This window comes from Neofelis nebulosa, chromosome 3, assembly GCF_028018385.1.
Source record: "Neofelis nebulosa isolate mNeoNeb1 chromosome 3, mNeoNeb1.pri, whole genome shotgun sequence".
NCBI lineage: Eukaryota > Metazoa > Chordata > Mammalia > Carnivora > Felidae > Neofelis > Neofelis nebulosa.
This window is the reverse complement of record NC_080784.1, coordinates 14,804,189-14,875,574: the sequence shown is the minus strand read 5'-3', so window position 1 is coordinate 14,875,574 and position 71,386 is coordinate 14,804,189. Positions and strand designations below refer to the sequence as shown.

Here is a 71,386-nt window from a genome sequence, read left to right as displayed (position 1 = left end):
ACTAAATATATTAGTGGAAGTGTTTTTGTAGATACTGGGCCAAATAAACAGAAAGCCCATTCCTGGATTTTCAGTGTGGTGCACCTAGCAGGTGTAAGAGGACTTACAACTGAGCCTTCACGTAATGATGGCACATAATGGCACATAATGATGTTCAAATTAATAGTTAGTGTACAAAATTCTCACTTCAGACTGAGGTTATGATGTTTTCTTTTTTTAAATTTTTTACTTAAAAAAATTTTTTTTAAGTTTATTTATTTTGGGGCACCTGGGTGGCTTAGTCGGTTAAGCTTCCAACTCTTGATTTTGTCTCAGGTCATGATCCCAGCGTCATGGGATCGAGCCCCACGTTGGGTTCTATGCTGAGTATGGAGCCTGCTTAGGATTGTCTCTCTCCCTCCCTCCGTCCCTCTCTCCCACTTGTGCTCTCTCTCTCTAAAATAAATAAAACGAAAAGAAAAGTTTATTTATTTTGAGAGAGAGAGAGAGAGAGAGAGAGAGAACAGGGAGGGGCAGAGAGAGAGAGGGAAAGAGAGAGAATCCCAAGCAGGCTCTGCCCTGTTAGCGTAGCACCTGACGAGGAGCTCAAACTCACAAATCGTGACATCATGACCTGAGCTGAAATCAAGAGCCAGACGCTTAACCGACTGAGGCGCCCAGGGGCCCCTGACATTCTTTCTTTTTTTAAAAATGTGATTTAGGGGCGCCTGGGTGGCGCAGTCGGTTAAGCATCCGACTTTAGCCAGGTCACGATCTTGCGGTCCGTGAGTTCGAGCCCAGCGTCAGGCTCTGGGCTGATGGCTCGGAGCCTGGAGCCTGTTTCCGATTCTGTGTCTCCCTCTCTGTCTGCCCCTCCCCCGTTCATGCTTTGTCTCTCTCTGTCCCAAAAATAAATAAAAAACGTTGAAAAAAAAATTAAAAAAAAAATAAATAAATAAATAAAAAATAAAAATGTGATTTAATTTTTAAAAATAAGCTCTACACCCAACATGGGGCTTGAACTCACAACCCCAAGATCAAGAGTCGCTCGCTCCACCGATGGAGCCCTGAGGTAATGACATCCTTATGGAATCTTTTCATAAACTTCATTGGGTCTTAGGTTATAGAACTGCTCTGATGTCTTGTTTTATAAAGACCTCTGGGCTGAGAGGATCCTGGCTGAACATCATGGGAAAGATTCTGATGTTTGATATTTGGAGTGGGCAGAGCTGGTGAGTAGTTCCAGTACAAAATCATTCAGCCTCAGTCGGTCATATTTCGGTCTATATATTTACTTCGTTTTTTAGTTTTCTCTTCTCGGGGTCGATGATTAATTTAATAATGGGTTCCTGTGTGACTACCTATCAGTTCAAGAGAGCTATCTCCACAGTTCCTGAATTTCACGGACCCGCCTTTCACCTATTACATTTCAGACCATATCCAGGTTTTAAAAGACAATTGTTAGTGTTGAGGAGACCTTATAAAAATGGTCTCGTATACAAATTTTCCTTTAATCCTTAAAATAAAAAACCAATAGGGCTTTAAGATGCCTGACTTTGCCAATTATTCTTCATTTATTGTGGAAATTAGATTGGGTTTGGTCTTTAGCCAGAATATATGTAAAATATGTTCAGTGGATGCGATATCATTTACCTTTATTGTACTTATAGATCTTGGTTAGAGAAAATAAGTGGACTTACTGAGTGTTACACAGAAGAGAAAATTATTAAATTATTGCCTGACAGGGTCCCTCTTTCATACCTTTTCTGGAGGAAAATTGTCAATTCAGAACTTCTCTTATGGGTCTCAGAGGCTAGTAACTTATCGGATGCAGAAAACATCTTGTTTTAAACTTATATGCATGTGAAAAATCACCTCTTAAAAAGCCTCTAGTGTGATATAATGTATAGCTTATGCAATAGCTGTAGGTAGATTTAACAATATTTATAGAGATGCACAGACATACATTCTCGGGCTTCTCCACACGTCTTCAAGAATTTTTCTTCTGAGGCCCATTCCCAGAGCTTTCTGCTTAGATGAAAGGAAGGATGAATATTTGCCCTTCAGTGACAGCCCTCATTATTTCAGTTTCACTCTAAAATGTAGCCTGAGAAAGCAAAATGTGCCTTCTTCTCACCTGAGCATTAGAAAAGACTCGAAGGCATTGAGTATGTATAAGTTTTTGTAAATTGAGGAACTGTATTTGTCGATCATTGCCTGAAATAGGTAACCCGAACGTTTGGTTTTACCTTGATAATTTGGACATAGTTGGTGCTACAGATATTTGATGGAATTGTATGGTCTCTGGTAGTGAAATTATGATTCAAGGTTACTGTTTATTTTTTAATGGTTTTAAAAATATTATATTCTTAAAAAAAAGATTTCTTTTGGGGTGCCTGGATGGCTCAGTCGGTTAGGCGCCCCCCTTCGGCTTAAGTCATGATCTCACTGTTCGTGGGTTTGAGCCCCACATCGGGCTCTGTGCTGACAGCTTGGAGCCTGGAGCCTTCTTCGGATTCTGCGTCTCCCTCTCTCTCTCTGCCCCTGCCCAAATCGTGCTCTGTCTCTGTCTCTCTCAAAAATAAATAAACATTAAAAAAAAAAAAGGTTTCATTTTTAAGTAATCTCTACACCCAAGGTGCCTGCGTGGCTCAGTCGGTTGAGCGTCTGACTCTTGATTTTGGCTCAGGTCCTGATCCCAGTGTCGTGTGATAGAGCCCCGCATCAGGCTCTGCACTGAGTGTGGAGCTTGCTTAAGATTCTCTCTCTCTCTCTGTCTCTCTCTCTGTCTCTCTCTCTGTCTCCCTCTGCCCCTCTCCCCAACTCGTGTTCACTCACTCTTTCTCTCTCAAAAAAAAGATATTAAAGAAGATAAGTAATCTGTACACCCAGCGTGGGGCTGGAACTCACAACCCCAAGATCAAGCGTCACCACTCTACCAACTGAGCCAGCCGGGAGCCCCAAGGTTACCATTTGTTTAGGGCATACTGGAAAAGGAGGCAAGATGAATCTTGGCTATGTTTTTGAATTGCTTCCTTAAAGCTCTGCGGTGACACTATACAATCAGGGATTCATTTATGTAAAAACGTGAGTCTAGCAGAAACGAATTCCTCTCTAATGTCACCTTTTCCCCCCACAGAATATTAATATTAGGAAATGTGGTTCCATGTGGCTTTCTATTGGATTCTATCTAATCCTTTTCTCGTCCAAAAACAAATAAAAAGGATTTTCGGGCTGTAGTGTAATTTCAGCAATGCTAGAAACTTTCTAGTAATAAGAACACATATTTGAAAGCACCCGCCCTTCTTGTCCAGGCTCAGATATTTTTAAAATAGTTCTCCGTGAAAATCTTAGATGGTTTCAAAATGCCTCTGGGCCTATGCCAAACGCTGGTGGGAAAACAGGAGGTTCCTTTTATAGGACAGAAAAAAAAAACCCCAAACATTAGGACTTCTTCTCAAGGGAAACCTGCCAAGTAGCAGGTGCTACAGGCATGAACTCAGTCAGCTTTGTGCATGTAAACCAAATCTGCCCGTGGACACGTAGAATTAAGTGAAAACAGTGAAAGAAGAAATATTGAGAACCAGGATCAACATTTACATAACAAAGCAGATATGCTTGGAAAAATTAACTTTGGCCTTGTTGTCACAGCTAAGAGTGACAGCTGCCGGCTCTCGGTTGTGTGGGAGAACAGATGATGAGGTTGCAAATACAGAGGAAGCGTTCCTGCCTGATAGGTGCATGCATGCTAGGGCAGAAGACTGAAAGGTCTGAGCCCCCCATCAGGTGCCCGTGGGTGCCAGCCAGCCACGTCCTTTTTTCTTGCCGAGGAGCTTGCTTCAAATCCTCCCGGCTTTCCAGGGGAGTGGTCCTGCTGATGGACGAATATTGGAAGCGATAACTTCAGGTGAGGGGTTTATATCGGTTTACATCGAGCTACACACTCGATGAAAGAAGGTCAGAAGAAGGCAGAGAACAGCTTTCATCCCCCTGTGATTCCAGAAGCTACCGCGTCAGTTAGGGTACTCTTACCTGCTGCAGCAAAGGGCACAGAAAATGCAGCGACCCCGGGAGAGCAATTCGAGTGGCAGTTCAGGGCATGTGTTCGGGGGAGGCAAGTGACCGCCTTCTACATGCACGTCGTTCATGAACTCAGCCTGACAGCAGCTTTCCCCTCTTCAAGAGATGACTTCCAAGGTCAGCCTAGGCTCCTCCATCTCAGTTGACAGAATAGCGGAGTGACACGTCCAGGGTTAGGGATTTTCTCTTAAGCAAGTGAGAAGAAAATTGTACGTGTTACTTCCGATCTTTCTTTAGCAAGAGCTGTCACGTAGGCACATCGTATTGAAGAGTGCCAGAAAAGGCAATTCCCAGCTCACACAGTCTCTTGGGAAAGTCTACATTACGTCTTAGGTGTGTGTATGGAAGGTTGCCTCTAAAACTGTGAATGTCCAAGATGTTACCCCCCCCATCCCACTTACACAGTTACACACACGCGAGTGTTTCCAGCAGAAACACCAGACCTCTGGGTCACTGAAAAAACGCTGTTTATTGACTTACGAAACATCTTAGCTCTGTTCGTAGGAGAGGCATTCTAAAGTATCTAAGGGAAGAAAGGTCATGATGTCCTCAAAAAATTTTTTTTGGTAACAGTTTTATGAGATACAATTTACCCATTTAAAATGTAACAACTCAGGGGCACCTGGCTGGCTCAGTCCGTAGAGCGTGTGGCTCTTAATCTCGGTGTGGTGAATTCAAGCCCCACACTGGGCGTGGAACCTACTTAAAATAAAAAAAATTAAAAATTAAAAAATTAAAAAAATGAACTGTACAATTCAGTGTTTTTTAATATTCACCCAATTGTGTGACCATGAAGACAATCCATTTTTAGGACATTTTCATCACCTTTAAAGGAAAGCCTTTAGCTATCCCATCCGAATCTCCACATCTTCTCTAGCCCTAGCAACCACTAATCTACTTTTCGTTAGATCTACTTTTTTTTTTTTTTTTTTTTTAATTTTTTTTTTTTCAACGTTTTTTATTTATTTTTGGGACAGAGAGAGACAGAGCATGAACGGGGGAGGGTCAGAGAGAGAGGGAGACACAGAATCGGAAACAGGCTCCAGGCTCCGAGCCATCAGCCCAGAGCCTGACGCGGGGCTCGAACTCACGGACGGCGAGATCGTGACCTGGCTGAAGTCGGACGCTTAACCGACTGCGCCACCCAGGCGCCCCAGATCTACTTTTGATAGATGTCAGATAGATATATAGGTGACAGATGTTAGATTAGATGATAGATAGGTAGATGCAACCGACATGGAAAAATGTAAATAATTGGTGAATCGAAGTGAAAGATATATAGGTGTTTATTGAATTGTTCTTTCAAATATCTTATAAGTTTGAAATTTTTCAAAATAAAAATTGAGTTGTAATTCATCAAGTTAAAAGAATAAAAAAGAAAATCCATAAAATCAATTAAGAGATGCGTAAAAGAATTTGATCAAAGTCAAGATCCATTTTGTGACTTAAACAACTTTGCAGTAAGTCATAAGATTGATAAATCAGACAACTAATCCATAAGAATTTCTGTTCGTCAAAATATTTTATTAGAAGAGTTTAAAAAGCTATGGAGACATACAGAAAAGCTACAGAATACATATGCAATACATACGACAAACTAAGGAATTATTTCTGGAATTTACACAGGAATCCTGCAAATCAAGAAAAAGAGATAATGCATGAGAACAGTGAACAATAGTTTTGATCAGGCCATTCACAACATACACGAAAAGGTACTCAACCTCCGTAGCTGTCAGGAAAATGCAATTTGAATCACGCTGGGGAGCGCCTGGGTGGCTCAGTCAGTTACACATCCGACTTCAGCTCAGGTCATGATCTCACACTTTGTGGGTTCAAGCCCCACGTCAGGCTCTGTGCTGACAGCTCAGAGCCTGGAGCCCGCTTCGGATTCTGTGTCTCCCTCTCTCTCTGTGTCTCCTCCGCTCACGCTCTGTCTCTCTCTCTCTCTTCCTCTCAAAAATTAATAAGCATTAAAAAAAAAAAAATGAAACCACGGTAGGATACAATTATAAACCACCAAAATGGTCAAATCAAAAAGGCTGACACTAGCAGGGGAAGGTGAGGGATGTCTGGTGGTAGTGTGAGTTCGTACCACCACTTTGGAAGACTGGACTTCAATATAAAGTTGAACGTGTCTATACGGACCACATGACCAAACAATTTCACTCTGAGGCAGGTTCCGTAGCAAAAATTCAACTGAGGAAATGTAAAAGATCTAACTGGCTTTATTGGCTGATTAATGAATCGGGCAGCATCCTGTCTAGCAAGTAGAGGAGAGCTCCAAAGGGCTACAGGAAAGGAAAGTTTTTAAAGGTAGAGAGGGAACGGGGAAAAGAAAAGAAATTATTCGCAAAGAATCCATTGTTTTAGGCAAGGTTGCTCTCCTAAGGGGAACGGAACGGGTCTATCAATAAATTTCCTGGCACTGACCAGGCAGGTCTGATGGCAACTGGTTAAAGGTTACATTTCTGGGCGGGGGGGGGGGGGGGGGGGTTGTGTGTGAAACTGAGGTTATAGTTTAGGTAGTAAGTCTTGGCTTACTGACTTGGGAGTTTCACCCAAGTGATGCCCTTTCGGGCCTGTGGTTCTCTTTTTAACAGGTATAGACCCAACAGAAGAGCATGCCCACGTGTGTCAAAATAGGTTAGTAGTAACATAACAGCATTAGCCAGCTAAAACTAGAAACAGCCAAAAAGCCCATCAACGATAGCATGGATTAATAAATTGTGGCATACTCATATGATGGAAAGCCGTCAGGGATGAAGATAAACACACTATTGTTCTCTACACCAGTGTGGATTAATCTCAGACATACTGCCAAGAGACAGAAGCCAAACACAGAACATATCAGTCTACTTATGGGTCTTTCCTATGCGAATATATACGTGAGTCCATTTATAAATTCAAACATAGACAAAACAAATCTATGGTGTTAGAGGTCGGCACGATTGGTAACTTTGGGGTAGAGGGAAGGAACAGTGATGGAAGGCAAAGAGAGGGGCTTCTGGAGAACCAGTCCCCTTTTTCTTCTCCCCTGAATTATACATTTTATTTTTTTATTTTTATACAATTTATTGTCAAGTTGGCAACAACTGGATGTTAATCCAGTGTATACAGCGTGCTCTTGATTTTGGGGGTAGATTCCCGTGATTCATCGCTTACGTAGAACACCCAGTGTTCATCCCAACGAGTGCCTTCCTCAATGCCCATCACTCATTTTCCCCTCCCTGCCCCATCAACCCTCTGTTCTCTGTATTTAAGAGTCTCTTACAGTTTGCCTCCCTCTCTGTTTGAAACTATTTTCCCCCTTCTCTCCTCCATGGTCTCCCATAAAGTTTCTGAAGCTCCACAAATGAGTGAAAGCACGTATCTGTCTTTCCCTGACTGACTTATTTCACTTAGCATAATACCCTTCAGTTCCATCCATGTTGTTGCAAATGGCGGGATTTCATTCTTTCTCATTGCCAAGTGGTATTCCATTGGATACATAAACCACACCTTCTTTATCCATCCATCAGTGGATGGGCATTTAGGCTCTTTCCATAATTCGGCTACTGTTGGAAGCGCTGCTATAAACATTGGGGTACAAGTGCCCCTCTGTATCAGCACTCCTGTATCCCTTGGATAAATTCCTAGCAATGCTATTGTTGGGTCGTAGGGTAGTTCCATTTTTCATTTTTTGAGGAACTTCCACACTGCTTTCCAGAGCGGCTGCACCAGTTTGCATTCCCACCAACAGTGCAAGAGGGTTCCTGTTTCTCCACATCCTCGCCAGCATCTGTTGTTTCCTGAGTTGCTAATTGTAGCCATTGTGAACTGGTCCCCTTTTATTGTGGGGAAGTTACATAGTTGTGTGCACCTGGCTTTAATTTATCAAGATGAACGGTCTGATTTGTACCCTTTTCTATCTGCTGCACATTGCTGTACCTCATGTACGCTCTCACTGTTTACATCAATAAAAAGTGTTGTTTTTTAAACCTGGGGCCGAGAACCTGTGCAGAGTTTCAGCTGAAAGATGCAAATCGCTGCCACTTCCGGCGACCAAAGCCCCTACTGATTTCACCTTACAGCAGCTTCACATTTTTTAAGTTTTTTTTTTTTCTAACTTCTTTGGGAGGGAACCAACTTTTAAAGGTTGAATCTGCATACCTGAAGCTGTGAAATAATGACAAATGTCACAGGTCTTCACTTATGCTCTAACATTCAGACACAATGATAATTGAGAAATATCTCAGATGAAGTTTCTTATCTTCCTTACGCGTATTTGTTGAACTCTGGATTACTTTTCAAATTTGCAAATTGCTGCTAAGCACGTACTAGCATTAAGTACATTAACATTCCTCAGAACAAATGTCAGAGCGAATACAAAAGCTGTCCCCTTACCTAGAACATATGGCTTTAACAACAACAGTGGTAATTTTTCATGTACCAGAGATGAACAGTTTGGCTTTTGTGCCTTTTTTTTATGAATTCAATCTGTTCCTGGTCCCAAGCCTGTAGTGCGTCTCTTTCTTTCTGAATGGCTCTCAAAAATGAGATGACAATCTGTAGATATTTCCTTTTACCACTGACGGTAGGCATCTTTTGGAAGAGTTGGGAACAGATGAAAGTGTGTGTTTCTTGGAATGGAAATTACAGATGGGTAGAATTCCATCACAATGAACTCCACTGGCATTTTCTATTGAGCTGTTAGCCCTCATCTGGGGAGAAAGGCTTCCCGCCATGTCTGGATGGGAATTAGGCAATGTGGATTTTTATTTACTCCAGGGAAACAAATATTTTGTGTCCCCCGCTTTGTAAAATGTCAGATAAATGTATTCTTTTGCCAAAGAGGATGATTTTCTACATCTAAAGCTCAGGCTGTGTGTGTGTGTGTGTGTGTGTGTGTGTGTACATAGTATGTATCCCTTATCCTGTGACTGGAGTAAAAATGTGACCATAAATAAAGGGTGTATTTATTTATTTCATTCATTTGTTTTACAAAATATTTTAAAATCCAATGAATTAAAAAAATTTTTTTAATGTTTATTTTTGAGAGAGAGAGAAAGAGAGAGAGATAGTGTGAGTGGAGGCAGGGAGAGAGAGACACACACACACAGAAACTGAAGCAGGCTCCAGGCTCTGAACTGTGAGCGGAGAGCCCAACACGGGGCTTGAACTCATGAACTGCGAGATCATGACCTGCGCCAAAGCCGGACGCTCAAGCAACGGAGACACCCAGGGGCCCCTAAAATCCAATGAATTGAATCTAATTTTTAATATAGCAGAAGCTACATGCCATAAGGCGGCACTACAAAATGCTATAAATGATGTAATAACTAATGCAAAGCAAGATTTTTTAAAAGTATCACCACACTTTTAGTGCACGGTAAGAACCAGCAGGTGTCTCTTATTTTGGTAGAGGCTGTCATTAGTCACAAGTCAGCACACATGAAATTAGAAACACCAACAAAGGCTTACGTTTTATAAAACTGACCAAAATACTGATAGGGATCATCCACATCCCAGTTAATAAACCGGATGTGCAGACCGGCGGAATGAAGCATATGGAAATGCCACCGGTTCTTCCGTGTATTTCTACCGCTGGTTTTACTTCATCTTCAAAAAGACGCATACGGCTGCCGAGACCTGCAGAAAACACCGGATTTGCTTCCATCGCCGATAGAATTTTGTGCTCAAACCTTCAGTCGACGTGTGTGGTAGGCGCGTGGGAGCAGGGAGGAAAGAGTTGCCAATTAAAGCTTCCTCTTCCGGGTAAGTACTTTCTTCCGGGTCAGGGCTCAGGCATCCTGAGTTCTCCCCTTCCGCCTTCTCCTGCCTTGGGCGTGATGGACTCAGTGACCTCATGGTGGCCGGTCCAGGAGGCCTCAGGTCCTGAGGTTCAGCTTCTCGTGCTGCTCTCTGAGCCTTTGCCGGTCGTCCTGGGCACCTGCTCATTGCCGGCTCCCTGTGTTCCGCCGGCAATCACTGTTGATCACTGTTGACCTGTTGACGCACGCGACTGATGAACTTGTGGTCTATTCTCTAGGCGGGGGCGGGGCGCTGTCCTTGTCCCTTGCCGCCTCAGTCCTATGACTGTGGTGACTCAACAATTGCTTCCTCCCACGGCCCTCCCTTCCTCCCTTCCCTCTCCCTTTCTCCATTTGTCTCTCCCTCCCTCTGCCTTCTTCTCCCCTGATATTTTTTGAGTATCTGACATGTGCGAGGCGCTGTGTTAGGCACATGGAATCCAGGAATAATACCAAGATCCCCGTCTCTTGGCAGTCTGCATGTTAATGGGGGGGGGGGGGAGTCAGACAATAAGCAACAAGCAGAAGTAAATTATAGAGTGCGTTCAGAGGTGATGAGTGCTATGGAGAAGAGCAAAGGAAAGAAAAATTACAGCAGGGTAGGTGAGATCAGGGGTGCCGAGATGGGGAAAGGGGCAGGTGTGGTGTGAAACAGAGCGGCTGGGAAAGGCAGGGGCAAGCCAGGGGTTGTGGGACCCAAAGCTTGTACAAGTCGGAAGGCCTGCCTCGTCAAGAAACAAATCCAGAAGTGTGAATAAAACCTTAGTCCTGTGTGTCCTGGGACGTAAGCTCACTAGCTTTGTACATAAATCTGCCTCTGCAGGTGTGTGTCACTAAGAAAGAGAGGTTGTCCAGGACTAGGGAGGGGAGGGAGGAAGCCAAGGACATAGATGTATGGGAAAAAGTGTCCCCGGGGGAGCCAATTCTGTAATAGTCCTCTATCTGTGCCGTGATGATGACTGCTCTGTTCATGGAGTGGCGAGGACAGAGGCTGGCCATCTGCCTGGTTGTTTCATGCCTTTTTTGTAGCAGCAGCTCTCTGGTAAGCCCTGGCACGCCATGGAAGGATCTCCACGTTTCATGTCCTCTTCCATAGGTGCATCCATATGCCTCTCCCCTAGACCTCCTTGTCCCCTTCCAAACTGATTCCTCCCATGGCTCTAACAAGCGAGCCCAAACCATTCACCAAGGCCTGACATCCACGTATATACTACCTCGATCCACTTTTCTCTCCATAGAAAGGGTTCATTGGGGACGGTAGTGCCCACTGGGAGGATTTTGTTCTCATCACTGTCTCTCAGGACCATCGCTAGATTGGATCTGAGGTGCGGCCTGTAGCTCACTTCAACGGACTGCATTGACTGCCTTGACTCATATTTGAACTAAGCCGCTTTTTATTCTCTGTCAACCAGCCGGGGGTGTGAGATGAAGGCAGGGTGGAGGTGCGTGCCTTAGCTTGGTAGGGCTGCTGTAACAAGATATCACCAACGGACGGGCTTAACACGACAGCGGTTGTGCACTGGGCAAGCACGTCTGGTCGGTGGTGAGAACGGAGACCGAAATCCATCCAGTGATGTCAGGGGCCGCATCTATACAAAGGAAGGACCTTTTTCTGTTGGCACAAAGGCCAGCAGAGATTGTCTAGGAGAAATTTAAGGTACACTGTTGTCAAGTATTTTAGCCCTACTTTTTCGTGGGTAGAGCCTAGGTTCAGGTGATTTGAAGGTTACCCAAAGATTTTATATCTTCAGCATTCAAATTACTTTGTATCTTTGGAATCACACTGGGATCCAGGAAACAGAAAGCAACATATCCAACTTAAAGATCCGCAAGAGATTTGGAGGACAAGACTCAATAGCAACAAAAAAAATTCCTGTATGCCATTTTACCAATAAAAAAGAAATACATTTCAAAGCACATCTTGAAAACAGGAGAGGAATAACCTGAATAATTCCCAGTGTATGATAGCTGGGAAATGCAAATTAATTTATCATAATTATGACCAACTATATATGTGTCCATTTTATTGATATTTCCTTAACTGATAGCTGTTTCTTATCTAATATTTACTTCTTATTTTGTGGATATAAAACTATTTAGAGGGGTCTGAGTATTTGTTTTATTTTTTCCAACATAAAAATTCATAAGGCTTTCACAAGTTTGAGTGCAATCCTTGCTCCACGAAGCAAACCTGTAAGGTGTGGTGTATTCAACTATGTATCTCCTACTATAAGGATTTCCAGAAAATAATATGATGATTCTACATTATTTGTGTGGGCCTTTTTGTCTGGGGTGATTATAGTGTGGTTCGAGTCCCACAACCAATTCCCCTTATTTTTTTCCAGCCAGCCTAGCTCAAAATTTCTACATATTCCTTGACATTTTTTTTTCACTCCTAACATTTAAGATTCTTCTTTTACAACATCTTCTGCAATGGCTTCCTGTTTCCCCAGTGCCACCAGCCGACTCTTTCTACTCTCCCTAATATCTAATATCTAATCTTTGTACTGCTTTTGGGTCGTTCTTCCTAAAATTCCCCTTTCATCATATCTTCATCATGGCCAAATTTTTCAGTCGCGCCCCATCATCTCTAGACACAATCTGAAAACCCATTTGATTGTGTACATCTCAATAAAAGTATTTTGATCACACATCCCTAACATATGTTTACTTTTAAATTGTGCATGTGTGCTCCTGTCTATCCATATATTTAACAGTAATGAAGCTTGACTTTTTAATTTTGTAGAAAAAAATGAGTATAAATAAGAGTTCTAATATTTTTCTTCTGGCATCCTAAAAGGTCATTTAATGTGATTTCAATTTGGGTGTTGTTTGTGTGGGGAGAAGTTAAAAAATCTGATGTGGCAGTGGAGTGCTGCCCCGCTGTCTGTGGTGCTGAACTATCACATAATTGCGTCTTTTGGCCTTCAGATCCTGGAGATTCCTGCGTAACCTTCCCTCACATTTACGAAACAAAAGGGAATGCTATGAACTACAATCTCAACAAGATTCCGGCTCCGAAAATGGAGTTCCAGAGGAATTAGGATTCTCTGTCCTCCATGCCAAAGGAACAAAGTATGTCTTTCCCTTGGAAAGAAGCAGACTGACAATGAAAAGAAATGCAGGATATAAGTAAGTCTCCATATTGGCCGAGTAATTTCATTTTTCCATTAAAAAGCATAGTCAAGGAAAATGTTAAAAGAAGATTCTACTCCTCATGTTTTCATAATTTTACAGCTTCATAACCAAAAATAATTGGAAACAGGAGAAAGAATTGCTATACAGTACAATGAAGTTGTACAGTGAGGTTCGGGAATATGAATGTTGGCAGGTACATGAGTACTTTGGCGACCACTGGCTATTAGAAGCAAGACTAAATTTTTGCCTTGAGGAAGATTCTGATGATCTATAAAATGTCAGCTGATCTTGTCACAAATTAGTGGTTCGTGTGAACTTCATAAAGATTATAGAACATCGGCTCTTGTATAAATGATGAAAGAGTATTTCCTCTCAAAATCTCCAGCCAGCCCCAGTTCAGCTGGATGCAAATTAGAAACCTTAAGTAAGACCTAGAGTGTTGGAAAATAGGTTTCGCATGCAAGGAAAAAATGCATTGAGAATTCAGAACAATGTCTGATATTAATGGTTCTACCACAATGCCATTAGAGAGTTTATAGTCATTAGGGCAAGTTTTCATAGACCACCTTAAAATGTACCTTTTTCCTTTCCATGACAACAAATCTATGGTCACCGATGCTGAGAAAAAAATGGGTGTTTAATTGTGGGTATCACCACCAATGTTCAATTTCAATACCCACTATCATACATGAATGACCCAATGCACTGAAACTCTTTGATACAAGTTGTTAACACAGATTTCCATTTAGAACTTGTTAGTTTCCAAGTGTTATTTGTGAGGCCGTGTGGATACAGAGATTAAAAAGAGTCTGACACTTGGGAATTTCACAATCCAATGATAAACCAGTATCACTGTATTATTTTGTCTGATAGATATATGAACAGAATAGTGTGTCAGCACAAAGGGAGATAGCTAATCAGACTGGGACAGTCTTAGATGAGACGTTGCTTGAGTTCACTCTCTTAGGGGCAGTAGGAGTCAGCTAGGCAAACAAATGGAAGAAAGTCACTCCAGGAAAAGACAGCAGTGTGTGCAAAGGCAAAGAGGTACAAGGCAGCAGAGCAAGATTTAGAAATTAAATGCAGTATACGATTGTTGGACAATGGTGTGCATAGGCAAAAGGTAAGATCAGAAAACACCTTGTAGATTATTCTAAGGGGCATGGGTGTTCTGAGAGTAAAGAGGAGGTATTCATATAATCTCGCTCATATGTGGAATTTAAGAAACAAAACAAATGACCAAAGAAAAAAGAGACAAGAGACAGACTCTTAATTATAGCAAACAGACTGAGATTACCAGACGGGAGGTAGGTGGGGGAAAACATGTGATGAAGATTAAGGAGGACACTTGTTGTGACGAGTACCGGTTTTGTATGGCAGTGTTGAATCACTATATTGTACACCTGAAACTAATATAACACCATATGTTAACTGGAATTAAAATAAAAACTTAAAAAAACAAAGAAGAGGTATTAAAGGATTTTGAGCAGTGAAGGGACAGGATATTATGTGCGTATTAAGAAAATCCTTCTGACAATAAGGTAAGGGGTAGATCCACAAAATAGTCCCTAAAAGAGGTAGAAGATTTTGGAATGTTACAGAAATATTGAGCCATCCATCAACTCATCAAATGTGAAGACAGAGATGATGGAGAAACATTTAAAAGCTATTTTGGCTATAGTTTCAATTGGAGACATTGAACAATTAGTTTTAAGGCAACAGAGAGAAAGAAGTCTCAGATAACCCCCAACATTTCATGGCGGGAGCAGAATATCATCTGCTGAGCAAGGAAATGCAGAAGGAAAGACGTATTTGGGGGGAAGGGTTGTGCGAGCTTTGGACGTGTCATGCTCGAGGTGCCTATGGATCATACGAGTGGAGATGTCCAGCAGGAAGACACATCCTTGAATCTGAAGTTCTGAAGAGCGACTCTGGCTCAAAGAAGACATTTGAAAGTCAGCAGCAGCAGTGAAAAGCCATGAGTGGGATCCACAGAGAGAATGTAGCCTCTCTGGGGTTAGAGTCTCCAGGGAAAGGTAGTGTGTAAGCAGGGACTGGAGGAAGAGGAACCATCAGAGGAGAATACTTTCAAGTAGACAGAGAGGTCAGAAGAAGAGAAAGAGAGTGGGTATCATGGAAGCCAATGGAGGGGGAGTCTTCAAAAGGGGAGATAACCAGCAGTGAAAAGGAAGACGGAAGAAGTCTGTACCATAATTTCACTATCGTTTTTTGACAAATTTAAATTTACTTGTTTGTGTGTTTATGAACATAAATATGGATTTATTTATATTTTATTTATATTAGGTACTAAATTTAAAAATACGTAAGTATAAATACATTCCACAAAATATACATAGTCATATTTTGTAGATATGACAACTAACAGTTATGGCCACCAGTATCAAGGTACATCTTCCCTCTTGTACTCTTCTGGTAACGCCAGAGACAGTTTTTCCTGTTGTGCTTAAAAGCAAAGCCTAGAACCATATATAGCAACTATTCCTGAGATTCCCTAGTGTGAAATTTTATGTTATAGAGATGAACTCTAATATATGACAGAATGGGTTCTTTTGAGAGCTAAGGAGCCGTCATACTCGCAGGTCAGTCGTTCAGGTTTTTATATTTGTCATAATGTCAGAAATTACCCTGGGGTGTCCAGAGGGTAGGAATACTTTGGATATGATGGAAACATATCCCGAGTTCTCAAAACTGTCACCTAAACGTTGAACCTAAATAATTTAGTGAGGACAATGTATTTTAAAAAGGTTTATTCCATACGTTAAGGTCACCACAGTTTGTAATAACCTCATGAAGAATGCTTACTGTAAATCTGGGTTATGGCTCTTTCAGGGCTAAAAGACAAGTTAGTTGAAACTCAGAAAATGACATGTTAGGTGTTATGTTCATGTATGTGTACGTGTGCATGTGTTGGTTTTATAGGACGTCCGCCCAATGCCATAATTAGATCCCTAAGTCTTGGCCTTGCCTGGCATGTGCTGAAATGTTAAAAGATGGAAAAACTGATATTGCAGAAGAAAGAGGGAATTACTAAGGAGCGAATTCCTTGAGAAGGGATGGGATCCAGAAAAGACACGGGAGGATTAGCCTTTGTGTGTCCTCAGTTGCTAAAAGAGGGGAAAGATAAACAACAGCATGGGGACAGGGAGCTTGTAAATCTGATGGTGGGAAGGTAAGAAAATAACTACCCGATAGCTCCTACTTTCTCAACCAAGTGTAAAGTAGGGGGATGAAGGTATGAGCAAACAACTGGGAAGGTAGAAGGTTTGAAGGTGATACAAGTTTTGGTGATGTGTATTCAGTCAGGTAAGAGGATGACGCCACTGGGGGGGAGGAAAAGGTTATTCTTTGGTCACAGGAAGCCAAGGAAGTGATGGGCCAGGTTGTTAGGTGGATCATCCATGTAGATGTTGAAGCTGTCGAGAAAGATCATGAGGGTCAACGGGAAGGGACATATTAGGGGAAAGAGAGCAGCTTTGCTAATGGCAGCATTCAGTGGAGGAGAGAGTGGTACCAACAAGTGCTGTGAGTCTCAAGGGAGGGGGAGTGATGGTCTGGAGTGGCAACAGTCTCCTGGGGCATAGGAGCTCAAGGTCAGCTCAGGGTTTCAGTGACAGGAAATGGGGTGAACCTTCAAGAAGAGGCTTAGGATGGAAGGAGAGGTTGGCTTATCACAGGGTGGGGGTTCCAGAGAGCTCAGTGCATCCTACGCAAATAACACACTCATTGTATATTGTTAATAATGTTTTCACCAATTAACATAAATTCTCATTAAAGAAAAATTTAAAAAAATACAAACGGGTAACAAAGACAGTGAAAATCATCAATAATCTGACCCTTGCTGACAATCACTTTTAAATATTTTGTGTATATCCTTCCAGTCTTTTTTCTTTCCTACACGTGTGCACACATGTATGTGTGCACATGTCTCCATTACCCAAACGGACACTATATACTGTGTATGATTTTGTGTCCTAAAATCAATAGGCATAGTGGGCTATAAATACGTGGGCTTAAATACGTGGGCTCTGGAGTGAATCAATCTAAGTTCAAATGCAGGCTCTGCCATTTATTACCTGTGTGATCTTGGCCAAGATTCTTAAATCTCTGATCAGTTTCCATACTCTTAAAATAGAGATAATAGTAAAAATTAAATCTGCCACCAGTGCAGATAACGATTAAGTGAGATCGTATATATAACAACTTACCACAATGTCAGACGCAGTGTGAGCGTTCAAGAAATTTTTCTATTTTCTTTAAGGTATGATGAAAATTTCTCATTCTAGTAAACATTCTTCAAATACATTATATTTATGTACTCTATGTCCATTCGTTTTTGATCATAGCATAATGTAGAAACTAAGGCAACATAGCAAGATGGCAGGTTCCAGCGTCAAAACGCCTGGGTCTAACTTCTGACTCCACTGCTTACTATCTATATGACTTGGGTTGAGTTACTGGGTTTCTATAACCTCAATTTCCCAACGGAAATGGGTAGATTTCTCCTGAGTTCTTATGATATTTAACTGATACAATACATGTGAAGTACTCAGAAAATCTTAGTGATGATGATGATGGTGCTGGTGGTGTGGTGGAGTTTCCAAATATTTAAGATGTTTCTGATGTATGTCAATTGCCTAACTCATTTTATAATTTCTAGAGTTTAAGGTTAATTGAAAAGTGTAGAGCTTATGAGGGAGCTCCGGCTGGCCATTGGACAAAATATGTTTCAAGATTCTAAATGGTGCAAATAAAATAAAACTTGGGGTCTCCCGGGTGGTTCAGTCAGTTAAGCATCCAAATCTTTAATTTCAGCCCAGGTCATGATCTCACTGTTCGTGAGTTCAAGCCCTGCAAGGGGCTCCATGCTGACAGTGCAGAGCCTGCTTGGGATTCTCTTTCTCTCTCTCCTTCTCTTTTTGCCCCTCCCCTGCTCATGCTCTTTCTCTCTCTCTCTCTGTCTCTCAAAATAAATAAACTTAAAAAAAAAATAAAACTTGTATGGTAGCAACTAACGTGACAGATTTTTTTTTAGTAAGACAGTTGAATCAAAGACAAAGGTCGACCAATTCAAGAGGCTGTAATTCGATTATAAAGTAACAAGACAGACTCCACAACAATCAATCAATTTTATTATTTTTGAGTCACACCTAGAGTGTCTCCCCTCTTCTGGAAATAGGGAGCTTTGGTGAGCCCAATGATTATGTCACTGAATGTCACTTTATGATGAATAAAAGTACACATACATCTATTAATGTCCTCTTTGCCTTCAAGCCTTGATACTAAAAATAGGACCCGGCATATGTCACCCTGGTTTTCATATGATCACTAAACTCATTATTTTCCCCGATATAATCTTCTATTTGAGGACTCCAGCACTAATGGATTCAACACAATATCTGTCATTGTCAGAGGAAAACCCTGGTAGAGTCTCAGTTATTTTCTCCGTTGATGATGCAGGTCTGAATTCAAAGATGTAATGCAAATTCTTCTGAAGCTGTGTGAGATCTGTCCAACGCACGAAGCAATTAGCTTTGGTTATATTAATACCATTCTTTCCCATAGTAGTATATGCAAAATTTTGGAAGAACTACTACTCCAACCTTTTCAAACAAACTTGTAAAAATATTAAAACCAGAGACCCGAGAGTATCAAACAGAGCAGAAGGCAGAATCTGGGCAAGACCAATATGACAAAGATATTTAGAATTGCTACTGTCAGTCAATTAATTAGTGCTCAGTTGGGTGCGGGGGGGGGGGGGTACATTACGCTCTCTCTCGACGGAAAGGGTTTGCGCCCCTTGATGAAGGCTGTGTCTACACGAGGTGAGGAATTAGCATGGATTTTTCACATTATGTAGACCATGGTTTATAATAATCTAGACTAGTCAAGACATCAAAGACCCATTGCTTTAGCTGAAGTAAGAGGATGTTTCCAGGTGGAGGGGGCAGGAAACAAAGACAGGAAAGTAGACCGGAGACACACAGGGCGGAGCCCAAAGAGTTCAAAGACCCCCGACCAGGGTTCCTGAGGGCGTGCTGACAGTCTCTGCAGAACCCTGTGGAGAGTATAAAAATGCCCTCACGAAGGTGGTTACTGTGAATTTTGTTGACCTTCAGTTCTATGATTTTTATCTGTGAGGTTTTTTCCCTTCTCTCCCTTTAAAACAAAAAAAAACCAAAAAACTCAATTGTCCCATATTTTTTGGTTTCACCTATTTCTTGTATTGTCACATCTTGAGGCCACCCACCCCTGTCCATGGACTATGGATAGTGCCTTGTATTTGTGTAACTATTTGACAACTGTTTGCACACAGAACCCGCATCACGTGTTGAGTAAATGTATGCGATGCCTACACTTTGCAAAACGCATAGGCTTTTCCACATCTTGTCTGAGCCTCGGAACAGCTCTGTGAAGAAAGCGGGACAAATATCAATGCTATTTTTCAAGAGAAGACATTGGAACAGAACTTAAGAAATGGGAACAGGTTCCTTCCTACAGTCGTTAGAAGTGGAACTAGAATTTGACCCTTGCTGACTTCTCTTTTGCCAGCTTCTCCACATTCCGAGGCATCCGAAACAGACCAGCAAAGAATTCGGGGTGGTGGGCTTTGCATCTCCACCGCAGAAGTTCTTAACGGCGAGTCTACGGGTCCCTGTGAGGCTCACAGCTGGGCTTCTGAGAACAATCCACCCTGTAGGCGAACTGTGCTTCCGCACCTATTTCCACAGCTGCCAGCAGATTCTCAAAGGGCCCATCAAATCACCCATCATCTGGGTCAATCTTATACCTAGATCTCCTGAAAGTTTCTAGACTTCCAGTCTTTTGGTCAGCAGAGGATGCAGGTTATTAGCGAAGTCCCATTATTTCAAATATATGAGATGTTTCTCTACACTGCAACCTTATTAAAATAAATACACGAGAAACTCCTCGTCAACAGGAATTTGGAGATAAATGGAGTCAACGCTGGGCTTCATAGAGTTTGAGCAGGAGTTACTGGGTCTGATAGGAAGAGGCTCGGGTCAGCCAGGATTAGCACTCCTCCAACCTTGGCATGTGTGTGAGATGCTCCTAGGGAGCCCGAGCAAGCTTTGGATTCTGAGGGGCGTCCCAGACCTGCTGGCTTAGAACCTCTGAGGTTCTGTCACCTGCATTTCAAATGCCGACCCCGTTTAATCCTGACTGCTGCCAGTGGTCCACACAAGGAGAAGAAAATGTCACAGAGGCTGTCACTTTCCCATTTCAGGAATCTCCTCTTACACTTAAAGAAGTTTAATTTAAAAAAAAAGAAAGGGGCACCTGGGTGGCTCAGTCGGTTGAGCGTCCGACTTCAGCTCAGGTCACGATCTCGCGGTCCGTGAGTTCGAGCCCCGCGTCGGGCTCTGTGTCGACAGTTCAGAGCCTGGAGCCTGCTTCCGTTTCTGTGTCTCCCTCTCTCTCTGCCCCTCTCCCGTTCATGCTCTGTCTCTCTCTGTCTCAAAAAATAAATAAATGTTAAAAAAAAAAAAAAGTGTAAAAAAAAAAAATTGGGGGCGGGGCGCCTGGGTGGCTCTGTTGGTTAAGCATCCAACCCTTGATTTCCGCTCAGGTCGTGATTTCACAGTTCCTGAGTTCGAGCCGGAGTCTGGCTCTGCACTGACCGTGTGGAGCTTGCTTGGGCTTCTCTCTTCCTCCCCCTCTCTCCGCCCCTCCCCTGCCCAAGCTCTTTCAATAAATAACTAAATAAACTTAAAAAATAAAAATAAGAAAATAATAGGAAAATGTTACTGAAGCAGAAGCCACACACAGAAAGGTACAAAACAGAAATGAATCAATCGCCCAGGGATTTACCAGGCAGGAACACACTCACGTGAGCACCGTCCAGGTCAACAGACGCAACACTGCCCCCTACCCTGGAAACACCCCTCCTCCGGGCCCCGCCCTCCTGCCTCTACAAAGGTGCCTCTAGTTTTTGCCTGTTTTTGCACATTGAATCATAGACTATTATTTTGTGTTTGGTGGCGTCCGATTACAGAAACCACACCGGCTATATCAACAGGGGTAATTTCGTTTCATCTAAGATTTGCTGGCGTTGGGGGACTGAGAAGGCAAAAAGGGACCCCAGGATAGCAGGGAGGCGGCAACCTCGGGATGTGATTGCCACCTCTAGGACTAGGGGAGCAGAGAAAGCAAGTCGGAATTGCTATCATTTGGCAGACCAAGAGGCGGGGTGCGGGGGACCAAAGCTCTCACGTCCGAGGCAATGCAGCGATGCTTCTTCTGCGACCATTTAAAACCAAAAAGTGGAAACACTTGACGCAGCAGCGGGGAGCGGGGAGCATTTTCCTCTTTGAGCCTTGTGGCCTGCCTCTAGCGCCCCCTGGTGGCGGGACCTGGCGGGGAGCCAGCTCGCTGAGCAGAGCTGTGCTTCTGGGTCCCAGCCCCAGCCCTGGAAACCCAGAGTGGAAGGAGGGGCTTGAAGCTGTTAGACAACCGCCAAACAACCGGCGGAGGCCCTCCAGCTCAACATGCTCTTCGCGTGATCCGTCCATGTGATGGGCGTCAATGGCTCGTCCATGGCTCGGGGGTTTTTATTTGGCTGCGTGAATAGATCACACCATATATTTACCATCTTCTTGTTGATGGATGTCTGGGTTCTATATTTTGACTACTACAAATGAGACTGAGAATGAACATTGTAGACCTGTTTCTTGGGGGCACATGTGTACTGGCTTCTGTGAGTGTATGCCTGCAAGTGGGATTGCCCCGTCGCAGCGGATGCATATATTGCGCTTTAGTGGATAAGTCTACACAGTCGTCTAAAGTGATTCTACCAGCAGACAGGCCCACCACCCAGTGGAGGAGAGCTGCCAGTTCCTGCACATTCAGGGCAACTCCCTATGTGGTCTAAATTTCCCTGATAACTGATGAGGTTGCCTACATTATGTACGGATTTACCAGCCGTTTTGATATAACCTTCTGTGAAATGTCTGTTCAGTTGTCTCGTACATTTTGGTTTTGGACTATCTTTTTCTCGTAGATTCATAAGAATTCTTTCTACATACCGATTATAAGTCTTCTATCCACTATATACTTTGCTTTTCCTTGGCTTTAATTTACCTTTCCCACTCTGTTAATGAAGACCAAAGTTGTTGTTGTTGTTGTTGTTGTTGTTGTTCTTCTTCTTCTTCTTCTTCTTCTTCTTCTTCTTCTCCTCCTCCTCCTCCTCCTTCTCCTCCTCCTCCTCCTCCTCCTCCTCCTTCTTCTTCTTCTTCTTTACCATGGTAAAAACCACATACCATTAAATGTACCATCATGGGCCACCTGAGTGGCTCAGTGGGTTTAGTGTCCAACTCTCAATTTCAGCTCAGGTCATGATCTCACAGTTTGTGAGATCGAGCCCCGCATCAGGCTTTGCACTGACGGCATGGAGCCTGCTTAGGATTTTCTCTCTTCCTCTCTGCTCTCCCTCCTCAAAATAAATAAATAAACTTAAAAAAAAATAAATTTACCATCTTCAGCATGTTTAAGTGTCCAGTTCATTATTATTAAGTATATTCACATTGTTATGCAATAGAATGCTTTCATCTTGTAACACTGAAACTCTGTATCCACTAAATACTACCCCCCTCCCCTTTCCACCCAGCTCTTGGCAACCACCTTTCTCCTGTTTCTGTGGTTTTGAGACTTTAGATTCTTCATATGAATGGAATCATACAGTATGTGTCCTTTTGTGACTGACTCATCTCACTTAGCCAGACGTCCCAGAAGTTCTTAATTTGAATTAAGTACAGTGTATAATCATTTTCTCTTTATGGTTGGTACTCTTCATGTCTTATTTAAGACATTGTTTTTCCTAACACAGGGTTATGAAGCGGTATCTAGTTATCTTCTAGATCTCTGCTAATATAGCAGCCGCTGACCGTATATGACTATTTCATCAAATTAAATTAAAAATACAGTTTCTCAGTTGCACTCGTCACATTGCAAGTGTTCAACAGCCACGTGTGCCTAGTGGCTGATGTATTGCACAGTATAGAAGGTCCCACGGGACAGCACCGACCCAGAAATTGTATTGTCTCCTTTTCACATTTGGTTCTGCAATCCACCTGGAATTAATCTTTGTGTATGTGTTTGGTAGTGTTAAGTTTTAATTTTTTCCACGTGGATCTCCAGTGAATCCAACATTATCTATTTCCCCGCCGCTGCTCTGCGGTGGCTAACTTGGTAACTTCTGAAGTCTCTATTTATCAGTGAGACTGTTTACAGATTCTCTATTCTGTTCCGTTAGCCCACTTATCTACCCTGGTGCTGATCAGTACCACGTGATCTTAATTACCATACTTAAATATATCTTGACATCTGGTAAAGCAACTTCTCTCACCTTGTTCTTCTTCAGCAACGTCTTGGCTATTCCTGAACTTTTATATTTCCAGGCCTACTTTTATTTTATTATTTTTTTTTATTTAAATTAATCTTGGGGCTCCTGGGGGGGCTCAGTTGGTTGAGCATCCGACTCTTGATTTCAGCTCAGGTCAGGATCCCAGGGATGTGAGATGGAGCCCCATATTGGCTCCATGCTGACAGCATGGAGCCTGCTTAGGATCCTCTCTCTGTCTCTCTCTGCCTCTCTCTAAATAAATAAACTTTAACCTCAAACTCATAGAATAGTTTCAAGCACAGAACGAAGAACTTTTATAAACCATTTGAGAGTAGGTCACCCCATCACCCCTGAACACTTCAGTGGCTTCCTACAAAGATATTCCTCTGCAAAATCAACCATCAAAATCAGGAAGTTAACACTGACACAGTATTACCATTTAAACTTTAGACTCCATTCTAGCTGCCCCAAAGATTTAGTCTAGAAGCACATACTGCATTCAGCATATGTGTCTTTAGTCGCTCTCAACTTAGGACAGTTCTCAGTCTTTCCTTGAATGTTTTGCCCTTGACACTTTCTGAAGATTATAGGCCATTTACTTTGCAGAAAGTCCCCCGGTCCGCGTTTGTTCATGTTCGATCGCTTTTAGACCCAGGTCGTATGTCTTTGGCAGAACTATCACAGTGGTAATGCTGTGTTCTCCTTGAATCTTCTCAAGTGGTACATGAATTTGATTTGTGCCATTATGGGTCATATTAACTTTGAACCCTTGATTAAGGTGGCGTCTACCAGGCTTCTTCACTGTAAAGTTACATTTTTTTCCCTTGGATTAAATATTCTTGGAGAAGATACTTTGAAATTATATGAATACCTTCTATCTCTATAAGCTTTCAATGAACGAATGAATGAATTTGGATCAGTATGGACTGATAGTATTCTGTTGCACTCAATGGTCTGTACTATGTTACTGTTGTTACTTATTTTGATGGTTAAATTATCCCTGATTTGATTGGATGTAGAAATTAATATAGCATGTCTGTGTGTGTGTGTGTATTCTCAAGCTTTGTCATCTGGGAGGTTCTGGGAACAGGGACGCCTCAATAGCACAACCCTGGGCTCTATTTGTGCTAATCTCTATATCTGTATGTTTAAAATGATATCTTTACTTAAAAGTAAAGTGATATCTTTACTTAAAAAATGATTTTTAGTGTTTATTTTTTTGAGAGACAGAGGGAGCGCGAGCAGGGGAGAGGCAGAGAGAGAGAGGGAGACACAGAATCAGAAGCAGGCTCTAGGCTGAGTTGTCAGCACAGAGCTCAACTCGGGGCTTGAACTCATGAACCGCAAGATCGTGACTTGAGCCGAAGTTGAACGCGTAACCGACTGAGCCACCCAGGCGCCCCTCACAGTGGTATCTTTAATTGCTATTCAGTACCCTAGAGTTCATCCAGTTTCCCCTCTCATGTTTGTAATCCTTTGTCTCACGGTGAAAAACCAGGCTCCTAGTATTTCTAACATATTTACTTATTTGATCAGTCCTTCTGTAAAGAACAAGTCTCCTGGTGTCACTCTCAGTTCCCTTTCGCCTCCTCATGGGTGCATTCCTCACCGCACCTGGGTTTCAACACCTATGCTGGGCCATGCACACACCTCCCCTCCCCTGGGCTGACCCTCAATGCCAGGTGCCCCCTTCTCCACGGTGGTGGCTCTCCTTCCCTCTGACAACCTGCCCTGAGGCCGCCCTTCCTCTCGACCTGCACCCACCGCGCTTGCCACCCTCCTCAGCCTGCTTGGACTTTGGCACCTATGCTGGGCCCCTCCCTCGGAGTGGATGCCCTCCTCACCACACGCTTGTTACAAATTGCTCTTGGCAATATGTCCCATAATTTGTACATTCTTCCTTCCCTTATTTGCATCTTTCTACCTGCGAAGCATGTCGGTGAAGCCCTCCCTTTCCACTCAGCAACTCCCTTTGTGGGCACCTTACTCACCCATCACCTTTTGGCTTGCTCAGAGCGGACCCATGCTTGTTCGGCGCCCAGAGGTTTCTATCGCTCCTACTGTGACAGATGCAGAGTAGCGGCCCTGGGCAGCATGGGGCAGGCAGAGAGTGTTCTTCTGGAATCTTCTCTCCATGTCTTGGTGGCATCTCAAAGGCCACACTCCCCGACGACCACCACTCTCATGCCTCAGCCAGTTTCCCTGTCTCAGAAGATGATGACTTCATCCCACCAAGTTGCCCCAGCCAAAATCTGGGAGTCATTCTTAATTCCTCATCCTCCTAACCTCTGTACCCACTTCTTTACTTTTCCCCACAAAGTCTAAGATCTGTCCCTTCACCTCCACACGCACCGCCGTCTAGCCCACGCCATCCCGTGACATCCTGTCGGACTCCAGTGACGGCCACCTGTCTGCTACCCCTCTACCCTGTTCTCTGTGCAGCAGGGGAGTTCTCTTGTGCTCTTGGGTTTCCATTCTTTTGTTGGGTTCCCACCACATTCAGAATAATCAGATCCCACCGCAGCGATCTGAGTACTCCCCCTATTCTCCAATGTCACCGCCTTTATTGTATTTCTCGCCTGGTCACCCCGGCTTCGGCCGCGCTGGGCACCCTTTTGTTCCATTCCGAATATATATCAAGCTCTCTCCAGTCTCTGGGTTTTTAGAAGGCGTTTCCCCTGATGGATGGGGACACTCTCCCCACACTTCACAGTTCTTCTCTTGGGTCGTGGTGATACATGAACTTACTTTCTTGTCCCATCATCTCCCACCCCCACTCCCACCAGGATGGATGTCCTTATGGGCAGAGACGGTCCTTTTTCCTAACCAGATGCTGAGTACATAATAGACGCTTAATACATACTTTTTAGACAGTGTGGTAGAACGGTACCGTGAAATGTTCCTTTGCGCTTCTTCCTGTAATTCCCTTCCCCCCCACCCAAGCATACACCTTTTTAAAAAGTCACATTCCTCTTCTCCATTTAAACGGAGACACTGGGCTTCAGATTATCAGGGCAGGGCTCCTGGCAATGCAGAGAGGGGAAGAAAGGAAATTTAAAGCTTCCGGAGCTAAGATCTTGACCTTGACAATAGATAGGGAAGACTTCTGATGAGTGAATTGAAGTTATCATGGTGGAGGGGGGTGTGGATGCTGGGGGGGAGGTTACAAAGAGCTCCATGTTGAGCGCTGGAGGGGAAGTGAGTGACCCGGGTGCTGTGAGTCAGTCTCCTGCACCTTACGCCAGCTGTGTGCTTGTGCGTAAGTTTGGGGGTCTGGGGACAGCGGGGTCTGTGCCTGTGTCCCGGTGCAGTGAAGGGAGGACAGCGGGGTCCCGGGTCGTGCAGCACAGGGCTGGCACGGCGGCATGGCGGGGTTGGGCCGCAGGGAGGAAGGGGGGCTGCATGGCACGGCTGGGCAGGGAAGCCTGAGCAGTGCTGGCAGGGTGGGGGGTTGGTGGCCACCCAGGAAGAGCCTCTGCGCTGGCATGAGGAACTCACAGGGTTCCTGGAGGCCATCACCGTGGAGACCAGTGGGGATCTATGCCCTCCACTGGAGACGGGAGGGGGCCACGGAACGCCCACCGAGGGCCACCCACCTTCCCTCTGAGGCTACAAAGGTTCCTTCCACTGAACACTTAGAGGGCAGTGTTGCCTCCTAGACAGGAGGAGAGGGCGCAGGAAATGCCGATCTGATTTTAAGCCTGCAGTGACCAAGTCCACATTTCTTTCATGAGACGGCGTTAGAGCTCAGGACAGAATTTGCTCTAAATTCTGGAAAAATCAGAAAGTGTACCTTTTGGTTTTATTCACCTGGGTTTTGTGGCTTGAAATTGTTGTTCAGACTACAAATGAGTTAATGCCTGACACCTTTGTAAACAGGAGACCTGTGCTCCCCAAGGTCCCTCTCCTAGAAGCAACTCTTGATTTATTGATGGATTGATTTAATGTTTTATTTATTTTTGAGACAGAAAGTGACAGAGTGTGAACGGGGGAAGGGCAGAGAGAGAGGGAGACACAGAATCCGAAGCAGGCTCCAGGCTCTGAGCCGTCAGCCCAGAGCCCGACGCGGGGCTCGAACTCACGGACTGTGAGATCGTGACCTGAGCTGAAGTCGGACGCTTAACCGACTGAGCCACCCAGGCGCCCCTAGAAACAACTCTTGTTACATGTCCTTGACCAGTAAAGGTGATTGGATATACACCTGCAAGTTTTTATTTATGTTCCCGTGAATTTCTTATGTGGTGCCTATATGCTATCAAGTCTTTTGAATTCAAGAACTGTGCCTTCTGTGTGAGTCAGAAATGTCCACAAAGTCTTATTTTTTTAGGTGTCTCCATTATTTCAATCTCGCTTTGTTAAGATTATGTCCATATGCAGGTTCTCATCTGAATCGACTTCACAGTGAGATATTACACTCCCTGACTTCATCAGAGTTATTAAATTTATAAAGCGGTCTTCCTGAAAGGGCACTGTCCCTGTTTCTTAATGCCTAATCGGCTTCCCTTACTGGTTTTATTCGTCCTTTTTTTGTCTCTGTCTTGGCATTTCCTGGAGACGTTTTCTTTTGGTTCTTCTCTTTCTCAACACACACACACACACACACACACACACACATACACACACACACACACAGTTTTACTCTGGTGTCGTTGGCAGGGAGAGGTCTGATACAGTAGAAATGGAGGCGCAACGGCTGATTCCCGGTTCAGCACAAGACTGCAGACAGGCTGGCTTGGCTGCTGATGCCGCCATTTACACACTTGTGGGTTGAGACTCAATTTCCCTATCGCAGGGCTCAGCATCTTCTGGCCGGTGCACAACGCAGCTCACTACCCGTTTTATCGTATGGCTGCCAGTTTTTACATTTTCAAACGGCTAAAACGAACCCCACCCCCCCAACAAAAAGACACCCAATATTTTAAGACTTGTGAGAATGACATGAAATTCACATTTCAGTGCTCGTAAATACAGTTCTGTTGGAACACGGCCACCCTCATTTGTCTGCATACTGTCCGTGACCGTTTCTGCGACAGCAGAGTTGTGCAGGGAACACAGATGGGATTTCCTCTCTGGCGCTTTATAAAAAAGTTTGTCCACCTCTGCCTCACCTGGGGGGGAAAAAAGGATAATGATTCCTACATCAGAGGGTTATATTTGTGTGTGAGGATTACATGGGCACTAGAAATAAAAAAACGGGTCTGCGCCTGGAATACGCAGGTGCTTGAGAAGTAATTCCCTGCAACCAACCTGTTCCTTTAATCTCATCTCACCCCCCTCCCCCCAAAAACAGTGACTCCTCCACTCAGGGTGGTTTTGAAGCCCGGTACAGAGCATTTGCAGAGCCAGACGCACGGACAGACGAAATGTACTTCGTATTCCGTGTAGAAATAAATACCTTTCATTAATGAACCTCTCAGAAGCGCACAAGGGTTCATTCAAACCTAAAGGCTTCCCCATTAATTTGATCAGCCTCTAACACACGGTACACAAATGACACAGCGGAGTTTAATAATTTATAAGTGTTGTACGGGTGGCAACACAACAGTGGGAAAAGGCACGTTTGCTTGTAAAACGTTCCCACGGGTCCAGGAGATGCCATTTGCTCCGGAAGGGGTCTGCCTGGCCTTTCCAAGACTATCGTGTGCTTCTGAATCCTCTCCCAAAGTACCTCCTGTGCGTCGGGGGTTTTATGTCCCTCTGGCCACTAGAGAGCACTTTGAGACTAACAAACCTTGGTCTGGGCACCCAGGCCTCCCTTTGAACCCCAGGCTCCCCGCTGCGTTCAGTCACCGCGCCTTCTAGCTACAGCAGTGGCTTACAAATGGCTATCAAGGCTGATGGATGCATTTTGTGAAGCTTAGTGACCTGTGGTAGTGATAATGAAGTATTCTGAAGCCCAGCTAACATTTTATTCTGTCACTTTGGTTTTCTGCCTCTGGTGACATCACCTAATTTGTACCGCTTTGCCGCGTGTTTCTAAGGCGAGCATTTTAGCCAGGGTCCCGGTCTCCTTATTGTTCCGTCTCTTTTCTGTCAGATTGAATTTCTCTCAAAGAGAGAATATTGCTTGATATTGATTCCAGTGCACGAGATAATTTCAGGTTCTCCCTCTGCGGTTCATCCGACGCCCTGTTTAAAATCTCGAAGAGGTTTTCCAAGGCCAAGAGGCGCAGTTCAAAAGAACAGTTCTTAAATGTGTTTAAAAGACCCTTGGCTACATTTTCTGAGGTTTCATCAGCAGTTTGCACCGATACACTTTCCATTGTTATTACAACTGAACCATATCATAGGGAGTTATACCAGCAAGACCGTCAAGGTTTCTAAAAAGCTATAAAGCTTTGATGTTTTCTGGCCTATTTCTTACTGTGCTCTTAAAAACGCGTAGCTTCCGCTGAGCCAAATGTGTACCTCTAAAGGCATATGCAGTGAAAAACTCTTCAAGCATCTCAGTTACTACTGCAGTATCTGTCTCTACAGCAAAAGGAGGAGATTCTGTTTGGGGAAGCGAGGGCGGGGAGGGAGTACTTTGTGGTGCGCATTGTGAATGAATAATACAGACTTTTCGGCCTGTTGGCTCTGGGGTCTGGCCGCGGAGATAGAAGAATCTACCTTCCTGACCACTGCTTCTGAGCGTTTCGCAAAGCCATTTCATTCTGGTATTATTGTTTGCATCAAAGAGAAATCAAAGGCCTCGGTTCTAGCCCTGTTCCCTCAGCCCACGGAGGTGTTTATAAGGAGAGATTTGCGGGGGACTTCTTTGATGTTTTCAAAATTCCAAATAATTTCTCCCTCTTTTGAATGACACTTGACTTTCAAGTGATGAATATTTCTGCATGTGAAATGTCAGTTCTGTCTAATAATAACCTGCTTATAATGTGCCGCTGAAATCGCTAATAGAATTTGCCACCGTTTTTTTTTTTTTTTTTTTTACAAGAAGGGGTGCTTTGCTCCGCGATCCGGGTGCCTGGCTCATAGAATCTGGCTACAACTGTGGCAGGCTGTTACCAACAAATGGATGGCTTCGGAAGGAGATGGCCCCCTAAAATGTAAACATCCTATCTCACCCTTGGCCAACGCGTACCATTTGAATGGGCTATTAACAAAGACTTTCAAGAAATAGACTCCTGTGGGTTTCACGGGGAGCCATGAATATGAAAGGAGCCATGCAAATATAAAGGAGTGGAAGGCAAAGATAAGGAGTTTACATGGGGGTGTGAGCGTTATTGCGGAGGTACTGTTGGCCTTCAGCAGCCAGACTTAGTGTTGAGCTATCAGTCTCTTCGCCAGGTCCGGGCGCCTCGCTCTGCAAATCCTAGAGGGTCTTCTTCCCGCACACACTTATTTATTTATTTCATGCGATGCTTTTTGTGTGGGTGGAAGATAGTAGAAGTCTATCTAAGAGGTAATGTTATCCCTGGGATGTCAACAAGGATTGAATTACATGGGACAAAGCAGAGAGAGCCCAGTCTTGCGTGTACGTATATAGTTTCATTTGCCTGAAACTCCTTGGTTCTCGGGGGCTCTGATCACGCTGGGGACGTATTACCATGGAATATTTAGTGAATGCAAAGAGAAGACGCTCGCTCTTCCTTGTGTGGGCCGAGCCACAGCTCTAGAAAGAAACCCACGCTTCTCCAGATGCCATCCTTTCCCTCGGTGGTGCGGGACTATAGTTAGGGCAAACGCTTCTGCTCGAGGGTGAGATGTGACCGCTTCTCTACGTCCACGCAGGCTCTCAACGGATCCTGCACTTCTGAAAAGGAGACTGGGCTCCACACAGGGTATCGTACGCAATGGAAGCCACGACGAAGGGAGCAGGGGTGCCCCAGGGTCCATCACCTATTTCTCCAGTGGGAAGAAGGGGCTTTTTCGAGGGAGAAGACACACTCAACAAATCATGCTCTGCTTGGGGACAGCTCTTGGTCGATGTACGTCTCTCACTGCTGCTTGACCACTGAATGCTGCTTAACCTCTTACGTGGCTTTGCCTTCTCTCTGCCCACGTTGGTTGGGCTTTTTCTTAGGCTTCCTGAAGGCTTAGCAGAGTGCCTTCCACAGAGGCTCTTAGTAAACATTTGTGGTTTGATTCTGAGGCTCCAAGGCTGGGCCCAAATAGTGTGACAGGGAGGAAATCTCAGCAGATCAACTGTGTGAATGGGAGCAGGCCACATCGCCTTCCTGGGCCATTATTTCCTTCTCCGTAAAAAGAAGGGGCTGGACTCCTGATTGCTGAGGTCACTTCCAGCTCTGTAAATTCCATGTGTTTAAAAAATAGAACATCTTCTTGCGTTTCTGGACAAAAGAGCGCAGGGTGTGTTTGTGTCTGACCTTCAGCCACATCCCGACTTTCTAGTTTAACGAATCTGGGTTTATTCTTCAGTGAAATGGCTCGGCTCCAGGAGTGCTTGGTGTGATTCTAACACAGTGTAGGTATTGATTTTTCGTGCAGGGTAGCAGTTACGGTAACCACCAAACTATTAAATCTCTCTCCCTCTCCGAAGGATGACTTCACGAGGGTCGTTCTACTCCCTTCGTTTGATATTTAACTCGGTCCAGGGCTAATTTGAAGATAGCATTGCCATCTAACTGTCTCAAAAATGCTTCGTGGCTGGCAGCTCTCCACCCTTCCTTGCCTCCGGGTTGTCGATCAAATCCTGTCGCAGACGGGTTGAGAAAAAAATGAGACTTTTGGAAGCCTCTGACCTTGTTCCTGCCACGTTGCTCCCCAGCACCTCCCGCGCCGAATCGTAAAATCTCTCACTGTGAACAGTGTCAATACTTATGCGGGTAAGATAGGCTTGCTTCCTTATTTTGTTTGTTCGTGCTCCGTAGAAGACAAACGTTTCACCTGACGGCATCGACTGTTGTCATGGCAGGACCACAGATGTTACCTTTCATACACACGTACACGGGGAACCACGTTGCCGAAATATTCATTTAATTCTTGCTTTCTCATTTTAGAAGTTTACCCCCTGTGAGCTCGCCAGGTAGCTTGAGGGAAGACACAACATGTCGAGCAGGTTATGATAGCCATCAACTTCTGAAAACAGTTTCACACGGGCTTTCATTTACAATGATTCTCGTAGTTCGAATACACACTATGAAGGGAGCAGGGGCTCTGACGTCAATAAAGAATTCTGTATCCAGGGCCCTAATGCCTTGCTGATTACCTTTCAGTAGATTCCGCGGTGACCCCCCCAGTAGAGGGACAACTGAATGAGGTCGCTAACATTTCTATAAAACCAGTAATCTGATAAATTCTCTTTTGGCAGGCACTTTTGCAGAACTAGCCTAAGTGACTGTTCCACACGAGGCATTATCTTTTCTTGTACAACGCTGAAAGCTTACAGGCTGCTTGACAAATGTGAATTTTTAAAAAGTAAGAATGACTGGCACTTGGTAGCTTACACAGAAATATAAAGTGGCACAAGAAAATTGCCCATTTCTTTCAGATTTACATTTTCTGTTATTTTTTTTTTTCTTTTCAGAAGGTGATAAGACACGTAATTTCCATCAACTTCAACCAGTTATATATGAAAGAGGCCACAAGTTCGGCTTTGCAGAGGAAAAGCAAGTGGTGGGGAAAACCGTCGGAACCGGGAAAAAGCCGACGGCCTTTCCGGGCCGCCTTTCGTTCTGATTCTAGACATGGTTCTTTGCAGGCCAAGACGGAAATCCTAATCCTGAGATATGACGTGTCTTGGAAACAATTCTGTTCACGCTTCGTTCCTGATCCCCCAGCCTCAAGGCTTCACTTATCCAATGTCTTTCCAGGTCCATTAAATGCAAGGAGAAAAAGGCAGCAGATAGAGAGGTATGAGTAGGGTTTGCAGATGAAGACTTCTCCTTACGTGTTGGATGCTCTGAAATTTTTGGCATAAAGCAATTATTGTCTATTCCTTCATTTGGTCAGCTAACATTTACTGACCCACAATATAGCAAAGCACCCAGCTCTGGGCATAGGCCAAGTTAAGATTTCCTCATTGATCTTCATTATAATTTTGAAGCTGTGTGACGATAAAGCTAATTGGCTGCATTAACTCATAACAAAAATCCTATTTGGGAATCCTGACTTTTTTTGATATTAATATTCTAGCAGTTTGCCGTCTGTGTCTTCTGTTGAACATGAACGACTGACCTCATGTTCTTTTTTGGTTGTTTGTTTTTGAGAGAGTACAAGCAGGAGAAGGGCAGAGAGAGGGGACAGAGGATCCAAAGTGGGCTCTGTGCTGACAGCCACGAGCCCGATGTGGGGTCCGAACCCACAAACCGCGAGATCATGCCCTCAACCCGTGAGATCACGTCTGAACTGACTGAGCCACCCAGGTGCCCCTGACCTCATGTGCCAACACACATATAAAAATGTGTATATTGACAAGAACACACATTTAATTCTTTTCTAGAATTTTCATTGACTCCCTTTCTGGTTTAGCAGATGTTCCAGTCATTCCCCTACATAAGGTTTAAACAGTTCTCTCTAGTTTGGACTGCTTCATGGAAATATAAACAATTATTCCTCTGAAAAACAGGAACCGTGGTACTTTGCATCTAAGCTGATGAGCTATGAAAAACAATTTTTGACCCTCATGACTATTGGATTAAGAACCAAGATATCCCAAAAGGAAACTTCCATGAGAACACTAAAAGAAATTTTTCTTAATGTTTATTTATTTTGGAGAGGGAGAGAGACACAGCGTGAGTGGGAGAGGGGAAGAGACAGAGGGAGACACAGAATCCTAAGCAGGCTCCGGGCGCTGAGCTGTCAGCCCAGAGCCCAACAGGGGGCTTGAACTCACAGACTGCGAGATCATGACCTGAGCCGAAGTCAGACGCTCAGCCGACTGAGCCACCCAGCTGCCCTTCATCAGAACATTTATTGTGTTAACTGAGCCAGCAACGACATTCTGAGACATTCTAAGCCCCGTGAGGGCAAGGACTGGCCGATCCGGCTTATTGTTGGTGTTCGCAACACTGAGCACACAGATAATTAGTGAAAAAAAAAAAAAAAAAGATTGAATGATCGAATGTTACCGAATTTGCAGATGAGGAAACAGAGACTCCGAGAACAGGAGTCCCTTCTGAAAGTCATTTGGGTAATAAGAAATGGAACTACAGTTCAGACTCTGGTCTGAGTCCAAGGCCTGTGCTCTTCTCCCATGATAACCCTGATGCACACACTGGCAGCTTTCCAGACTCTCTATTTCTGGGTTGCAAGCCACATCCTTTCTCGGGCAAGAAGAGGTGGGGGGCGCGGGGGGAAGTGGTAAGCAGTATCTTGATAGAGCAGACATTCATGAACGCCATCAAAGCCCCATCTGAGGCAGCCCCCCAAGAATCTCGCCTTCGCTTCTATCTTTTCTTTTCTTCTTCTTCCTTTTTTTTTTTTTTTTTTTGAATGTTTATTTATTTTTGAGAGAGAAGGAGCATGAGCGGGGCAGGAAGCGAGAGAGAGGGGACAGAGGATCCGATGTGGGCTCTGCGTTGACGGTGGTGAATCAGAACTCATGATTATTACAGTCTCTACTAATTATGGAGTGCTGACAATATCCTCGAGTCCTCAAACCCACGAATCATGAGATCATGACCAGAGCCGAAGTCGGGGACTCCACCAACCGAGCCACCCAGGTGCCCTGAATTCTATCTTTTTAATCTGGATCCCCCACCTTTGAGGTACTGAAATATATTCCAGCTTATACTATAGATCAGGCATAGATAACCCACAGTCCCGTAAACAGAGGAGCCACACCAAGCCTGAGACAGGAGTCCTTAACAAACGTCTGTGTTCACCCCTATGGGAAGCCCCCTCTCCTTGCTCTTGATGTGGCTGAAAACAGAGTGAGCCTCTGGGCCTGGGGTAGGTGGAGAAAGATCCTCAATTATAAACCAAAACACAAGGTGTTAGCAAGAGAGATTTAACACTTACAGTCACGCTTGGAGTTACAAGGTGTTAATGAGCAAGATAAACCAAGGAATGCATTTTTCTTCCTCCTTGGCTGCCTGGGTTGGCTGTTGGTGCAGAATAATTGAAACTTCAAGTTCTGAGACTATGAATCAGGAGGGTTTCCTGTATTATGAATGATGTCATCTTGTAAGGCCAGAGACTTGCTGTGAAATGCAGGAACATTCAGGGTAATGTGTTTGCAGCAAGCAGGATCCTGAATTTATTGCAGAGGGGAGTGTGTGAGCTGACCAAAATGGAGAATGATGAGAAGTAACTAAATTATGTATGACAGTCTTTACAGAGCAGAGGAAGGAAGAAAGCTTAATGATATTGTGGTTGAAGGCCCAGCAGCAATTGGTGATGTATTGGCTGGAGATTGCTAAGAAGAGAAATGAATCCACGAAGACTCGAAGACTATAGATGAGCCTGACAAAGACCAAGCAGTGGATTTGGGAGGGGGGAGGGGAACCAAGGGCTCCGTATAGAATGCATTTTAGTGGCAACAAGCCAGCCAAGTAAAGTTAACTTGACATTAAAAAGCATCATCTTAATCTGTGTAGCTTTTTCAAGCCTGACTCTTACCAAAGCAAAAAAAAAAAAAAAAAAAAATCTATAGTTAACCATGAAGTATTTTTCTCTTTGCTTTCCCCGCATCCACCAAAAGCCGTACATAATTTAATTATTGAATCTACAGGCTGGCCCATGATGATGAACGGTATGTCTGCGGGAGTGAGAAATTAGGTAGAACCAACTGTTTATTCTCATCATTCTTGCCCCGTTAGGGTAAATTAATAAAGTTAACAAGCTTTTGTTTGGATTAGTGGCTCAGATCTGGGATGTGCCGATCAGAACTCATGATTATTACAGTCGCTATTATTTATGGAGTGCTGACAACATCCTCAGGTTCTGTGTGTAAAACAGAAAGGGTTCTTTTGTCATTCTCTGTGCTGGAACCCATGTTCCTCCAGGATTAGAGGCTACACGTTTGAATAGAATAATGAAGTTCAAGAAAATCAGATTTACTTCCTTGGGGCGTGGAGCTTCATAAATGCCACTGATCATCTTTCCTGTTGACCCATGCTCTGTATCTCTGAACTTTTTTAACAGCTGTAACGCAGTGTGCACAGTTATACTGGGCCAACCCGGTGGGGGAAGGCGGAGATGTGCGTGCACCAGGGTGGGGCGGGAAGGGCTAACTGGCTTCAGAGCGCTTGGCCCTTCCAACCGTTTGAGAGGAAACCCTAAACTGGCCAAGCAAAGCACAAATGCAAATGTAACCTGGAGGCATTTGTGCCTCGAGGCATAGCGTCCCGCCCTACCCCTCCCGTAGGAAACTGTGAAGCTCTACCTTTTTTCCCCGGGACACGGCGACACAGCAGGCCCACTCCAGAGACCAAAACCAGGTCTCCTTACTCCCTGCCCTTTTCAGTTTCGTTGCACTTCCGTGCTCTTTCGGGGCGTCTTTGATTTACAAACAATATATAGTTACAGCGAGAGCTTTTAAGTTGACGGTAGAGCCCGGTGAGTAAAAACAAACTCACCATCGACAACGAAAACGACCCAACCCCGCAGCATCAGAGATCTGAAAAAATGCAAAGATTAGGCAGTCGGAGCCCCGGGAGCAGCCGGGACCTCGCGGGGCCCAAGCCGGGGCCCACGAACGCGGGCAGAGAGGCTCCGGGAGCACGGGGCGCGGGTCGGCGGGGCGACCCCGCGGGTCCCCCAGCCCAGCGGCCTCGGGGCGGCTTCTCGGGCATCCCGGAGCCGGCGCCAAGTCAGGGGCAAACCCCAAAGCATCCACTTCGACGAAGGGAGGCAGCCGGCCCCGGGAGGAGTGTTTAGGGCGCGGGATCCCGAAGGTCGCACGGCCAGACCGTGGGCCGGGACAGGGAAGCGGAGGCGATCCCGCCGTGGAGCACCCCGCCAGGTGCGCGCCCCCTCCCCGGAGCGCGTGACCGCCCGGCCGCTGTCACCTTCCGGCCCCGCGGCGGCCCCGCCTCTTCTCCCGACTTCCTTTCCCGGGGCGCGCGGCTGGGCGGTGGCGGCGGCGGCGGCAGCGGTGGTGGCCTGCGTTCGCGGACCCGGAGCGGAGGACCGGCGGGGGCAGCCCTGCGAGTACGCGGCCTGCGCGCCACGCGGCGCGGCCTGGGCGCGGGGGTGGGGGACTCGCGGCCGGGGCTCGGGGCGGGGAGCCCTGAGGTTATCCCGGCTCCCGGGCGAACCTCATGCGGGTGCGGGCCGGGAGGGCTCGACAGCTTTCTCCTTCCAGGAAACCGAGGGAGGGTGGTACTGGGAGGCCGAGACTGGCAGTCACTTCCTGCGCCCACATGGCGAGGGGGTGGGGGGCGCCTGCTTTCCGTCCGGGAACGGAATCTGGGAGTGGTGGTGCGCGGGGGAGCGGGAGTTCCTCCCGGCCCTGGAGTGGCGTCCCTCGTGTTTCCGCAGCTGGGTTCCGGGGCTCCAGTGAGCGTCACAGCCGACCCGGGGCAAGCGCTCGGGGCTACTACGTTCCCGTCCCTCGCCTCTGCTGCCCCTCCCACCTCCTGTTAGGCTGGCACCGATCTGGTACCCACCCTGCAGCGATTATGGATGCTGACCCTTAAGGCCGGCGGTAAACCGGCGCGGTCCAGCGTCGCTCGGTGTCGAGAGGGTTTACAGCCTTCTCGGGATTTGGGCAACATCATCGGGATAATCATGGTTCCCAGTCTTAGGCACTGCCGCGCCGCCCCGCCCAGATACAGGGAAATTCCCGGCTTCCTTCAGCCCAGACGCCTAGGCTTGCTCAAGACTTCTTTCTCAGTTCTTGAGTTGCCCTCCTTCCTTGCCCTGTTTGGTCTCCCTTGAAAGCACCCCACCCCTTACTGGAAGTTTTAGGCCCCCTGTTGGAGGCCTGTTGGAGAACAGCTTGTGCCTGGCCCGGATTGAGTAGAGCCCCTGTTACTAAAACTTTGCCTTAGTCATAGGGCTCGACACTTGTCAGTTTCTCCTCATTTGATTCGGTACTCAGGGTTGATAACTTCTGTTTCAGCTGGGGAAAACAAGGGGAAAGAAAAGGGACGAATTAATCCGGTTAATATCAGAGCTGGGACAGCTCCCGTGGGATTTGACAGGCATGGATAATAATCCTATGTGATTTAGGATAAGTTCTCTTGCATGTCTGTAACATGGGATGTTACTACCTTTGCTAGAATGAGGCGTGAGTAAGATGATGTGTCTGACTTTCACAGTGTTTGAAATATATTAGGTGATCAATCAATGTTCTCCTTTCTCCCTCCCATTCTCTTGTGCTGGCTCTGTTTCATCAGGGAGAGAGAACAAGTTGTGGGGCAGGCGTTTGTACTAAGTGGAAAACAATCCTATGAGAAAGCAGTGACTAGGTGTAATATTTGGGAATGTGAAACTAGGCGGGAATCCAAACATCCGAAACAGTAACCTAATTTATTTTTTTCTTAAGGCCCGACACTGTCTGCGGTCCCATGATCCGTGATTTCTGATTGTAACTGAAATTGTCTAACTTTGCAGGCCCAAAGTTTAAATGTGGTTGCGTTGAACTGGAAAGCAGATTTGCCAAAATGCTTTTCTCAACTGTTGTTTTCCGTGTAGACCCAGCATGAGTGAAGCTCCCTGCAGGAAACGTGATGACTACCTGGAATGGCCTGAGTATTTCATGGCAGTGGCCTTCTTATCGGCACAGAGAAGCAAAGATCCAAATTCGCAGGTAAGTGAGTGTTCTGGGAGAATGTTTGGACCCTCACAGGCACAGAGATCCCTACAAATCGAACACATTATGAAAGGAAAAGACTCCACGGATGCCTGTCGCCTGAAAGGCAGAGGAAGTCTGTCTTCTGTGCTGCCTCCCTGTGTGCGTTCGTGTTTCACATTCCATCATTCACCGCCTCTTGTGCCCGCCCTGGGTTAGGGGGTGCTTCCTTGGGCTTATGGGAGCTGCCAGGGAAAGTGAGCAAGGAGGTAGAGAGAGTTCTTACCACACTGCCGGAAGCCGCATGCTCGCTTTGGAGCTCTGCAAGCTTGTGGTTTCATTTACTGCCCGTCCAGGGGCCGACGGGCCACTTGACCAGTGTTTGGACACGTTTCCCTGTAGGTTGGAGCCTGCATCGTGAACGCAGAGAACAAGATTGTCGGCATCGGGTATAATGGAATGCCAAATGGGTGCAGCGATGACGTGTTGCCTTGGAGAAGGACGGCAGAGAGAAAGCTGGATACCAAGTACCCTTACGGTAAGGCCTGCCTTGTGTTTCCTTCTGTTTGGTGCCATAGCCTTGGTGGTGCTCAGCTAAGATAGTTGGTCAGAAAGTATCATCTCTTTTCAGTCATCAGCAGCTGGACAGAAGAAGAATCCTGTTGAACCACCTCCGTTTCCTGCCCCCGACCCTTACGTTCCAAAGAGTCAGTGAATGGGGGCCTGTTAGTGGTCTGTACACGGCCTGGCCCTGAGGTCCGGGGATCTGTTGTCTGTGGCCGGCCTGGTATGTTTCGCTGGCAGCCCGCCAGGCTGGGCGACACCCGAGCGTGGATGGTGGGCTTCTGCAGAGGGCCACAGCCCCCGGGAGAGGTAGCTGAGGGATGTGCACGCTGGCCCTGCCCATGCTTTCTTGGCTGCTTGGAAGCAAAGCCACCTAACCAAGGTCTGGTGAAGGCTTTGCTCTGAGGAGAAGCAGGCTTCGTTCAGCCCCTCTGCCTGTGGAGGAAATCTCAAGCTCGTCTCTGGGAAGTAGGAAATGACTGTGAGCGGGGCATCAGGAAATGGATGATGCCGTCTCTTCGTCCTGTTCTGGGGGCTTTGTATTCCCAGGGTGGACCACAAGCCAGACGCGTGGAACCACACGGCCTGGCCAGCTCTGGTTTTCATCTTTCAATTAGGGAAGGGTGCTTCTTGTAATTTGTTGCATATCTGAGCCCCAAGGAGAACCACTTTCGAGACTGGGGGGGGGAGGGGGGGCGGGAACAGGCCACAGCCTCACTTGCTTTTCCTTTCATTCCCCGGACAACCAATGCTGTAAGAGAGGCGAATCGGGCTGCGAACGCTGGTTGCTGATTTTTCGTAATATGAGGACCTGTGTTTATGTCTGGAAGGGAACCCACCACCTCGGTTGGGAGGAAAGTAGACTCAGGCCATTCAAATGGGAAAGCTTGTGCCTGTAGGAAACCCGCGTCAAGGAATAATGTAAGACCTTTCTGCTTTGTTGATTTGTCCATAGTAGGCTGTCCTCTGGGGTTTTCTCATGAAGAATTCTAAGTCTACATTAGCCTCATTTATATATTTTTACGAATATTCCTGGACCTTAATCAACGTTAAATAAGCCCCCTGAGTTTCTTTTTAAATTGCTTCAGGGCAACTGTTCTGTTTTCCAAAGAAAAAGAAAGAATGTGACTGGAGGTGGGGAAGGGACAGAGGAATGAGGGTAGGGTGGGGGTGGGGGGCTGCAAAGCAGTCAGGGTTTTCCAGGAATGAAACACAGTTGAGTGATTCGGGGGATTTATAGTCAGTCTGTCCTTCTCACTCCAGCCCTGGAGGAGAGGAGGGTCCCGGACCCAGGAAGGTAGTAAACCTGTTTTCTCAGCCTTAGTTCTGTAGCTGAGTGGAGCTCTAGTGAAAAGATAAATGTGCTAACGTATTTGAGACACTTTTTGTTATTCTGATTTTGGTTCTGTAAGCTTTCGAGGGTAAGAGAGAAGGGAAGTGATCAGCTGTTTGTAGGTAACACGTGACGGTAATTTTTCAGAGTACAGTTCAACGTCCCACGTAAAAACCGCAAAACTGTGGGGCGCTGGGGTGGCTCAGTCGGTTAAGCGTCTGACTTCGGCTCAGGTCATGATCTCACAGTCTGTGGGTTCGAGCCCCGCGTCGGGTTCTGTGCTGACACCTCGGAGCCTGGAGCTGCTTTGGATGCTGTGTCTCCGTCTCTCTCTGCCCCTTCCCCGCTCACACTCTGTCTCTCATTCTCAAAAAAATGAATAAACAAAAACATTTAAAAAAACTGCAAAAGTGAAAAAGGTCTGTGTTCAAGGTCTGTGCTGAAACATGACAAGCACAGTGACTATGTCACCCGGTCCACACAGTGAAGCCTCGGTCCTCCTGCCGGATGGGGGAATTCTTTTTTAAATTTTTTTTTTTTTAACGTTTATTTATTTTTGAGAAACAGAGAGACAGAGCATGAACGGGGGAGGGTCAGAGAGAGAGGGAGACACAGAATCCGAAGCAGGCTCCAGGCTCTGAGCGGTCAGCACAGAGCCCGATGCAGGGCTCGAACCCACGGACCGCGAGATCATGACCTGAGCCGAAGTCGGACGCTTAACCGACTGAGCCACCCAGGCGCCCCAGAATGGGGGAATTCTTAGGTGTCAGTCTGTTGCAGGGAGGTGGCTTGTAGAAAGGTGGGTAGGCGTAGGGGTAGGCGGGTCCTGCTTGGTTCCTGAGCAGCTGCTTTCTCTCAGGACCTGTGCCTTCTTGAGTCCCTGTGACCGGCAGATTTGTGGCAGTGACCCAGAAGCCCAAAGCTTTGCCTATGTTTGCAGCCCCTCACTTCCCAGTGGTCAGAAACCTCTCAAGTAGCCGATTGTATTTGTTCTTAGATGCTCGCTGCCTTTTGTCTAACTTGGAGACAGTACCTTTCAGAGCTCCTTTCTAGAAGGAATGAAAAAAAAAATCTACATAGGGATTTGTCCAACTTCACTGATATTTTTTTTGTAATTTTTATTGAATAGTTGCTGAATTTCAGGGCGGAGATCGCCTGTCTGTCTGCATTATTTTTTTTTTACTATCCATATGATACCTCTAGGTTTTCAAAGCTCTTTGCCCTTGTTTCTCAATTATTCTTTGACACGTGGTTATGCGAGGATGTAGACAATTTCCTTTCACAAGAGTAGGCTTGTAATTTGATGTACCATAAAAGTCGTAGAAGGTATTAAATGGTTTTTAAAAGGCATTTAGTGTTACTACCATCATAATACACGGAAAGATGGGCTTTAAGTCTAAATAGTGATGGCTGGCTATGAACTGTATGCTCAGACTTGTTTTTTTTTCAAGAGGTTTCAGGCCTCAGAGAAATACATGTTTGGATAGCCTTGGATGTAACAGAAACGTTTGGTGATAATTGACCAAAACACAAGTTCCTTTTTTTTCCTTCCGTTTTAAGACTTCAATTAATTTTAAAATTAAGTGACAATGTCTGGAATTAGTCGGCTTAACCCTTTCTTTCCTCACCACTATTAATAGTGGCTGACCTGCTCTCTGAGAAAGATAGATTATGTGCTAATCCCTGTAAAGGAGCTTTAGAGATCATCCAGAGTTCTAGACCAGTGATTTCCTAATTCTTTTCAATATATGAGGACCCTCTTTTACATGTCAACAGAACTTCCAGGACCCCTGTATAATGCTAGTTAAACTATCCTTATCTTTCTTTGTTACCGAGGCATATTTGACGCATAACGTTATAGTAGAGTGCAGGTGCACGATACAATGATTTGTTGATAATTGTGTGCACGGCTGAGCAATTCCCACAATAAGTCCAGTTAACATCCATCGCCTTACGTCGTTACAAAAAATTTGTGTGTGCGATGAGAACTTTTAAGATCTTTCTAGCAACCTTCAAATATGAAGCACACTGTTACTGTAGTCACCATGCTATACATTACATTCTCCAGGGCTTACTTATTTTATATTTGGAAGTTTGTACCTTTTGACCACGCCCCCTTCACCTGTTTCATCCATTCCTACCTTTGGCAACCACCAATCTGTTCTCTGCATCGGTGAGCTTTTTTTTTTTTTTTTTTTTTTTTTTTTTTTTTAGGATTCCACACATAAGTGAGATCATTAACATCTTTTGGGTAAGAAAATCCACGGATAACAAAAGCTACTCGATACCAGTAACGCTTTGCCTTACTCTGTACTTTATTAAACAGCATTTGTGTGCGTTTGGAAAAAGCGTATGTGTGTGCTACATGTGATGTTTCTGCTGTCTGTGGAACATACTTGGACCCGTTGCAGAAGCTGGGGAGTGCTTCGGACGCCTGTGCCCACAGAGTCTAAGCCTAATGTCTTGTGTGGATCGGAAAAGAAAGGCCCAGAAATGTAAATCACCTCTGTAATGCCACACAGACAGGGAGACATCCTGAGGTCAATGCTCTTTGCTACCCAGCTGTCTCTTCTGTGGGGCCCAGGAATTCAGCTCTTCTGAAATGTTGCTTCGGTCAGAACACAGTGGATCACCCGTTCTCTCCTTTTCACTATGCACTTGAGTGCACGGAGGCTTAGGCGAGTAACTCCATGGAGGTCAGGAGCTCAGGTGGTGGTGGCCTGCGCTTAGCATGAGGCAGAAGGTACATGGTTTGCTTTAACATTTCTCCGAAGGGGAGCTTGGGTTGACCAAGAACGTATACAACTTAATTGTCCTTATTAATTCTGGAAGTTTAGAAGCCGTTAGTCTTGATTGACCCTTTGTGGAAGGAGGGAAGCGCAGAATGCTTGTAACAGAGAAGGACGGAGCATTTTCCGGGCTGTGTCTCCGGAGAGGCATTTTTAAGGGGCGTTTTTGTTCTTCCAGCCTCAGGATCAAAACGTCACGAAACTATTTGATTATAATGTAGTGTTAATATGGAAAATGAAGATTCCCCCTGCCACGGAAACTGCTTTTATCTCATTCTTTTCCTGAAAAATCCAAAAGGTAGTATGATGTCAGTAACATTAAGCGGCAGGAAGAAGTCGGCGTGAAAAGTGACACCTTTTCGCACGAGTGACAATTAAAAAAACCGGGAAGCAGCAGATTTATCTAATTTAACCATATAAAAAAGCTTTGGAAGATTTTTATTTTTAGGAGGGGGTGGTTGCTAAACCTAGGATGAAGTATTCAGCTGACATTTTTAGTTCCTTTCTCTTTGTGAAATTCATTAGAACCAAGCACGTTTGATCAAAATACTAATTTTATAAAATGGAGGTAAAATGACCCATGGTAATGCAGATAGCACACTTTCCTTGGGATTTCATAGTGGATTTTGACGACAGTTTACAGACCAGAGAGTTGGAGTGGAATCAACATCTTTCATCCTTGAGAGCCGTTGTTAAAAACTTCCCGTTTGGGGGGCGCCCGGGTGGCTCAGTTGGTTGAGTGTCGACTCCTGGTCTCGGCTCAGGTCGTGCTTTCATGGTTCGTGAGATTGAGCCCCACATCGGGCTCTGTGCTGACGGTGCAGAGCCTACTTGGGATTCTCTGTCTCTCTCTCTCTCTCCGCCCCTTCCCCGCTTGCTCCCTCTGGGGTTCCTCTCTCTCAAAATAAATAAATAAACAGTTCAAAGAAAAACCAGGCTTCCCATTTTCAATAGTAGTTCCAGTGCTCATCCAGCTCGCCTGTGTTTTACTGTTAGGTCGTTTCCTGTTGGTAAGGGATGTGCGGGTAAGATTGCCTCTCTGCCTGGCCGCCTCTTCTGTCCCAATCGATCGAGAAGCCAGAATCGCTCTCTCTGCCGCATCCCACTTGCTCATCATGGAGGCGACCATGGTTCCGATGTGCCCAGAGTGGGCGGTGGCCACAGTCGAGATGCATCAGGCAGAAATGGAGACGTGGGGCTCCTTCCAGGGTCCATTCATATTTCCGTAGGAAAACTCGGAAGAGGATATCGTGCTGGGGAGGAGTTAATTAAAGGCATTGTTCAGCATGGCAACTTTGATCGGTTTTGCCATTGCATGGTGGAGCTTCTTTAAATTTTATATTTAAATTTAGTCTTTACTTTTCAGACTTAGCATATTGTTAAGCATGCAGAGATGTCATTTCAGTGATTACTTAGCCATTTACCTTACCCCCTTGAACACTGACATTTTCCTGACTGCCACGCGTGTGATGTATTTCTTCGGCATCCAAAAGGTTAGTCCTGAGAAACTAATTTATCAAGAAGTTAGGCGGCTGATCCTTCTTAAGCTGTGACTTCCTCAAAACTTGTAAGAGCTTCTTCGTAATTAAGATCAAATTTGTTCCTTCAGCCGGCTGAAATTGAACGCCCTCCGGTTTTGTTAGGCAGATCCGTGGGTTTGATGAGTTGCTGTTTCCTTTCCTACAGAATTCTAATTTCACGTCGCGGCTTTCCACCGCCCCTCCCCTGCTCGGCCTTTTCGCAGCCGTGGCCCTGACCGTGGGCCCCGGGAGGACCTTTTGTAGCAAATAACGAATAGTCAACTGGAAACCTTTGAGCGACTGTACCCCAGAAAGAAATAAAGTAGATTATTTTTATGAATCAAGGGGCCAACTCAGGTTTCATTGTGTGATGCTTGAGACAAATCGTAGAAATATAACTGCCTATGTCGGAGGCTCCCCTGGAAATTAATCAGCTTGATGGAAGCATATTTCACGTTCAGGTGTAGCTGTTTATAAATGGTCTTAAGGATACATCATGATTTTGGGGGGTTAGTTTATTAGATTTTTATCTATGTATTTTTTTTTTAAAGTAATCTCTACGCCCAATGTGGGGCTCCCGCTCACGACCCCTAGATCGAGTTGTGTGCTCCACCAACTGAGCCAGCCGGGAGCCCATTTATCTGCGTGTTTTAATCTATAGATTCAGGACGAATTGTTTTTGAAGAGCTAGAGATTACTATTTCACTAGGAATATCTACAAAGCATGTATAGATAGGAACAGGTTAAGTCCTGAGAAGCATATGCAAGAAAAGCTAAAATGCTCATCTCTGGGCATCCAACCTTCTCATAAAAATACACGGCATTTGTCTTTCGTTTCACAAAGAACCAGTTTACCTCATGGAAATTTGTATTCAAACCTTAAATAATCCAAGGGTAGTGATTTCCAAGTTAACGAACGGGAAGTGGGCTGAAGTTTGATCTTTGTACCGTCTCTCAAAATAAACGGTTTGTTGGGAAATTTAATAGTACCAATAAAATTTCAGGGCCACCTTCAGTCTGTTTTAGATTTTTACGTATGTGAGCACATTAATTGAGTGCAAGTGGATATTCCTGGTTTTTGTTGTTTTTAATTTTCTTTTAATGTTTATTTATTTTTGAGAGAGCAACGAGCACGAATGGCGGGGTGGGGGGAGCCGAGAGAGAGGGAGACACAGAATCTGAAGCAGGCTGCAGGCTCTGAGCTGTCAGCACAGAGCCGGATGCGGGACTCAGACTCAGAAACTACAGGCTGACGTCAGATGCTCAACCGACTGAGCCACCCAGGCGCCCCCCCGCCCCCCCGCCGTTATTCCTCGTGATAAATATAACTTTTTCAAATTTTTTAATTCCGATAAGTCTTTGTCTAGAACTTTGGGCCACCACGCAGTGGGGTTCCAGGGGGGACCTGACAATGATGAGCTGCCTTAGTTTTTATTCTCTTGATCTGTTCTTTATCTGTTTTGCTGATTTGGGCTGATCTTCTCTGAAATCGGTCTGAATTACTAAGGTTTTATTTTATTTTGAATTTTTTTCATCAAGAATCTCTCTTTCCTACACCCTGTTGATACTGGTACCAAAATGGAATATGTGTAGGGGCGCCTGGGTGGCTCAGTTGGTTAAGCGTCTGACTGCATCTCAGGTCGAAGTCTCGCGACCTGCGAGTTCGAGCCCCACGTCAGGCTCCGTGCCCGTTGGTCGGGGCCTGTTTCGGATTCCGTGTCTGACTCTCTCCCATCCATTGCCTGTGCAAAGAAAGTAAGTAAAGGTTAAAAAAAAACTTTTTAATAAAAAAAAAAAAACAAAAACAAAAAAAAAAAAAAACAAAATGGAATATGTGTATATTGTTTGTCCTGGAAATATGCAGTGAAACCTGGTTCCTAGAGATTTTTTGCGGATATTCGTATCGCTTTTTACATTTACTTCATAGGACTTTTGTTTTATATTTAGATGAGATTATATATGTCTTTACAATTTTTTTTTAATGTTTATTTTTGAGAGAGAGAGACAGCGGAGGAGGGGCAGAGAGAGAGGGAGGCACAGAATCCGAAGCAGGCTCCAGGCTCCGAGCTGCCAGCACAGAGCCCGACGCGGGGCTCAAACCCATGAATGGTGAGATCATGACCTGAGCTGAAGTTGGATGCTTAACCGACTGAGCCACCCAGGCGCCCCAATTATATTTGTCTTTAATATACATGTTAGCTGAGAAAGTCCCCACAGTGCTTAAAGCAGCAGTTGTCAGATTCAAGGGGAAGGATCCTGGACAGGGCTTCTGGAACTTAGGTTCTAGGTGTGGTATGTTTATACCCAGTGATTGTGGGGATGTTACTATATTACTTGCTGTTTATTTCTCAGTATCTTTATGAAACAAATGATCACTGAGGACCCCTTCAGTGCTAGAATTCTAAGGAAAAATTCAACAATACAGCTTGGATCACATTGGATTGGAGTGCCGTTTCTCTGCTCACGGGGTCCCAGGGGGTTCTGAAGCCATACTGGGGGAAACCTGCAGATTTGTAAAACACTGCTGGTGGCCGTGACATGCAGAGAGTATACATCATGTGTGGGGACAAATTAATAAGGAGAGAAACAGGCTTTATTCACTCTCTCCCTCCAGCGATTGGAAATCTGCTCCAGTCCTAAGATGAATCGACATGGGACAAGACAGGACACACAAGCAGGAGGGGGCAGTCGAAGAGTATAGGTTATCCCACAAACCTGGAGATTCAAAGACATTGGATGAAGAAAGGTTGGAAGATAAGCAGTGAAGAAAAGGACCCCACATCGAAGTGCAGGAAAATAGATGAGGAGAGGAGGCAGGTACAGAACTGTATGAGAGAAGAGGTTAGTCTTAGACCAGATGGAAGGGAAGGACTTCAGAAGTCCTTCTGTGAGTCTGTGCGACCACGTTTACTGAAACGTGGGTGCTTGCCTGGCATCGGGAAATCCCGTGATAAATGCAGAGTCTTGGTGAGAGCGAGGCAGTGGAGACGGGAGGGCGCACACACTCTCCCCTCAGCTCGCGCTCTGGAGGGTCGTCCCGGCCACTTAGCGGAGGTGTGAATTTTGTCTCTGTGCTTCTACCAAATGATAGATGCCACAGTAAATTTAAAATATTGAATATGATAACTGAGCATGAATTTTTTAATTCTGCAATTAAAAGACTTTGTTCAGAATGCCATTAATTTTGGGTTTAGGTGGAAAAGGGAAGAAGAATCTCTCACTGTCCTTCTTCCTTATGCGAGCGAGTTACAACTTTCTAGGAACTGAAATAAATGCTAAGGAATCATCCATTCTTCTATTGGTTTGAGTTGTCTGTTGGTGACGGGGGAGTTCTCAAGTCACTTGTTTCCATCTTAAAAATCATGACTATGTTTTATTTATTTTTCTAAACATCTATTTTTGATAGAGAGTGCACGAGCAGGGAAGGGGCAGAAAGAGAGGCGGACAGAGGATCTGTGCTGACAGCAGCGAGCTCCATGTGGGGCTCGAACCCACAAACCGTGAGATCATGAACCTGAGGCGAAGTTGGACGCTCAGTCGACCGAGCCACCCAGGCGCCCAAAAGTCACGACTATATTTTATATCACAATACATTTTTCGGAGGACGTTGACCCGTGGCCCGGCATCCTCTCTGCACATTCCATGCCAGCACCCCGCGCTAGCAAATAAAAACGTTACCAGGTCTGTTTTCAAGGACTTGGCAGATTGACAGTGATGGAGGTAGACGTTAATGAAATAAACAGATGCTGTTGTTTATTCCTTTCTGAGGAAGTGACCTTTAGGCTGAGAGCTGAAGGATTCGATGGGTTCCCGGAGGTCAGGGTTGGCTGGTCAGTGTTTGGGGCTGGGAAGGACATTCGCTGCGAGAGGGCAGGAGGGCGCTTGGAACTTTCTGTGGGAGGGAAAGAATTTGGGCCACACGGAGTACAGAGGCGAGGTTGGGGGCCGGCAGGGGGCGGAGGTAAGGAGTTTGGACTTACAAGATGAAGCTGTTGTGGGGGGGACCTGTGGGTGGTCCGGGGGATAGGAGACGGAGAGGAATGGAGGCAGCATCGAGAGGGCTGGGTGACACGGGGCTCAGAGAGGGAGTCTGACTCCCCCGGGCAGTCCTAGCCTGAGTGCCTAGGTTTGGGGGAAGCTTTGGTCCCTGAAGTTTGAGGTGTCTGTGAGACCTCCCAGTAGAAGTGTCAGTTGGGGGGTGTGAGTGGGGACAGAGGTCTCGGTCTGAGACGTCAGTGTGGGCGTGTGTGGCATTCGGGTGACACTGTGCCATGGAAATGCGCGAGCGCACGTAGGGAGCATGTGCAGAGGCAGGACCCGGGGCTGGTCTCAGAACTGCAACACTACGAGGGTGGGTGGAGGAGGGGGGGAAGGAGCCTGCTCGCAGGGATCGCTCGGAGCCCCCCCGCTAAGGAGGAGGGAGCTGTGCCTTGAAGACTGACAAACGTCCTCGGGGGTCAGCGACACACAGGTCTTATTGGAGAGAGCAGTGCTGACGGAGTGGTGGGGATGGGAGGTGACAGCCCGTTGAAGGAAGAAAAGCAGGCGAGGAAAGCAGGACCCTGTATGGAGAGGGGGTTGGGATGGTTGTTAAGAAAGCAGGCTGTTTGGGACGCCTGCGTGGCTCAGTGGTCAGTTAAGCATCCGACTCTTGGTTTCAGCTCAGGGCATGATCTCACGGTTCGTGGGATCGAGCCCCGTGTCGGGCTCCGCTCTGTCAGCGCAGGATTCTCTCTCTCCATCTCTCTCTGCCCCTCCTTGCCTCTCTCTCTCTCACAATAAATAAATAAGAACATAAAAAAAAGACGTTAGAGTGGCAGCCGCATGGGAGATGGGGCCAAGAGAAGGGTTTCTACGAGGGGAGGGCCTGGGTCTTGTTAGTTCTTGCAGCGCGGACGTGGGCTGGTTCAGCAGAGAGAGATTGCGGGCACACTGATGAGCGATAGAAGAGGGACACCGAGCGGGGCAGCTCACAGAGGTCCGTGGGTGGCAGGTGACAGTGTGATCAGTCCCAGCTTGGACGCTGCGGGGAGAGGGAAAAGAATGCGGTGCGGAGCGCAGAGTAGGGAAAGTAGGGCAGGGTCTCCAGCTGGCGCCTCATCTCAGAAGCCTGAGTCGGGTCGGCCAAGCCCCATTTTCTGCACGCCGAAACAGCATCAGCGAGTTGCCTGAGGCGGGCCTTGTAGAGCTGGAATTAATGAGAACACACACATCCGGACTCCTATTCCAGTGCTCATTGCTCAGTCCCAGTTTACCCTCGGAAAGCCATTAATGCAAGAGGGAGGCTTTGGATCTTGGTGGCGCATATTTGCATCCCAAAGCTGTCAAGCAGCGATTAGCGTCCTGTCCCTATTCATGTTTCTTCAGTAGCTTTCAGGCCTCAAACGTGTATTTCGCGTGAACGGCAGGAAGGGAGCTGGCCTGGCTTACCCATCGATGGACTGCAGCATTTCCACATCCTCCTCCCTCTGACCCGATTGTGTGCCCTTAGCACATGGGGAAGCGATGTAATTAGAGTTCTGGGGGCTTTATTGTCAATAATGGAAACACCACAGTCAGAACTCTCTTTAGCCCTAAGCACTACCATTGGGGCTAAGTGGCTCCCCTGGGTGCCATGAGTCGCTGCCAGCAGCCTTGGCGAGAGGCAGCGAGGACGGAGGCAGGGGATGAGGATCAGAGTAGGAGAGACCGGGAGGGAGGAACGTCCGTTCTCCGTCTCCGAGCTGAGCAGCCCGGGGACGGAGAGGTTCTGTGCTGTGCTCTTCACGGACGTTCGTCCTTGTGATGCCGGGTCTTTTGCTGTCCATTTCACAGGCCGGGAGGCTGAGGCTCCACAAGAGGTGTAGGGACCTAGAACGAGCAGGTGGGGGAGGCAGCGTGTGAGGAGTGGCCGAGGGGACGTGCAGGGAGGAGGCAAGGGGACGGCAGAGGCGGCCCTCTGCCGATGGCTCCAAGAACCGGGTGCCTCGGGTCCAGCCCCAGGACATGTGCCGGCGGGGATGGGTGTGAACACGGCTCTAGGACCGGGACACCGGACGCCCGAGGACTTGGCCGCCTTCTAAGTGAGTGACTGACTTCCGTCTTCCCAGACCTGGCCAGAATTCCTTTCCTCTGGCCGAGACCTCCTCTGGGCACGGGCCTAGCAGAACAGACTCAGGACGTTTTCCAGGCTCGCGGTTGTCGCTGTTACCTGCCCTTTTCCCACCCTCAGACTTCACGCTGGAATAATGAACGTCTCTCTGCTCGAATCGTGTGTCCCTCAAAGCCAGAAGGTTGTGAGGCCCCGTTCCACTGCGCGGCGGGGGAGGGGGGGTGCAGGGGGCAGTGGTGTTTGCGTCTAAACACACGGAGTGGAACAGCTGGGGCGTGGTCAGGTGAGGCACGCGGGCTGTCACCTGTCACCCATCACCTGTCACCTCCGCTCCGGAAGACCCTCCTCCGGGCACCTGACGCCCACGCATCTTCATCACTGGGGACCAGCCAGGGTTGAGGCCGTCCGTCCTCAGGAAACAAGCCCAGTTCTGCCTCTGGGGCACATGGCTTCACTTGCAGCGCTCTTTTTAGTTCCCAAAGCTTTTCCCTGCCGCTCTCCTCACGTGGGTCTTGTTGTAACCCTGGGAGACAGGGAGGAGGCCACCGTTCCTCCTGTTTGTCCTTGAGCGACGCCGGGACTGGAACACCCGTGTAGGCCAGTCCCAGGGTTTAGACCCACTCTGTTCTGAAATGCCATTCGTAACCCAGCTACTTTTCCCCACGGAAGCACCGTTCCCCGCAGATTCAGTTCCCCGTCTAGCGACCAGCCCGCAGGTTTAACCCCTCGTTTCCCGGCCGTTCCCACCACTTGACCTCTTTGGTGCGCCTTCCCTGGCGCCTGCAGCCTTTTGCTGGGCGCTCGGGTATGTGTCTTGGGTGTCCCCCGCCAGGCCGGGCCTGAGCTCCGCCGGGGCCGGGGCCGGGTGCCCTGCCCTGTGGGTGCCCTGCCCGCGACCAGAACTCATCGCGACACGCATACACCACATGGCTTCAGTTTAAAACTGTTTCCTCCCGGTACAAAGGGAGGCTCCGTCGGCTGGGGTGGCTGCGTTCTGGCTGAGAGGCTGAAGAGCGAGCTGGGCTTCGGAACTCGCCAGAAAGTGGCAGATGGAAGGCTGTGGGCCAGCGGTGGGTGGGCCTGGGTGGTTGGGGCTGGCTTCAGGCACTGATGAACTGGCTTCTAACTCGCTTCTCCCTCTTTCTCACCCCACCTCTGCCCCCAGTCCGTCGGACACTCTCGTACTGAGTCCGGTCGCTACTTTTCAGGTGTGGAAACTTGACGGAGGGGAGATAAGGTAGAGAGTTGACCTTGCCTGGGCACGAAATCCTCGGGATGCTCGCTTTGGATCTCGGGGTAGCCGTAATAGTGAGCATTTGATAACGTTCGGGGGCGATATTGTAGGGGTGGTGGTGGGTTGGGGGGGTGCTTAAATGTAGAGGCTACTCTGTTGTTGAATTATTGATGTGAAGGATGGGTCCTTTGGAGGCTGGCAGTGATGTATGAGGCCCTGTCAGGGTATCTTTCAATAATTAAGAAATAAGTAGTTGAAATTCCATTTTAGCTCCAGAAGCCCCAGTTCCCTAAATGGATCTGTTAGAGGAGGGTGTACATGCCACACCCCTCGGTGGACTTTTCAAAGCTGTGGGGCTTCAAGCACAGGGAAGAGGGCGCCTGAGCCCCGACAGAGAGATGTGCCGGGGTTCAGTGACTCTGATAGCTATAGGACCCCTGAAATAAAAACACTTAGACCGTCATTTCAAGAAAGGATTTCAAGAAAAATTTTTTTTTAATGTTTACTCATTCCTGAGAGAGAGACAGAGCATGAGTCGGGGAGGCGCAGAGAGAGAGGGAGACACAGAATCCGAAGCAGGCTCCAGGCTCCGAGCTGTCCACATAGAGCCCGACGCGGGGCTCGAACCCACGAACGGTGAAATGACCGAAGTCGGACGCTTAACCGACCGGGCCACCTGGGTGCCCCAAGAAATAACGACAGCTTCATCATCAGGATGGAAATGGAATATCTTGTAAAAATTAACATTGAGTTATTTTTTAAAACGCATAGGTCAGCTTTGAACTCGGGTGCCCCATTTCATGTCAATGATTTTTTTTTTTTTTTTGATGTTTATCATTTAATTTTGAGAGCGTGCTAGCCGGGGAGGTGCAGAGAACGGGGGACAGAGGATCCGAAGCGGGCCCTGCGTTGACAGCAGCTAGCCCGATGTGGGGCTCAAACTCACGAACTGCAAGATCATGACCTGAGCCAAGGTCGGACGCTCAGCCCCAGTGCCCCTATGTCAATTATTAATTGCAGGGTGAAGCCTGCCACCTTTTCAGCCTGGAAGGCCACGTGCAGACGCGTCTTGGCACTTGAGTCCTGACCCTGTGTCCTGGCAGTGAGCGAACTGCCCCATGCTCGTCGTGTGGGTGGCCGCCTCGCCCGAGCGCCCTCCCAGTCGGGGCGGAGGCGGACCTGCCCCCCACCCCGCTCCCCAGAGACTTTCTGAGGCTCGTGCAGGGCATGCTGGAGAGCGTCAGCGGAAGGCACCGCGGGGACCTGCCGAGGGGCAGCAGGTGTTCCCGGTGTGAACCTCCGACCCGCCCCTACTGGAGCCCACGTTCTAGGTCAGCCTTGCCAGAGTGCCCCTCAGGCCCGACCAAGTCATCTGCTTCAACCTGGACCACTGACAACGAGGAGTTTTAACCAACCTGGAGACTTTCTTCAGCAGGAAGAGAACCTTGGTTTTCCCGACTCCCACCGCTGTCCAGCCCAGCGTTTCCCCTCACACCCTGGTAGCCCACGGAGAGCAGCTGAGGCCAGGGCCACGCTAGTGCTGCTAAACTGTTTGTGCAGCAGTTAGCCTTTGGTTAGTGTTATTTGTGGGTTTTTTTTTTTTTTTTTTTTTTAACATTTTTTATTTATTTTTGGGACAGAGAGAGACAGAGCATGAACGGGGGAGGGGCAGAGAGAGAGGGAGACACAGAATCGGAAACAGGCTCCAGGCTCCGAGCCATCGGCCCAGAGCCTGACGCGGGGCTCGAACTCACGGACCGTGAGATCGTGACCTGGCTGAAGTCGGACGCTTAACCGACTGCGCCACCCAGGCGCCCCTGTGGGTTTTTTTTTTAAACTTATTTAAGTAACCTTAATAATACTGCCATCTAAAACAGATATTGTCTTAGTCTCACATGAGATGAAAGTCAAGTCTATAAAATGGTGAGTCTCTCACATCGAGCCAGGATGGAATATATCCTGTTAATTTGTCAAACTTCTAGAGAACCGCCTACATGAGACAGTGAGGATTAATCAAGCCCTAGGAAGAGGGAATTTGAAAAATACAGTTTTCTAATTATACAGTCTCTTCTCAGTGGTCCAAGGTTAATGCAGTTCTGAATTCTGACAGTTAGTAATAGAAAAGAAAAAAAAAAAAAAGACCACAGCATATGAATTGTCTTATAATTACCTGAAATAGAGGTTCTCTTTCTGGCAATCAAGAACTTTATAAGCATTAATCTGATATTTTCCAGCAGTTGATTCTTTTCCTTTTCAACAATGTTGAGAATAATTGAAAGGTTGTGTGTCATCCTCTGTGCTTATCAAATGTACTTGGAGATTTCTTCTGCTTATAACTGAGTCGGAGATGAGTAATTCTAGGTAGATAGTTGGAAAATTTGTCCTTTTTTTTTTTTTTTTTTTTTTTTGGACAATTGAGCTATAATACCTCCTAGGGCCTGTGTATGTTTGGGATACTTGGTCCTATTCCTGCTATAAGTATAAAAACTACGTTCATCTCAAGGTCACGAACAGAACCTCTCCCGGTTGGTTGGTTTTTGCTCTTACCTCTCTGCAGCTCTTGACGTAGTTATTCCCGGGCAACACAATAAAAATGCTGGCACTGGGAAAAGATCGATTTATTCTTTCATTTATTGCTGTCAGATATCTGTGGAGTGTTTTATCATAGTGAGAAGAGTTACGGAGAAGCCTCAGAACACCTGAGGCAAAGGCCCGAGAGAAGGTGGGTTGGAAATGCAGATCCTAGGGTATTACCGATAGATCCGCCCTCTGAGAATCTACAAATGCATGGATTCTTAGTGACCACAGGAAAAAAAAATCCAAGAGCAGGACCGGACCTTGGGAAAGGCCCCAAAAGACAAGAGAAAGAAAAGGACCTACAGAAACATAAGAGACTCCACAGGGCCTGGTGCGCACCCGAGAGGGTTTCGAGTAGAGAGCTGGCCGTAAGCATGGGCCTGGCGAGCAGGCCCATCCGGAGATGGCAACCGGAGGGAGACTGCATTTTGGTGAAGATAAGGCCGTCCAGGGGCGTATGTGGGAGCTGGCTCTTCCCCACCTCATCTGAGCGCTCTATCTTCCCAACTGTCTGTCTGTCGGGAGCTTGAAATTGGCCACGTGGGAGTATTCACACCCCCGAAATCAGCAGATTCTATAAATCAGGGCCTTTCCTCCTCCCACCTCCCCCCCCCCCCCCACCCCGCCAATGATTGTAAATGTTACTAACATATTACAGAGGTCAACAGGTTTCCATAGTTACATACTTTTTACATGGCAACCCAGCACACATAGCTCACACCTGAAATACACACACACACACACACACACACACACACACACACACACCTGAAACAGTTTTTGGGAACAGCACTTAACCTCTGTCATGTGGACACATTCAGATCTCTTCTGCTTTCAAACATTTCACTAAAAAGAGGGATGAAAAAGCTGTTTGTAATTCAGTAAACTTATTTCTTGACCTACAGTTTGAAAAGGATTGACTTAGTGAAAACTCGAGCTTATGTTCATTACTGGGTGAAGAGATGATTATTTTATTTGTTATTATTTATTTTGAAAGAGAGTGCACACGAGAGCAGGGGAAGGGCAGAGAAGGGGGGGAACAGGGGATCCGAAGCGGGCTCTGTGCTGATAGCAGAGAGCACGATGTGGGTCTTGAACTCACAAACCACGAGATCATGACCTGAGCCGCAGTCGGATGCCTGACCGACTGAGCCACCCAGCCACCCCAAGAGATGATAATTTTAAAAATGAATTAGCCTAGCGCTTGTAGACAGGACAGTTTCATCGAAAGGAAAATGCTGAGAAGATGGCTCGGTCAGAGTGGAGACCGAGGCCACGGTTGTAACGGAGAGACGCGGCGTGGGGACGAGGCCGTTGGGCCTCAGGAGCGGGGCCTCGTGATTTGCCATCGAGAGCCTGTCTTGGAGAAGAACCAGCTGTTCTAGTGGATGGAAGGAGGAAACTGGACACGAGCAAACGGCTAAAAATTAGATTACCTGGTGTTGCAAAACTCGCTTTTATTTAGTTCCTCGGCAGTTCACTTTCTCAGCGTCGCTTCCTTCTGCCAGCCAAAGGCACGCACATGCCTCGGTGAGGGTCACACAGCTTCAAGGGGCAGCTGGGCCTTGACCCTGGTGCTGACTGCAAAGCTCCCGCTTCCTCCACCCCTGCCTGGGAGGTGGAGAGTAGAGGGAAGGTTCTCAGCCTGCAGTCAGGCTGGCCAGAGCCCTGGGGCCAGCCCTTCACAGGCCAGCCTGCTCTTTGTGGCCCGAGGCAGATTTGGGGGTCACCTGGCATTTGGTGGTGAAAGGAGTTCTCAGACCCCACTCTGACCGGCCTACCGTAAATGAATCCGACGGACAGTCACGTGAGTCTGCCCGTTCCTCAGTGAGGACGCGGTGGGGGCCCGAGGCCTGACCAGATGGTGCCTTGTCGATGGGTCAGTCTTGCAGGGAAACGCAGGGCGCTTTTGGACGGGAGGCCAAGCGTCAGAGCCGCAGAGGTCGTGTGGAGCGCGGACCTCAGAGGCCAGTGCCAGGCCAGAAACGTCTCAGACCTCAGGATCAGACAGACAGACAGACAGACAGACGTGAGGAGTTTGCAAATCACCGGGCAGGGTTGGGCTGGGGTTTCCCTCCTCAGCCTGGGAACTGGTGTTCATCTGATAGGTTTGGCGGGCCAGGGGTTCTGGGGGGAAGGCTGGAGGGGGCATTTGTCAGGACCGAAGTTGAGGGGGCACAGGGATGAGCGAGAGAAGTCAAGTGTGGATGGAACACTGGAGCTTTGCGTTCGTCTCGTCCAGTTTTGGATCCGCGGGTTTGGGGACTTGGAATGGTCCCTTTTGGAGGGCCTCCTGAGTGTCGTAGTGCCCAGTAGAACTCACATCTCTCCAACAAACAAGATTTTGTAGCTGAGAGAAAGGAAGTCTGTTTGTGACCCCGTGTATTCTTTCTGTAGACCACCCTTTATACGGGGATGTCGGATGCCGCCCCCGAGAACCTGTTTCTATGGTAATTTTCATTAATGAATCCAGACGACACAATGTTAAATTTTGTCCCCAAACTGCCTCAGATGAATTAGAGGAAGACAGTTGGAGTGACTGTGACCATTTTTAGAGATTCCAACGAAAGCAATAGAACAGTGTTTCCTAACAGACTCGGAAACTCTGTAGTTCTGAATATTAATACCAACACCATCAAAAAATATTTATTAGATGGGAAAGCATAGTTTTGATATTTGAATTTAAGAGGACTTCCTGCATTTCCCAATGTCACCGTCAATAATTGGAATCTGCATTTCCTCCTTTATTCACTCAATAAATATTTAACACCCATTATGTTCATGGCACCACATTGGACTCTGGGGGAGTTGCAAAGAACCTAGAAGACTGGTCTCTGCCCTCGAGGGGGAAATAAAAGAAACAATTACATCTAATTGTTTTTTACAGGGAGCCGTTGTTAATCCCAGCCTGGGAACAACCCCGTCACCAGGGATGTAAATGGGGGCCAAAAGGGGCCTCTCTGAGGCCAGTGTCCTCACAGCCACTGAGCCTGGGAGCCTTTCTTTTCTCTCTCGTGGCATCTCGGGGATGGTGGCCCAGGTCCCTCTGTGGCCGGCGGGGATTATTCTCCAATGGGCTGTGATCTGATTAAGCGCAGTTTATTTATTTATTTATTTTTTTAGAATTTCTTACAATGCCTGGCAACTGTTCATTTCCACACGTATGACCAAGACCCCCTCAGTCGTGGCATTCAGAGACTAAAAGGAGCCCTCCCAATGCTTCCTGAGAGGGCCCCAGGACAGGGGCACAGGCGGGCATCGCAATTCTACCGGTACCTGAAAAGCGGGCGGCCCCGGGGCGGAAGGTGGGCCAGGGGCTTTATCCTGGCTGAGCCAGAATAATTAATATGGCTGAGCCATATTAATACCGATTCAGGGACCGAGTGTGTCACAGCTAATATGGACAAGAGCCACGAGCTTAGGCTGCTCTTCATTTAAAGCTTCAGTACTCCCAGAAGAGGGTGTTAAATGTAGAAGGTTGGTGGGTTGGAGAAGGTGGGGGGTCCCCCTGGAGGCCCCCATATTTATAATTCTGGCAGTTTTGTATGATTTGGACCACGGCCAGATTGTCGTTAATTTGTTCAACAGACATTTATTTTACCGCTTGTGTGCTTAGTGTGTGTTAAGTCCCCTTGGAGTTACCGGAGGATTCTGCAACGCAGTGTTTCTGAAACGTGTCTGCACATGAGAATCATGCGGGCGATTCTCTTAGAAATCCACATCCCAGGCAGGCCACACCCCAGACAAGTGCAGACGAGTTTGCAGATTATGATACAGTTTGAGCGATGCACCCAGAAACTTGAATAACGACAGAAGAGTGCAAAGCGGCCACCTCACTGAGCGGGCAGGGGATTCTAAACAGAATCAGGGCTGGGAGTAGTGCTCCCTTGAGGAGAGGGCACCTTGAAGCTTAGGAGGTGGGAGCACCTGGCCAACGGCTGGGGAAGATGGGTGGGCTTCCAGGTGTGGGAGAGGAGAGGCGGTGCTCCTTTCTCCCTTGAACTCAGGCCCATGTGGGGATCGCTGTTTGGGGATCGCTGCCGGAACGGGCCAGTGTGGCAAGAACTTGACGTTTCATTAAGTGGATGAATGTTTCCTTCTAAACGAAAAGCCGCCGGTTGTCTGCCGGCATTTTTCTTGTGTGTATGTGGGCCGAGATCCATGGGGGGAAGCAGATCCCGCGGGATAGAAATACTCAGCTTCACTTCCTGGTTCTCTTGCTCTTAAAATCGCGCCCTGCCCTCGTAACGGCCACCGCGAATATCCTTGCATGTGAGTAGCAACGCACAAATGAGCCGTTTTATGTGTGCAGTTCCATACCCCAGGGTCTTGTGGAGCCATGAGCTGTTGCCGTGCGTAGGGTGGGTGGAGATACTTGACCTTGGCCCCTCCTGGCCGCGCCAGGTGCTTACAGACCCAGGGCTGCAGCCTCCCCTGAACGGTTTTACTGCTAAAAGCCAACCTGTTAGACCACGCGGCCCTCATTTGGTATTCTCAGTACTTTCCGTTTCTAATCACTTTTTTAAAAATCGAGTCTGTTCCATGTGTCTTCTTCAGCGGGGCGAGTGGAATGCTTCGGCAGCGTTGGTACGTTCCTCGTGAGTTATGCTGTTTTTCTTTTCTTTCTCTTTCGAACCCGCAGTGTGCCACGCCGAGCTGAATGCCATCATGAACAAAAACTCGGCCGACGTGAAAGGCTGTACTATGTACGTTGCCTTGTTTCCCTGTAATGAATGTGCTAAGCTCATCATCCAGGCAGGTAGGAGCTGGGCCGGTTCCATTTGTCACATTTGCATTGCTGCCCGCTCATCGGCGGCTCATTGCAAAAGTGCTTGGTCTTAAATTGTTATTGTTTGGATCGAAAGTAATTGCACTATCAACTTTGCAAGGTATTTCCTGTGTTTTGGTTTTGAACGGTGCCAGGTCTTCTAAGACTAATTGTATCCTCTGCGATTCTTAGCATGTTTTTAATTTAGTTTGCAACTTGAACTGCAAGCTGCTAAAAAAACCACACCGGCGTTGCATATAATTACCGTCAATTTACTGTTCTCTGACATATTGTGCATAGATTAGGGGGAGGGAGAGGAATGAACTTCTGTCAGAAGCAAGGTCAGCTGGGAGGCTGCATATGCAATTTTAATTTGTATTAATATATGGTAGATGTTTTAGGACCTAAACGTATCTTCGCATATAAATGTCATAAGACTCGAACGGTACTACTTGAAGTTTTCCTTACGCTACAGTTACCATAAATCTACACCATTGTATTCTGAATAGTTCACCTTTTTCATACTGTCACATCTAAGATTCAGCCACACTTTATCTCCATAAAGCTCTCAGCTTGAGATTTAAAGACTTACCGTGTTAGCCAGATGTGTGGTTTAAAGGGGCTGTTCATCATGAGCCCGGGGGTCTCTGAGGAGAAGAGGTCTGGTGATATCAGACTCAGAGGCCGTCCTCTGTTAAAGAACGTCGTGGAGTTTTCCTCCGCCAGCGTGTACCCAGCTTCCTGTGGTCCCTTCAGGGGCTGGAGGAGGAGCGGGGTGGTTGTATCAGGTGCCCTCCCGTTAGCCCTGCCCTGCGGGACAGGAAAAGAAAACAAATCTGCTGTCCATGGAGCTGGCTGGAATTGGTCTGCAGAACCATTCTGGGAACCATGATGGCACTTGCCTCTGATTTTCGCCAACATGTCCACTCCCCTGCATCAGCCTCTTGAGCTGACAGAAGTTGTCTTGCGACTAAAGAGTATTTGCCCGCAGTAAAGAAACTTTGTTAATCGGATCAAGGCTCGACTACCTGACATGTGTTTACTTTGCATGTGTTAAAAAAAAAAAAAAATCTATAAAGACTGGAGGGCAGGTTAAAGGTAACATCGTCTGCCGTATTGGAAAGTGGCCGATAACGTATTTCAGTAACTGGACACTGTGTATAAGCACACTGGGAAAAGGTGATTAATCATAGACACGACAGGGCTCGGTATATGTCTGTGTTCTGTTGCCGTATCTATTTGTGCATATACTAATGGGGCTTCTTTCGGTGTCAAAGGTATCAAAGAAGTTATTTTCATATCTGATAAGTACCACGATAGCGATGAGACCACAGCCGCGAGGCTCCTGTTTGATATGGCTGGGGTGGCCTTCAGGTAAGCAGAAGGGCTTGGGGTAAAGGTCGTCGAAGGCCTACTGAAGAAACATTTGACCTCGTTGATGTTTCATTTCTACTTGTGATGCCTGACTTCCACACTTGGAAGCCTCGTTTTACGTGTGATGGGCCAAGGATCTCAACGTTATTTTAGGGGTAGATTTTTTTTTTTTTTTTAATGTTTATTTATTTTTGAGACAGAGAGAGACAGAGCATGAACGGGGGAGGGGCAGAGAGAGAGGGAGACACAGAATCGGAAGCAGGCTCCAGGCTCTGAGCCATCAGCCCAGAGCCCGACGCGGGGCTCGAACTCACGGACTGCGAGATCGTGACCTGAGCTGAAGTCGGATGCCCAACCGACTGAGCCGCCCAGGCGCCCCTAGGGGTAGATTTTTAAGAGCAGTGACAGAAGTATCTAAAGATGATCTGAGGAATGATCTTGCCCTTAAATATTAGTAGCTTTCTGGGGTTTGGACTAAAATTATTCTAGTAGGGAGAAAATTTAAACTCCACAAGTTTTACCATATTAACGTTAAACTTCTATAAAGTTTGCAAATGTAACAACTCCGGCATTGAAAATTTAGGATGCAAGTAACCCACTAGGTTGAAACACCACGTAAAAATGCTTTTTACAACAACATTTTAAATGGAGATTTGAAGTTATTTCGACCTTTATGCTTATCTTTGCTAGGCAAAGATTGGGAGGTATGTTTACTTGCAGGGAAGTTCTACCACCTTCGATTCATGGTAAGAAACTTCGTTTGAGACTGAAAGCTCTCAAAGCAATTCCTTTGCAGTATTTGTGGTCAGCAGTGGGGTGCTGTAATTAGTAACATATTTCTGTTCATCACTAGGGATAGAGGTTAGATGTGACAGATCTCTTGAGTTGCTTTGCCTTATGAGACTTTACATGCAGATTGTTTGCATAATATTGATAATTAGATATTCACTGTTTACTGGTTTTTAAAAGAATACAGTCAGTCCGCAAATATTGTCCTGTTAACTGTTTTAAGAAGGTACATCAATGAGTAAAAATATATAGCAGGTTTATTTTACTTCTGCATCTTTAAAATGTGACTTTAAAAATTACTCCATACTAAAGCTGGCTGGGTTTTTTGCTGTGTACAAGAGGCAAAGGAAAATTTGCTCTTTTTTTTTTTTTTTTTTTTTTTTTTGCTTTTGAGCGATTCCAGGTTGGCTGCAGAAATTTCCTAGGAAGGAAGATAAATCTGGTGGGAAAACTAGTGATCGTGTGTCATGTTGTGCAGCTAACTTGTTAGAAATCCTTTGACTCCCTGATAATTCATGAACTCAGCTGGCTGGAGAACACACAGACCGAGCCACCCCATGTGTTCCTTTTTTTGTCTTAGTCTTTTCTGGTTCGTGTCCCTCTCAGTAGGGTGCACTATAATTGGCTCCTATAGAGAGAAGATACCAAGTGAATCCCGGGAAATTTTTTCCTCCCCACAGAAAATGTAGGTTAAGCCAAAGTAAACAAATTGCTTTAAACTACTCACTGGATAATATCTCTATATATTTTGTTTCTTATGTTTAGGAAATTCACACCAAAGTGCAGCAAGATTGTCATTGACTTTGATTCAATTAACAGCAGACCGAGCCAGAAGCTTCAGTGAGTTACATCTCATTAAATCTCCAAAAGATTGGGATTATCCTCTCCTAAGAAGCTGCTAATGCCTTTCATCTTGAAGTTACACATAACTTTTTAATGGTCAGTACAGCAAAAGTAGACATCTAAAGAATATAAAGCCTCAAATCTTCCTGTCTCTCTTGTCACGTGGAATCTGCATCTGTTTAAACTATTGATTTAGGGTTTAAAGTAAAGAAGCCTGTAGATGGCCTGTCGCACAGGGCAGGAGTGGCCTCCCACTCCGTGTCCTGGTTTGCTTAGGATGCTGGTGGCTCCCCTGCATTTCACAGCTGGTCCTCGCTGCTACAGGTGCTGGAAGGACAAATAAATAATTGTTGTCGTGTTCCTGGCAGGATGATCAGACACACTGACTTGAACATCTGGCCCCAATGAAGCAGAACATGTAGTGCCCTTGGAAAAAAAAAAAAGACAAAAATAGGACCCACATGAGGGTAGCTAATGAGGAAGATTTGCTTCAGGGAGTTGAAACCCCCTCCACCTACCCAAAAACCCTAGGCAGGATAGCATATCTGTCCTGAGAAATGATGAGCACTCCTGAGCGGGGACACTTCCTCCGCTTCTGCTGTCCTGCAGCCCACAGTGTAATGGCACATTCTTCTTGGGGGAGGTGGGGACCCCTGTTCTTGGTTCTTAATTTCAGTGTGCTCATCACGCAGAACTCTTACATTAGCTTCTCTGAACAATGAGTTGTTCCTGGAGGAGACAGCCTGTCTCCCCTCTTCGCCCCCGAGTCCGCGCCTGCTGGGGCATCAGGGTTGCGGGGACCGAGGTGGTGCGCGCACCAGCTTCCTCCATCGTGTGGGAAGAGTCGCTGCGCCTCCACGTGCCAACACGGTTCATGGCCAAGGCTGCTCTCCAACCGGGGAATAAATGAATTCCCACCCTGTAAGTGAGATGGGAGGAAATCCAGCCTGCCTCCAGTCGGTTTATAGTCCAGATCTGCTGGTAATGGGAGCTCCTCTGTGCTCCTGGCTCCTGGCCGCGGAGCCTCCAGCAGCACACCTCCCCAGTGTCTTCCCAGACTCGGGGGCGTGGCTGGCCTTGGGGGCGTGGCTGGCCTTGGGGGCGTGGCTGTGCGCCTTGTCTTTACGCTCCTTTAGATTTTATTAAACACACTTGGTAGCTTTGTTGAGAAAAATGGGTTCTTTATCCTGGAGATTATTACCGTTTTCAAGCGCTCTTGTGTTCTCATGAGTTTTTGTTTTGTCTCTGAAGTTTTGTACTCTGTATTCCAGGACGTCTTTGTAACTTGGCTCCTTACCAATATTATTAAAATCTTATTAAAATCCACCACACTGAAGTATGTTCGTTTTTATAGTGTAATAGTGTTCTTAGCTCTCCGTTTCTGTCATTTCTGTGTTGTCTGTGAAACACACGGCATATGTTTTCATGCTCGGAGAGCAGTTGGAGGTAAGGGTGCTGTCCCCAGGGTGGATGGGCGACCCTTCCTTATGGACCAAGTTGAAGGTGTTAAGAAAGGCTCACTTATCTATCTCTGTGCCCTTGTCTCACGCAGGCCATCCGATGGGCCCCAAGCTTCCCCCTCCCGTGACACCTGTTTCCCACTCTCCTTCTCCTGCTGTCTTCTTCACCTTATTCTCTAAATCTCTCCTTTTCTCTCCTCCATTTTTTTCTCTTATCTCTCCCAAACCACTTGCCTTCTGCTCCAAAATGCATGAAACAAAAGGTATGTAGAAGAAAGAAATCAGTGAAGATACTTAAAGATAGAAAATGTATTAGATTTGTAGGTGGCTGTACATTATGAGTTGTGAGCCCTGTTAGCAAAGAGTGTAATTTTTATGTCACGTCCGTAAATATGTCGGCAGACTAATAAGCCAGTAGTGCATCTAATTTATTTCGTTTCGATACTGTATCTTGTCCCCATTGGTTACATTGAATTTTAGCAGGGGAAAAAAATAATTTTTTTCCCCTGTTGGGACGGGTTTAACAAGGAAAGATCCTTGCTAAGAAGGAAGTACGTCTATCCAGTGTGGTTGGGTGGTTTATGTGGTGGTGATCCTCTCCGTGTGGGTATCTAAGGCTTCACATATAGACTGGTTACTGATCTTGATTTCCTGGCGACTGGAGTGTAAGTATGTCTTCGTGTCTGGTATCACTATAGGAGTAGTGGGATCATCCTGTCCAGAGAATTCTGCAGATGTCGGTGTTCCAGTTAATAGAGGTTTGCTTTGAACTGTTGCCTTTGGGAAAAGCATTCCAGAAGGAAGGAGGGTTGAGCAGTCTTCTGCCTTGCGGGCATTACTAGATAATTGTGGCAAAGGGAGACTATATCTGAGAGCAGTGTTGCTACCTGTCACGGCTAATAAATGACAATAAGGAAACCATCTTTCACTGGACTGTCGGCAGGAGAACTACATTTAAAAGGCAAAATTTGTGAGTGAAATTATAGGAACTCCATTTCCCTGACACATTTTATGCTTTTCTTCTTTTTTTTTTTTTTTTAACGAGTCTGTCCTTAAAGACTTCCGAAGCCCAACAAGACCCAGCAACGAAAGTGATATAATGTATTAGCCATCTTTTCCTAAATTGCAAATGAGGAACAAGCGTATAAAGGAAAATTGAGAGGAGCTTGAATAAAAACGTAGGCTTCTACCACCAGTGATCTAAACTTCCGGTGTGCCGGGCATAATTTCTGATCTGCCGATGTCCTCATCCACCTGAGGGTCAAAAATATTTCGGTCGAAGGATAGATTGTTGCAGGAGGGCCCAAGGATGCCGAGAAGGTGGGTCTATTTGCAACACTGGTAAGAAGCTTTAATAGTCATGACTCGGTTGTTTTTGTTTTTTAACGTAAGGCCACTGAAAAAATGGGCAGTTTTAGCAAGTCCTTAGCCAGGAGGCCTTGCCAAAGACTCAGTGGGCAGAGCCGAGCTCAAGGGCCCAGCGCCCCCTGCTGGCTGGCGCCCCCTGATGGTTGGCGGAGGCAGGGCAGAATAACCCTGAGCCCAGGACTTTTGGGATCCAGGATCACATTGAGAGGAAAAAGCTTAACACGTTCCTACCCATTGAGGGGTGCCCAAGAATTCTGAAAAGACCTAAAGCTAGCCCTAGTTTTTCCTTGTAACTGCTGCAGGGATCCAAAGCCATTTCGCTGTGAGAGTATATGCATCTCTAAGAAATTAGAGATTTCTAACCCACCTGCCAGCAGGTGGATTCTCTGGTGGCTCCTATTTACAGTTAGACATGGCCTAGATGGCTGGGTAGGACAAGAATAGAATTGCTCGCTTGATGAAGCCCAACTTGGCCAACGTTTTCTTTTTTTTTTTCCTGGTACTAGGATTCATTGTTTACTTTCTGACTTACCAAAGTGGCTCCTCTAGAAGAAATGCTCATTTGTATTTTGAATAATAAAGTAGTTCTACACCCTGATCCACTAAAGACTATTTTGATTAGAAATTAAAAGTTGGGGGCGCCTGGGTGGCGCAGTCGGTTAAGCGTCCGACTTCAGCCAGGTCACGATCTCGCGGTCCGTGAGTTCGAGCCCCGCGTCGGGCTCTGGGCTGATGGCTCGGAGCCTGGAGCCTGTTTCCGATTCTGTGTCTCCCTCTCTCTCTGCCCCTCCCCCGTTCATGCTATGTCTCTCTCTGTCCCAAAAATAAAAAAAATTAAAAAAAAAAAAAAAAAAAAAAAAAAAAGAAATTAAAAGTTGGAGGATGCCTGGGTGGCTCAGTCCGTTAAGCCTTCGACTTCCACTCAGGTCATGATCTCCAGTCCGTGGGTTCAAACCCCACGTCAGGCTCTGTGCTGACAGCTCAGAGCCTGGAGCCGGCTTCCGATTCTGTGTCTTCCTCTCTCTCTGCCCCTCCCCTGCTTGCGCTCTGTCTCTTTCTCTCTCAAAAGTAAATAAATGTTTTTAAACAATTTTAAAAAATTTAAAAGTTGGAGCACCTGGGTGGTTCAGTAGGTTAATCGTCCGACTCATGATTTTGGCTGAGGTCGTGATCTCAGGGTCACAAGATCGAATCCCGAGTTGGGCTCGGTGCTGAGCATGGAGACCGCTTAAGACGCTCTCTCTGTCTCTTCCCTTTACCCGCGCACGTGCGTTCCCTTTCAAAAAAATTTTTTTCCAAGTTGATATAGGAGTAAATTCCTAAGCAGTGATTTAAAGAATTTATCTCCTTAACAAGTTTTCTTACCACTGTGTCCTTAATTTCCACTGACTCTGTTACCAGATGGTAAATTCCACACCGAAATGCATCCAATAATGAGCCTCAGAGCGGACGTTTCCTACACCCCGTCACGGGACAATCTGAAGAGAACAAAAATGTTTTTATTTTTTCGTGTAAAATGGTGGCCTACCTTCACATACAACCTTTCCCTGTCGTTGAACTCAACAGATTGGTGGATCCAACGGGACTGCTAATAATCACTGTATGGAGAACACCGTGTTGGTACTTGCAAGGTTTATTCCAGCCCATTTCTTTCACGCTCTAAAACTTTTTTCAGTAGGTTGTTGGATGGGATGGAGCGACAAGGAGATGCAGGGACCCAAGGTCGGCCCAACTTTCCGCCAGCCGGTTTTGTCACGCGATGGCTCTCAAGCACAGAACTTTGCCCTCCCTGAGGAGCCCCTCGGGGGCTGGCGGGCCAGCGTGTGAGCAGGTGCGACAATGTGGATGGCGACGTCCTGCTGGGTTGGCTCTGCCGACCTCTTTGCTAAGCTGGATAAAACGCTACCCAAATACTAAGAAAAAAAGGGGGGGTGGGCACCTGGCGGGCTCAATCGGAAGAGTGTGTGACTCTTGACCTCGGGGTCGTGAGTTCCAGTCCCATGCTGGAGGTAGAGGTTACTTAAGTAAGTGAGTATTTAAAACAAAGAACCAAAAATGCTGTCAACGTGCCTGTGACCTGCACGTTCTCTGGGGTCGGGTTGTCTACTTTTAGGGTCCACATCCTGTGAATAAGGCCAGTGGGGAACGGGCAGGGGGCAGAAGTGAATGCCTGCAGGTGTCTGGCTCTTACCCCCTCTCCAAGGTCAAAGCTTTAAAAAGATTTTAAAGGTCCTTAATTAAATTGAGTTCGGTGTTTCCAAAGAAAATTGGGAGAAGGGTTTTCTCTACCACCTGTTCCCCACTGAGTAGTGGAATTAGTGGGTGGGACCCAGGGCTGTCACAGCCCTTATTGCCCTTGTCCTCCAAATCTCTTCCCTCCAGCCCCATTCTCCTTGATCCTCAGGACCTACTAACACTCTCCTGCTGCTACTCTCTCTCTGTTTGTATGTATGTATATATTAGAGAGAGAGAGAGAGCGTGTGCTCACACGCGTGCAGGAGAAGGGGAGGGGCAGAGGGAGAGATAATCTTTAAAAAAATTTTTTTTTTTTTTAGTCTTTATTTTTGAGAGGGAGAGAGAGCATGAGCAGGGGAGGAGCAGAGAGAGAAGGAGACACAATTCGAAGCAGGCTCCAGGCTCTGAGCTGTCAGCACAGAGCCCGACGCGGGGCTCGAACTCACCGGCCATGAGATCGTGAGCTGAGCGGAAGTCTGATGCCCAACTGACTGAGCCACCCAGGCACCCCGGAGAGACAGAAAATCTTAAACAGGCGCCACGCCGAGTGTGGAGCCTGATGCAGGGCTCGATTCCACCACCCTGGGATTGTGACCCGAGCCAAAATCAAGAGTCGGACGCTCAACCAACTGAGCCACCCAGGCACCCCAACTCTCTCTCCACTTTTATTTATTTATTTATTTATTTTAATGTTTATTTATTTTTGAGACAGAGAGAGACAGAGCATGAACGGGGGAGGGTCAGACAGAGAAGGAGACACAGAATCTGAAGCAGGCTCCAGGCTCTGAGCTGTCAGCACAGAGCTCGACGCAGGGCTCGAACCCACGGACCGTGAGATCATGACCTGAGCGAAGTCGGACGCTTAACCGACTGAGCCACCCAGGTGCCCCCCATCTTTGCCATTTTAAAGGGGATCGTTCAGTGGTATTAAGTACATTCGTATCGTGCAACCATTACGAGGATCCATCCCCAGAATTCTTTCCAGCTTGCAGCACTGAAGTTCTGTCCCCATTAAATAACGAAGTCTCCCTTCCCCTTTCCTCTCAGCCCCTGGCCACCCCCCCTTCTACTTTGTGTCTCTGTGAATCCGATTACTTAGGTATGTCATGTAAGTGGAATCGTACGGAATTTTCTTTGTGACTGGCCCCTTTCACTCAGCCAATAACGCCTTCAAGGTTTATCTGTCTTGTAGCATGTGTCAAAGCTTCCTTCCTTTTGAAGGCTGAATACTATTCCATTGTGTGCCATGTTCTGTTTCTCCATTCATTTGTTGGTGGACGCTTGGGTTGTTTCCAGCCTTCGGCCGCATTTTCTTTTGAATGTCTTAATGTTTCTTTACAACTTGGCATCACCTGCCTGAGTCCCTGGGCGCCTCCCTTCCTACACTAGTCACCCAAACATCCTGAAGGAGCTCAGAGAGAGAGAGAGATTTAAAAACAGCCTCTCTGAGAGGCTCTTAGTAATACACTTCCTTTGCCCACCCACAGACTCCTATACATCTTTCAGATTGAGCTGGGATCCTGCCTGCTCTAAAGTCTCCCCAGGCCTTTCTCGGCTCAAAATGACCTTTTTCTTCTCCGAAATCCTATAGCAGTTACTGTCAGCAACAATCTTTTTGGCAATGAATCGTGCACTGTTTTATGACATCTCTTCTACTGTCTAGAACTGTTATTGAAACACTTCATTTCACTTTTCATGTTGCTCTCTTCCTGCTCTAACTAGATGATTAACTCCACAAGAGCAGGTGTTTTGCCTTGTGTACGTTTGTGCCCATTGCCTCCCAACCCACGCACGTGTTTGCTCGGTAGGTACCTTACACAGAGGGCTATAATATCCACGTTTACTATTTATTTATTTTTTAGTGTTTATTTTTTGAGAGAGAGAGCGAGAGGCAGAGCACAAGAGGCGGAGGGGCAGAGAGAGAAGGAGACACAGAATCCGAAGCAGGCTCCAGGCTCCGAGCTGTCAGCACACAGCAGGACCCAGGGCTCAGACTTGTGAACTGGGAGATCATGGCCTGAGCCCAAGTCGGACACTGAACCAACTGAGCTGCCCAGGGGCCCCATGTTTAATATCTCTGTTTAAAAGTTATGAACCTGATTGCACTTTAATCCAGTGAAGTCGCTGCTCAGGAGCCCACTTTCTAAATTATTTTTTCTGTACTGACTTCCTCTTGAGTGTCTTGGGGAAAAAAAATGGTCAAAGAGAATGTAAGAAATCTTCCTGTTAGCATGCAGGGTTAATGGGCACATTTATCTTTTGAGAGAGAAGGGAGATTGCTATTTAAATGTCGTATTTTTAACTTCAGTGTTTCAGATTAAGCATTCTTACATACGGTTTTGAATTAGGAATCTGGCAATAATATACACTCTTGTCAGAACACCCACAGATGTTGTTTCCATTTAAACCCATCTGATTAGGGGCTGTCTTGACCTTTCCAGGTCTTAAATCACCAGAGAATGCTTACTGTTGAGCAGGGGTTCTGGGTTTTAACTTTCGCGCATGAAAACTGTTACGTCTCTGGTATTGTTAAAAATGCCACTTGGTCCACGTTTTTGGTGGGTGTTTTGTTACGGGGCTGCTTCCTCTAGACAGTCGTGCATGGCGTACACAGCCCTTCCCTTTGTATTCCCCGGTCTCTTCCCCATTTTCTCCCGAACAGGCAGGCATCAGGAGTCTACGCGGCTGTACCTAACAGACACCTGACTCTCAGTGGCTTCCGCACCTAGCACACGGTTCCCGCAAGGAGCTGGAAATACAAGGCACGCGTTTGGTAGGGCGGGTCAGCAGAGATCTGGGCTTTTTCTTTTCACTTGGCTATCTCTGACATTGCGTCCTCCGGTTTGGGGGGGTCAAGCGCCGAGGGTCCTCACTAAGAGCAAGAACGAGGGGACGGGAGGTGGGGTGGGAACGTTCCTTCCACCGGGAAAGCAGCTTTCCCAGAAGCCTCAGCACGCATGCGCTTCTGTCTCGTTGGGCACACGTGCATCACGTGACAGCCCGGGGCTGCAAGGGAGGCTGCCCCCTTGCGGGCACTTGCGTCCCAGGGTCTGCAGTGGAGGCTGTGAGGGGGACGGGCGTTAGCGGTGGCTGTCAGTAACGACGTGGTCCACGTCGTTCGTACGCCTTGCTTGGGAAGTTGCCTAATTACGCAATTTACGCAGCTGGTTTTCACGTATCGGGGGTTAAAATGTTTGTTGAGTTGGGCGGTGATATCTGCTCCCTGGGAATTTTGTGCACCTTTGAGCCGACTTTCAAACTGTGTAAAAAATATCTTCATTTCTCAGCTGGGGCAGAACTATAAAAATGAAATACACACGAGCACATGTACATGTGTGTGCGCGCGCGTGCACACACACACACACACACACACCCCGTTTGAGGGGAAGTTATATCATCCCCTAACTGCTGTGTGTCTTTCCCGAGGACAGGGATAT

The 71,386-nt window shown here is 46.5% G+C and overlaps 1 protein-coding gene across 2 annotated transcripts; it reads left to right on the top strand.

Annotated features, from left to right (window-relative positions):
- Positions 1–37,277: 37,277 nt before the first annotated feature.
- On the top strand, positions 37,278–64,212 carry DCTD (dCMP deaminase). Of its 2 annotated transcripts, XM_058719939.1 has the most exons (6): positions 37,279–37,419; positions 38,908–39,022; positions 39,407–39,542; positions 59,755–59,871; positions 61,158–61,254; positions 62,809–64,212. In XM_058719939.1, exons 2-6 carry the CDS (start codon positions 38,915–38,917, stop codon positions 62,885–62,887), a joined length of 537 nt encoding a protein of 178 aa, XP_058575922.1. In that variant the 5' UTR covers positions 37,279–37,419; positions 38,908–38,914; the 3' UTR covers positions 62,888–64,212. The 2 variants fall into 2 exon arrangements, with proteins under 2 accessions (XP_058575923.1, XP_058575922.1); XM_058719940.1 differs by lacking the exon at positions 61,158–61,254 and having other exon boundaries at positions 37,278–37,419.
- The last annotated feature ends 7,174 nt before the right edge of the window (positions 64,213–71,386 follow it).

Excerpts from the sequence above, each read along its gene's own strand:
- DCTD (XM_058719939.1), top strand. The coding sequence starts at position 38,915 with ATGAGTGAAGCTCCCTGCAGGAAACGTGATGACTACCTGGAATGGCCT. Across the intron at positions 39,543-59,754 it reads GGATACCAAGTACCCTTACG|TGTGCCACGCCGAGCTGAAT; the intron begins GTAAGGCCTGCC and ends TCGAACCCGCAG. Across the intron at positions 59,872-61,157 it reads TAAGCTCATCATCCAGGCAG|GTATCAAAGAAGTTATTTTC; the intron begins GTAGGAGCTGGG and ends TCGGTGTCAAAG.